Source organism: Ambystoma mexicanum, chromosome 3p (assembly GCF_040938575.1).
Source record: "Ambystoma mexicanum isolate Mex_15411 chromosome 3p, UKY_AmexF1_1, whole genome shotgun sequence".
Classification (NCBI taxonomy): domain Eukaryota; kingdom Metazoa; phylum Chordata; class Amphibia; order Caudata; family Ambystomatidae; genus Ambystoma; species Ambystoma mexicanum.
Genome location: NC_090925.1, coordinates 921,678,802 through 921,750,890, shown reverse-complemented (window position 1 = coordinate 921,750,890; position 72,089 = coordinate 921,678,802).

The window sequence follows — 72,089 nt, the reverse complement described above, 5'->3', positions numbered from 1 at the left end:
TCTACTCTCAGTCACATCCTCTCCTCTTCTTCAGCCACCTCCAAGCCACTCTCTATTTCACTTGTCTTCTCCCCTCTAGAACACTTCTCCTCTTTGTGTCCACGTTCTCCAACCCCCCATACCTTTCTGCCAAATTCCTCCCTCTTTATAGGGACTTGGTCTCTCCTCACTAATCGTCCTTCCTGAATGTCCTACAGGTGTGGGGATAATTAGTTGAGGGATGGGATTAACCTGCTTCAATTCCAAAAAGCAGCATGTTGATTGGATTGTGAGCTCCTCCGCCTCCTTGCCATCTCCATAGACCAAGCAGACATCTGGTGCTGGCCTCATCTTTGCTCTGACTCATGTGCATGCATCCTGCCAAGTACACGGCTTTGTAGGGGTTTTGAGTTTGCAAACCCCAGCCCACGCAGAGATTTCCCCGTAGGTGGGGCTCACCATCTTGGGTTAGGCTAGTGTTTGGGTGTAGTCTCTCCCTGTGGAAGTATGTTGTTCTGCAGTAATGTTACCATGATCTCCCCACTGCCTCAGACATTTGCTGAGTGGACCGGGTCTCTGAAGGGAGCCATGCATGTTACTGGGCTTAGTGGCAAGTCCCTGTCGTGTCCCTGAGGAAAGGTGGGGTGGAATAGGAGATCCTCCCCATACCACCCCCGGCTCCCACATTAATTAGCAGCTGGTGCTACCTGGCTCATTTGATCACCTCGCCCTCTACCCTTAGGGCAAGGTGGGGGCACTTCATCATAGGCCTCACCAATCAAACTCTCTGCCTTTGACTTGATAATCTGCAACAACGTCATACCTAAAATGCACTCTACATCTTCCGTGTTACCTGATGCTTCTTTCCGTCTCCTCTCCATCCCCTCAATGTCTTGCCACGACTTGTGGCTTCACCCTGAATTATGATTGATTATTCGAAATAGTTGCAAGGTCACGGGTAGTCGTAGGTGGTGCTTATCAAGGCTATCGTGGAGGTGGGGGCCCCGGATGGTTCCTGGGTGGTGGTTGCTGTATAGGCCGATGTGGCAAGGTCCACTCTGTTTCAGTCTAGGGTTGTTTGGAGGCCTGTATAGGCTCTGGGAATGTTGTCTGTACGTGTGTGGGTCCTCATTTGAGCTCTCTTCGTAAATACTCCTACTCTAGACTCCTCTGCTCATCCTCCTCCAACCCTCTGCAGGTGAGTCGCTTTCACAAACAGAGATTTGGGGCTAGATATTTATCCACTGCAGGTGCTTCCCTCTGGAACAGCCTCTGTGCCTCTCTCCATCTTGAGCCGGAGCACCTTAAGTTCCAGAAACTCCTCAAGATCTTCCTCTTCTCTTCCTCATTCTCTCTCCCTCTCCCCTGGGGCTTCTTATATTTCCCTCCCAACTCTGGTCTTCCCCGTTTCTCCCCACACCAGACCGTCTTATGGTTTTTCTCCCCACTCTGGGGCTTCTCTCCTTATGGTTTCTCATCCCACTCTGATGCTTCTCCTTCTCACACCCCACTGTGGGGTGTTCAGAGTCTTTCCCTACTCTGCGGCTCTACTCCTTCTTAAACCCCAGACTGGGGTGTTCTCAATCCCTCTGTGCTCTAGAATGGTCACACTTTGCACTCCCCTTCTCTGTGGCTTGCTCTCTCTTTCTCCACTCTGGGTTCCTTTCCCGCTTTCTCCCCACTTGGAGGCTCCTTCCACTGGCCTTGCTGCCTACATCCAGTATCTGATGAGCAGTGCTTCCTGGGAGGGATATGTAGGCCAACTGCCTCTCGTCCTGCCAAGGAGCCACTTATGCAACTACTCAGCTGCATACCACGGTGGTGGGCATCTCCTCCAGTTTCCCGCTTGCTCATTGCAGAACTTGTGGGTGATTCCACAGTAGAGCTCTGCCTCGGCTTACTGAGGTCCTTCATTCTCACCCGGGCTGCCACACACCGCAGCTCTTGTTTCTCAGCTGCCCGGCCACATTGCAATATCCTAATGCAGGCATCTGGATGCATGCCACGCCTGGTATTCTGCCTCTCTGGGCGTCCCTTCTCTCAGCATGTGTTGTTCCATAATTAAAACCTTTGGGCTGCGTGGATGCTCCTTCCTAATGGGTTCCCGCGCTTGATATGATTTCTGGTGGCTGTATTCCCTGTAGAGGATGAAATTAAGTTTGGGTCAGAAGCTGAGCCAGCCATTATAAAAATATTCTTACACATCTTATTTCCTGCATACCCCTTGAATGTGTTAGTCTCTGGAAGGGATGGATGGTGACTTTAGTCTCTACCTGTGTTTTCCCGGTCCTCTAGTTGGGATTCACCTCCGGAGGGATTCTGCTTATCCTGTCCACTAGGGCGTGTTAAGCATAACAGGCTCACCTCCCTAGCCGCAAAGGGGGTGGACCTCATTGGATTTGTCACAAGACATGTACATTTCAGTCTTGTGCCCCTGCTACACTTGTCAGAAACTTTAAAATCCTCCAGACGAATGAAAGGTGAGTAAAACCATGCTTTTAGGACAGCAATTACATCTCATCTCGACTATTTAATATCAGCCATTAGCCTCACTAAGAGCGTGTGATTTAAGGCTCTGCTCCATTGCTATCTGACATTTGCATGTAACTCCACGCCCATGTGACCCAGAGGCTTGGTCCACTTTGTAAATTATAGGAAGAAGAGACCCAGTGTTTCCTGGATCTACATAGGGAATCAAACAGTAGTTGCACAGTCACAGAGTGCCTGGGTGCCTTGCAGCGCTGGATATAAGACAATTATCTATGTCTGAGATATGTCCTGGTCTGAATTCTCTCTTTATTTCTCTCTCTCTCTCTCTCTCTCTCTCTCTCTCTCTCTCTCTCTCTCACACACGCTCTCACTCTTTCTCTCTCTCATTTGAGTTGCCCCAACATTTGGGTAATGCACAGTCATGGTGGAGGTTTGAGATATCAGCGAGTGATCATCGCAGTCAATCGTCCTTTGTGTTTCAGGTCAATACAGTAGTTGAGATTGTCTACTTTCACCTTAACCACTTTTTACGAAAATCTGCTCTCCCTTGCAGAAATCGCATAGGACACTCCTTGCGCAAGCCCAGGCCTCTCAAGAATTCTTCAATTCATGTCTGTCTCTTTAACCACTGGCAGGAAGCTGCTTAAAAGCCTCATGAAGTCCGAACCTGAGCCATGAATGTGATCTTCACTTTTGGAAAATAGGATCATAGGTTCTCATTTCTCTACACCAAGGCAACGAAAATGGCTCATTTCAGATGCAAGTGTTGGCACCAACGTGAAGGCTCTCCATTGTGAACCTTACTGCAGCAGCATTTTGAAATTGTATTAATTTTGAGATCAAATCCCTAAAAGATTTTGGTTACACATCTCTGGATGCTCTTCCTAAGAAATGTAAACCAAGGTGTGTGCCTGGTCTACAGAGATTTGTACAGGAGCAGATCAGGAGATTCCCATGTCCATCTCGGGCCCTCTTTGAGAGGCCTTTGAGATTTGCTCAGGGGCATCCCAGCAATCCTAAAACTGTCTCCAGATTTGCTCTAGTTGTCAAACATTGCGAATCAGGGAGGGAATCCCCTGTTGCTAGGAGCTGGGGATAAACCATACATAACAAATACATCCTAACGAAGAAAAAAGTTGCAGAAACGTAGTGAATGCATAACCATGGGCCATTCAATGTCCTAGTTTATCTCACTCTCAATCGCATTGTGTCTGCGTGAGTTAATGTTCAACCTCAACGAGAACACCTCACGATTTGGGTTTTAATATCCTTTTATTTTTCATCTGGTTTGTGTAATAAGTTTTGGGATGAAAACACACATTTAGTGTACATGCAAATGACCACTGCATCTGCTGTATAAACACAATGGGCCTCATTACGTTTCTGGAGGTAGCCATACCCTTAATGAGGGCATGGCTACCCCCAAACCTGGGTCCGGGTTCCTTGAATGGGGAAATACCGGGCCATTCCGACCTTGGAAGGCCCGGTATTTCGCCATTCAGGGAACCCGGACCCGGTCCATCCCCATTCACATTTGAGCCCCCATAGGGCTCAATGGGAATGGTGAGCATGCTAACAACAGGCCCGTTAATGACGGGCTCATTGTTAGCATGCGGGCTGCTCGCGGGACCCGCTCAGGACGTCTGGTAAAACGAGGCGCCCTGAGCGGGTCCCTCAAGCAGGGACGTAATTTCACCAAAATTCCATGGGTAGCAGAAGTGCCACCATACGACCCTTCACCTCTGATGACATCACAGGAAGTGATGTCATTTGACCCCATGCCAAAGCGATATCACGGGAAGCGATGGAACACAACCTTTCACCCCTTGACAAAACAGGAAGCAGTATCACATAGCATTGTCCCTAAGTACAGTATGAAAAATATGGTCACGATATCACTATAATGTGATATACATTTCCTACAAGAATGGATCACCATATCTATCGTTAATATCAGTGTGTTTAGGCCCATATTACCAAATTACTTTGAATGCAAGCAGGCGTCCATGGCCAAATGATAATGATGTGTTATTATATAGCACTTACGCTTAATAGCTTTATATAGAATACATACAATATAACCCAACCTGTGTTGGTACTCATTTATCGACCTCAGAAGGATGAAAGGCTGAGTTTAGGTGTTTAAGAACAGACTAAATCATGAGTCCAGTAATAATTGTATAGAATTCCAGAAAGACACATTGGCCCTCATTACAACTCAGGCGGTAAGGGGTTTACGGCGCCGTAAACAGCGCCGACCCTTACCGCCTGAGTACGAGGTCCCTTAGCGCCATGGCGGATTTAACACCTGCTTTTAGCAGGTGTTAAAATCCATGGCGCTAAGGGACCATGGAGTTAATTACGCCACCGTAATTTACGGTGGCGTAATTAACGCCTTCCCCACTCCCATTATGCCCTATGGGGCAAAAATGGGAATGGGGAAGGGTAAATGAGGATTGGGGATTTACCGCCCCGCCAAGGTCGGAATGGGGCGGTAAGTCCGCCAACCACCATGGCGTAAACGTAGTTTACGCCATGGTGGTAAAGTCACGGCCCAGGCGGTAACTTACCGCCTGGGTCGTAATGAGGCCCATTATTTGGTATTTCTATTCTTTCTTATTTAGGGTCACGTTTGAAACTGTTAGACTTGTGGAACCCATGTTCTTTTTTTGTTTTTTATTTTTTTAAGAGGCCTGAACAAGAAAGCCAGCCACTCCAGAAGCAAAGAGCCACATGGTGCTGGCCACAGCCCAGGAGCTTGCATTTAAAAAATAAAAATGAAAGTAAAAAAAAGATTTTTAGGGGTAGCAAGGGAGACCACAGGGGTAGCAAGGGAGACCTCAAAGGTCGCAGTTGCGACCCCTGGTGATCTCTAAATGGCGCCCCTGCCCGCAAGCGGACCTCGTAATGGGGCGGTAAGGGGTTAATGGCTCTGGTAGCTTAACCGGCGCTGTTAACCCCTTACCGCCCTCTTCGTAATGAGGCCCAATGGCCCTCATTGTAAGTATGGCGGTAAGGCATCAACGGCGCCGGTATCGCTACTGGCACCATTGCTACTGTACCGCCACACTACGAGTTGTACTCACAGGTCTCACTATGCCTGCCAGGTCCGACAGTGCGGCACCCGTGGCACAATTCGTGGATGCACCGGCACCGTTATGAACGGTGCCGGTGCATCCAAGCTCCCTATTCCCATTCAGCCCTATGGAGCCGAATGGGGATGGGGAGTCCCTTATTGCCGGCACCCGCAAATGGGCAATTACCAGGTGCGCCGACCTCGGCATGACCCGGTAAAGCCCATTCGCGGGAGCCGGTAAAATCCCAGGTCCGCGGCAACCATGCCTTTGTTACAGACACGGCTAGAGCCAAACCTGTAATGAGGCCCAATGAATGCTAAAAATGCTGGCAAACTAATGCAATATACATCTTCTGATCTAATCACATTCTAATTATTTGTGCAACCAATGGAATGTGCAAACATGCAATACGGTGCAGACATGGACAACAGTTATATACAAATGCAACGAAACAGTTCTACCATTATGCAAATATTGCAATATGCAAATTAACAACGAAGTAGCACCAGTGATATCATTTCTTGTGCAAATGACTCATTAGCATGAATTCCAAGCAAATTACTAATGATGTTGTAGGCACAGAGGCCAGTTAAATGCGCTAAAGCTTTTCTGACATTGTGCAAATAATGCAATGTGCAAATTGACAACCACATAACAGCAATAATATAATTTCTTGTGCAAATGACGCAATTATCTGAAATGCCAATAAGCTTATTTTCTGATAGAAATATGTGATTTTTTAATACAAATTGCCAATGATGTTGAAGGTAAGAAGTCCACTATCTCACGTTGCACAATGACGTGGTCTAAACTGCAGGTACATTTAGTAGGTTTCCAGCTATTGGGATAGTTTCAAATTACCCTATCTCTCAAAAATCATTTTGCTGTATGCAATTTTGCTCTTATTCCTGAAGACTGTGGGTATGTAATGTAGACTGTGCCCAGGGTCCTGTCTGCTAATTAATACGCCTTCCTCAGTACCAGGTCTAAGTAGCCCTACATCAGAAAACATCGCAAATGGATAATTCGTTTTTCAAAAATGTATGTCATCTGAAAAACTGCTAGGGGTGTGTGGTGCGTGTCTTGGCCACTAATATTTATGTGGGGACCCCTAGGGAAGTGGGGACCGGAACGCATGCACTGGAGACAGTTTTTGTAATGTGATTGTCGGCGGGCAATAAATCCTTCAATCGCTGTGAAAATAGGAAAAAGGACATGTATCCTTGTCACAATATAGAAGAAGGTTGACCATGTAACCAGTCAGATAGTAATCGTGTGTGTAGAGATTCTAAAAAATACATCATACCTTGCGGTCTGGCTGCCCGTGTATGTGCGGGGCATTGGAATGACCCAGTAAGTTGTTTCCTTGCGGTTCAGTTCCTCTGGTGTTTGCCCCATATATAAATGACTGTGCGTCCATTTCCCTGTACGTGAAGTTGTACCCAAAGGGGTATCTGTATCTACCATCCGAAGACTAAGCAAAAGAAGCACCCTGCCAGTCTTCTATAGTCACTTGTAGCGCCTCTTCACAAGGGGGCTCTTTGCCTGCTCCTTTGTTGTCAGGGGTCGCTGGAAGCCGTGCTGTGGGGGTTCCAGGCTGTGAGTCCTCGTGGTGGTGACAGAGCTTGGTGGGTCAGATCCCTGGCCCGCATGTGCTGCAGGGTCAATTGTATGCTCTGGTTCATGGCATCAGCTGTGGCGGAGACCACCTCATTGCCCTCATGCGCCTTTGAGCAAGGGAGACGAGGGCGGCAGCCAAGCGGCCTGCCAGTCCGGCGGCTCGACACCTGCATGCACTCATGCATCTCGATTGAGGTGCTGGTGTGCTGTGGTGGTGAGTTCCGGTAGACTGTTCTCAATGGCACGCAGGCATGCATCCCGCGATCTGATGCTGGGCAGTGGCAGTGGTGGAGGGCTCTGTGGTGGGCAAGGGCTGTAACAGGCGGTGGGGTTGGACATGTCAAAGTGTTCCTCTTTGTCATTGGTGATGTCCCAGTCACCATGGACTGATGGTTGCAGTGCCGTGGTGGTGTTGAGGGCACAGGAGGGACAGCAGCAGGGGCAGACAGGACTGTGGCCTGGTCAGGTCTGCCAGAGGTGGCTCTGTTGAGGACGGACATACCGGCATGCTAGAATTACCAGCCATTTAAAGGCATACTCGTAACAAGGGCCGGTGTGTTGGTCCATATCAGTGACCGTTCTTGTGTATATCGGGGTCCCTTACTGGAGACAGCCAGTGGTGTTGGCAAACCTCGAGCTAACTAAAACCAGAATGTGGACGGTGCGGGGGTGCGGGAACAAAAACGTTTGCATGTGTATCAGATACCCGGCTACTAGATATCCTGCTAAGTGTCAGATAGCATCCATGAGATGAAGGCATTTGTGGTACTAAAGGACGATAGGGAGCTGCTTGTTAAGGCCAGTGATATAAGTAATTATTTTATGTATTCACCATGTCTCTTTATGTAGGCGTGCATTTGTCACGTTAGTTGATGATATGACCACGTCAAGGACCCAACGGATGTTGTCGGGGCCATTTTGGTTCTCCATAAAATGAGACACCAGTGGTGCTGTAGCAAATTTACACTGAACTTTAGAGCAGCTTTCTTTTATCATTTTGTGAACAGGTCTACTGGTCTGACTTACATAGCTCAAGCCACACAGTCATTCAGTGTAATAAATGGCCTTGGAGGTTTTGCAATTTGAGATATGTTTTATGAACCGTTCTTTATTGCTTATTAAAAAGGTTTTCATTTTAGGTGTGAATCTGCATACAGTGTATGTGCCACATGGGTAGTGTCCAACTATTTCTCTCAGGTTCCACACTGTAGTGCTTGACAATTTCTTTCTTGAATTGAGACTATTCGCCCACGTTTTTCAATAGTTTTAGCGCCATCCTAGCCACTCTGTCTCCTGGTATGCTGAGTTGGACAAGGGGCCAGAATTTTGTAATCAAAGACCTGAGGTGTGAAGTATTCTGGCAAAAGGTGGTGACACAAGAGCACCTAGTCTCTGAGTTCGCCCTTTCATAGGGATTTACACAGTGTAAAATGAGCTCTCTTTTGGGAATCCTTGACTAGTTTTTTAGGATATCCACAGGCTCTAAGTCTTTTATCCAACTTGTTAGCATATGTGTTGAAATCATCTATTATTGTACATTTTCGGGGGATCCATAGGTATTGCCCATAGAGTAAATTTTCCTTTAGAGCTTTTGGGTGATAGCTTTTTAAATGCATCAACGTAATCCGATCTGTGTTTTATTTTGTATAAACTGCATATTAATCTGCCTTCCACGTTTTGGATGCTTAGATCTAGGAAATGTATCTTCCTGGTAACACTAGTCATGGTGAATTGTGTGTGTAAATGTCTTTCATTTAACCAAGTGTGAAATTCCGTTAATTTTTATAGACCCCCTTTGATTATAAAAATAACATCATGGAATGGGTTATTTTGACCGAACACATAGGCCCCCGAGAATTGGGTCACATACAAGATCGTCATGCTTGGTGTAAAGACTACCCCCATCGCCGTACTGCAGGTTTGGAGATAAAACACATCATTAAAAATGAAGACATTCTTAGCACAATGGACATAAGCTTTATGATGAAATTGGTGGGAACGGTATCAAAATTGCGTCAAAAATGTTGCTGGTAAAATAAATTTCGGCAAAAATGCTGTGGTTTGACCCGGTACAGGTGTACCCCCATTATACCATTTAAGGGTGTGGGGGTTGTGGGGTGCCCCCCACTACCCTTAAATGGTATAATGGGTCTGGGATTTGCAGGGGGGTCCCCTGCATCCTTTACATGATTGTGGCAGCAAAACCGCAGCATTTTTGCTACGATATTTTGTATACACTGCCATTTTTTGCCGCGATTTTAAGACATGGAACCGTGGGAACTCTATTTGTGTTTGATGATGTGTGAGAAAGATCCTTGCGAATTCGATAGCTAACTCTTGGGGGATGCTAGTATATATAGCACCTTAATGCCCATTGTGTGACGAGCAGTTCTTCTGTGGGATTGAAGGATTTTTTTTGAAGCATTCCATGGTGGTCATCGTGTTTTCTGACTGAGTGGTCTCAAAAACATTCACACCCAGGAAAGACGGTATATCTAATTAGAATCTGTCTTTCCTGGATGCGATTCTGTAATCACCACCTGTACCCTCGGCATGAAATAGAAAAGGGACTAAATCCCTTTTCAATTTTATTTGGGTCTGCTGTCATCCAAAAAGAGACCGAGTCTCTTTTCCATTTTAATGGCAGTGTCCATTTTGAACTTTTATTATTATTTTCATCAGGAGATGGGCTTGTGCACTCCGCGTTGACCTTATCTCCTGACAAAAAACAACATTTGCATCCTGGTTAAATCCTGCGGTGTGAATGGCTTCCACCCACACAGTGAGGGTGTGGACATGGCCGGTAACGGCCCACATCCCGATCTGAGGTTCCTGGTTAGCTCGGGCCTACCATGGCATGGGCTGGTGGCCCATTACCGGCTATGTCTGCCCCCCCCCGCCTAGGGGGTGAAAGCCATTATCTATGAATTTACATAGAGGTTCCAAAATAGAACCACTGACTGGTGACATAGACCTTGGATAGAACCCTGGGCACAGGCTACATTTCAGAACCACAATCTTCAGGAATAAGAGCAAAATAGCATACAGCAAAATTATTTTTGAGAAATAGGATAACTTGGAACTATCCCAATAGCAGGAAAACTACTAAATGTACCCACACTTTAGACAACATCATTGTACAATGTGAGATATTGTCCTTCTTACCTACAACATCATTGCCAATTTGTATTAACAAATCACATATGTGTATCAGAAAATAAGTATATTGGCATTGTTTGTAATTCATGTCATTGCATCATTTTCACAAGAAATGGTGTTATTGCTGGTATGTGGTTGCCAATTTGCATATTGCATTCTTTGTATAATGGTAGAAAGGTTTAGGGGCATGTGTGTATAATTGTTGTCCATGTCTGTACTGTACTGCATGTTTGCACATTGCATTGGTTTTTCACTGAAGCACTGGCACTCTTACTAACGGTACCAGTGCTTCAGTGTTCAGACTCCATCGGAATGTGAACTTACCATTCCTCCGCCGCCCATAATATCCCAGTATTACTGGGATATCGGGCAGTGGAAACGGTATGGTGAGTCTGCCATTAACCCGCTGGTGCTATTGACCGGGTTACCGGCATACTCATAATGAGGGCCATTGTGTCTGTACAGCAGGAACAGTGGAAATTTGTAGGCACACTAAATGTGTGTTTTCAAAACATTGTACTAAATGAACAAAAGGATACAAAATAAAAGGATATGAACACCCAAATCATGAGGTGCTCTCATTGAGGTTAAAGGGAGCAATAACTCACGCACGCAGTGCGAATGAGACACTGTAAGATAGACTAGGGCATTGAATGTCCCGTGGTTGTACATTCATTAAGTTTCTACAACATTATTTCTTCCGTGTAAACATTGAGAATCAGACATTAAGTAGCACGTGCAAACCTGATCTGCTCCAATGCACATCTCTGTATTGATGTATCCTTTGTAGAATTGTGGAGTTCGTTTTTTTTGTTGCATGGACGCCTAAAACATAGAATCCTTTCAGCAGTCCCCTGTGCTATATTATATAAAAAACTGAAAACAGAACAACCAACGAATGAACAAATGTCCCATAAGCAAAATGGAAGATCAAGATTTTCTTTGCAGAAAAAAGAATATTTTTTAGAAAATGTAGTAATGAATATATTATTGATAAATGTAATGGCCAACCCGATGCCCCTATAGGATGTCGAACAAGAAATCTCTGTATTGACGCTAAGCTACAATTAACCAACCATGTCCAACATTATTGTTATGGATTTGTATGCTTGTTTTAAATATTATTAATCACGCAACTACCAACAAGGTCTCTCAGTGCCGGGACTATGTGAATATGGCTTTCATGCCCCAGCGGGCGGTCAGACATGGCCGGCCATGGCCAATCAGCCCAAGCCATTGTAGGCCTGAGCGAAGCGAAATTTGCTCCTGAACTGCACGCTCCCAATTAAAGTGTGTGCCTCAAGAGGGCGGCCATCCTCGTTTTGGGGAAATAGTACAGTGGTTATTAGCTGCAATATGCAGCCTTCCCTCAATCTAGTTTCAGCTTTTCAGAGCAGATGTTTTAGCCGCTCCGTATAACTAATTACTTATTTTACCCACTCAAATTGAATTACTGTTACTAGCAGGGATAATGGTAAATTGCTGCCAGATTAAGGGTGTTTGTTACTCCCCCATTCCAAAGCTCCACAGTACATCCTTAGATGGTGGTGGTGCTACCACATGTGGTACTGTAATACCACCAGCACAAATACCATCACTTTTATGTGGCAGTAATGCCACCACTCGTACGGAAGTTTGTTTGCATAAGGGGTGGGGAATTCAGTACATAAAGCCACGGGGGGGGCATAAAATAAAATAAAGTTTAGCTCAAACAAACTCAAAGTTACACTTTTTAATTTACAACAATGAAGCCAATAACAGCGACAATCCCTGAGTTGTCTCGGGAGGATAGCTCAGTAGTCAACGTGCTCGCCTTGGGAGCAAGACGATACGGAGCACCACAGGTTCGATCCCTGGGTTCGCGCTTAGAAACCTCTGGGTATTAGGCGCGTTATAAATAACCTATCATATCATATCATATCACTGCAGAGCCATCACTGAACCCCAACCCATGTGGCCAGGGTAAGGCAGCCACTACCTGATCCTAACCATGTGGGTGGTAACATGAGGGAGGATGACATGGCAGGGGATGGCTGTCAGGGGTAAGTGGTGACTCCTTTGGGAGGAATGCAGTATTATCTTCTTGTGAGGATGAGGGTCCCATAATTCCCAAATACCTAATGGCATGTTGTCAGTGCACACGTCCCCGCCATGAAACTACCCAAAGAACATGCTATGAAATGTCATCTAAACAGAAGAAGGTTTGGGAGTTCAGGAATTAAATATAACATCATCTCATTGTCGTGATTCTCTTTAAGGTTGATGTCCTAACCCCAATGTTAAAACACAAACCTTTTATACAACATTCCCTAACTCTGACAACTCTCAGTTCACAAAGCAATTCAAACTAACTAAATATCAAAGGACCAAAACCCCTATAGACTTCAGGATCCATAATGCCTGTGGTTCTGGGATGAGGAAGAAGGGACAAGAGTTAGTAAGCATCAAAGCTGCTATTGAGCAGAATATGCGGTCAAGTTGTTGTAGCGCAAACAACTGAGTGGGACATTTAAACTCAGGAATGAGTTGCAGCTGGAGAGATTTGTGGAAGGAGTATCAGTGGCAGAAGCAGTCCAGAGTGCTGGGATTGCTGCAGAAGCAGAACGAAGAGCGCCAGCTGATGCCGACCTGAGAAGTGAAGGTGTGCAATATTGCAGAGTGCGCTAAGCAGGAAGGGGCCTCAGAAAGAGAAGCACAGCTGAAGCAGAGATGTGTCCCCAATCCGACGTGTGGCGCTTCGTTGTGCTAAGAGGTCGCTGAGGACCAATAGAGCTTGCAGAGCTCCGGAGAAGAGCCGTGCAGTCCGCTTATGGAAAGCAGGAGCCGGCAACAGAGTGGGCAGGATGGAGGAGGTCCACCGCAGCATCAGACAGTGAAGCGGAGACACCAAGGAAGACTGATGAGTTGGCCTGAAGCTAAAGGTGACCTTGGAGTGCTCCGAACAGGACATTTGACATTAAATGATAATTTTGAATATCAAACAAATAAAGAACAGAGGCAACAAGGGCACAATTCCCCTTTTATGGGATACCAACTGGGGAAACCTGTAACCCGCATTTCCAACAGCCAAGAGGCTGTAAAAAGCAGCACAGAAGCGACAAGGGCTCACCTCCCCATTTATGGGACAGCTATAGGTAAAATCTGTAACCTGTATTGCCAACAGCCAAGAGGCTGTAAAGAAGCAGTCAAGAGGCAACTTGGGTGCAATTTTCCTTTCCTGATTTTCTAGTTAGGGAAACCTGTAACCCACATCGCCAAAAGAGGCAGCCCTTGTTCAGCCCCACTCACATGGGATACTGGTGTGGAGAATCTTGGAACAAATCTTGCCACTAAGATTTGTAGTTGTAGGAGTTTTTATCCTGCCAGGCAAGTAGACCAGGAAAGGGATCAATAGTAGTTAGTCCTGGTAGGCGAGTGGACCAGGAAAGAAAAAGTTGTTTTGAAGCAGTGTGATTGTGGCAAAAAGGTGTGGTGGAAAGAACTTGTTATCTCTATTATCATTTTGACAAACGGTTGCATCACCAGAGGTAGTTGGTATTTGTGAAAGAGACATTTACTTCACCAAGTAGAAGGATGCAATGGGGGAAAAAGACATTTTGTGTAAAACTGAATAAAACTTGAATCAGAAATTTTCCAGGAGCCCAACCCTGCTCACAAGGAGTACTTTCTGAGTTTAAACGTTTACACTGTTTGGTTGAACTGAAGACAGACAAATATTCCTTATATACCTTTGTTGCTTGTATTAGTGTGAGGGTCAAAGACCTTTGGACACTAGGGCATCTTTCTTTAGTTTTAGTTTGCTAGGTAGGGACATCCTTGTTAGGACAGGGGAAAGGTAGATGTTTATCTCACCCTTTTTCTTTTAATAAATGGCAAACATTGAGAAAACTATACCTTTGTGTCCATTTTGCATGTCTGACCCCTCACACCGCTCAATAACTTGTGAGAAGGACACACACATTTCAGCTGCAATTATGCGCATGAATTTCCAGTGTGTAACATGTGATCTTGGCAATATTATGTCCGAAATGGAGCAAAACCATCTCAAAACCCAAGAAAGGATTTTGGTTAAAAACATCAAAATTAGCAAAGAATCACAGGGGTGTACAGAAGTGTAAATCCAAGGGGGGGCATAAATGAAAATGAAGGTGAATATTAAACATCAAATTGGGTTTAAAGTTCACAGCAAAAATGCATTTGATAAAACAAGCAAGATGTGGGGGTCATTAAGAGATTGCTGATAAGACAGCGGTAAAACGTGCTGCTTACCAGCAATCTCTGCTTATCGGTTCCGCCACCCGATATCCCGGTATTACCAGGATATTACAGGCAGCAGAGTAACAGTAAATTCCAATTCTCATGGAGTCTCATCGGACTCCATGGGATGGGAACCACTGAAGCACCGGCACCGTTGTTAACAGTGCTGGTGCTTCAGTGAATTATCTGCCGGTAGAGGCCTGAACTACCGGCAGTCTTGGAGTGTGCCGGCTGGAAAACATTCCCATACACGTTGTTACTGGCACCTTTTTCTGGACTAGCATACTTGTAAAGAAGCCCATGGTCTGGCTGTCATATTTCAAAACCATTCTGGGGCACATTCTCAAAACTTGTTTTGGTGCAAGTGAGGAAATGCACTAGCACACCGCCTCACTTGCCCCAAAAACAGGGAAACACCCAATCCACAAAAGGAATCTGAATGAGCGCATCTTAGACTAATCACATAACTTCACCAAACCCCAAAGGCAGCTGAACCCACTACTCACTTAAGCAACACAGACCCAGCCTTGAAAGAATATAAAAAGGGGATCAGGCGGCTGGAGATGAAACTAAACACATCTGTATCCATAACACTCTCCCTCCCTAATACCAGTCCCTGAAAGGAAACAATTATCAGAATCAGAGACGGCATTTTGGGGAAAGACCCAGCCCTGGTGGTGGGGATGAGGAAATATGAAGGAGGGAAAAAGAAGAGCAGCAGTGTTGGAGTTTGACATAGCAAAGCAACATGGAGCAGACGGTGGACTGATGAGAGGAGCAGGAGGAAGAGGTGAGGAGCAGGAGAGGGAGGAGGTGTAAGTGTAGGAAGTGGGGGAGGCAGAGATGGAGAATAGGGCGAAGAGTTAGTGAAGCAGGACAGGATGACAGAGCTGAAGATGCTGGAGGAGGTGGTGAATGGGAGAAGTTGGAGCAGGTGAAGCTGCAGATGGATAGGTTGGAGACATACGAAAAGGTTGTAGGTGGTGAAGGTATACAAGTAGGGGGTGAAGTGGGAGAGGTATGTTGGAGAAGATAAAGATACAGAAGGAGAAGAACTAAACTGGGTGAAGTCAGAAGAACTAAGAACGGGTGGAGATGGTGTTTAAGAGGGTGGAAGGTAGAAGGAAAAGTTGACAGAGATGTGGGGAAGATAATGAGATAATAGAGGCCATTATAGAGCACCCTTGGAGGCATTGGGAGAGTATCAGAGAATCTGAAAGACTACATAACCCTACCAGTTGTTTGGTAGTAGGTGGTTTAGGAACAACCATGTGTTAGGGCGATGAAGAGGATAGCAGAAAGATAGTTTAGGACCAGATCCTATACTTAGTGACACACTCAAAGGTTTGAGTCAGCAACAAACAGGGGAAGCGGAGAGTTGCAGTGGGTCAGCCGGCTGTAGGGTCTGCTCCCTGGTACATAGGAAATAACATCGGTCAATGCAAGCCCCTATAAAACTTCTTGGCACTCCTCACCTATGGAGGAAGATGTTGAGTCTGGGCCTACAACAGGAGTGTTTGAGATCCATCGGACATGTGATCCATGATCCGCCTGGCAGAGAGATCACCTGCCTACCCGGGCTTCATTAAGTGAGAAAACCTATCGCCAAAATCTGTGTGATGTCAGGATGAGAACCAGAATTACAGATAATCCAACAGATCATACTTTTATGAGTGCCAAGAACCATTAAACTTGACAAGCAAATTGACTGACGCACTCTGAAGTTAGTTCCTGTGAAGGGTCCTGGAAGAGGCCCAATCATGACAAAACACTTCGGGTGTAGGGAAAACCCATCATGAACGCTGGGGATTAAATTTAACAGATAGCTCCAGACCAGTTAGTAAATTCTCGTTGGGGCTAGGTAAACATTTACCTACGAAATACTTTTTGGATTGGCAAACCATTCTGACCAGACACTTACCCAAGACATAAACATACATTCCAAGGTGTTGTGAGTTGTTCTGGGAGAGCCAGATAGGAAACAGGGGTGCAGACGGGGGCTATAGCCCATGTAGCATTCTATTTTTGATTTTAATTCTGCCCTCAAAATAAAGTCTCTTTTATTTCCTGCACAAGTCACGAGAATAAAGATAATTTCCTTCAACCTTACTCACGTGAATGTTGGTGTTACCCAATACATTCATGACAGACCTAATAGGAGCAGAGAGGTGATTGGAGAGTGGTGGTGTGTCGAGGAGGAAAGGCAGGGAGAGAGGCGATGGAACAAAGGAATACAAGTTGGAGAAAGAGGAGCAGAGGATGAGAGGAGGGCAGAGGCGGTTGAAAGAGGATTGAATGAGAGTGAGGGGTGGAGGTGGAAGAGAGATGAGTCGAGGCCGAGAGGAAAATGGAGAAGGGAGGAACATGATTGAAGGTGCGATAAAGTGCAGCAGAGGTGGTGAAAAGGCCGGCAAAGGGATTACAACTAACAGATAGTGAGGAGAAGAAAAGACCAGTGGGACGAAAAAAAGAAGTGATCGAGGAGAGAGTAGCATAGATGCATAACAGTTAAGAAACTAATGAGAGAAAATAAAGGGCATAGACAAGGGAGGGAGAAATCAGAACAGAGAAAAGAGAATGAATAAGAGGTGGAGAGAGCGAGAAGATGGAAGGAGGTTGCAACGAGAAGAGAGAGAGACATGGAGGATGAGGTTGCAAAAGAGAATGGTGGAGAGCAGGAGGAAACCAGGAGTGAGAAAAGAATGAAACAATGTAAGCCATTAAAGAAGGAGGTCAGATGTGACAGAGAAAGGAAGGAGAGGTGGGTAGTTGGGGTGAAAGAACAGGCTGCATGACTGTACAGTGGGGAGGCCAGAGAAATGGAAGAAGAGAATAAGCAGAGAAAGAGAGGAGACATTAAGACAGACAGGAAAAAGGAGGAGAAGGGAAATTATTCCTTTTGATTTGATTTTGAGTATTTGTGACGTACAAAATACTGCAGATTGTACTGGGTAGAATTAACTAAATCTGGGCACAGATGGAACAACAGGTAGACTGCTGTGTAGTAGTATCAAAGGCCTACCTAGCATTAAGATAGTTCTAATAGTTGAGAATTAAGCAAAAAAGACGCGATTTTAGGTTTTTGCAACCGATGAACCAGGAATTTCAGAAGGCCAACTTGGAGAGCATTGCCACCGGGGCATGGTCTTGTGTGGGATGTAGGGGAGAATGTGTTGCAAGAGACGGTGGCCTAGGAAAGCATGCCTAACACTGACATTTACTTGTATAAGTAGGGACATCTCTAGATCTAAAAGAACCCCAAGATTTTTTACTTTGGCGGTTAGAGTGGTTAGAGTGGTCAGAAGCACAACAGGAAAGGTGGTAACAGATGACGATCAGGGATTTGGAGGAGATGTTTGGGGCCAAGGAATATTGCTTCTGTTTTAGAGGCATTAAGCTGGAGATTGTTCCTGGCGAGCCAGTATTTGATTCGATCGCGACAGGCCCGAAGCTGATGGAAATAATCATTTGGTCCAAAGACTCTCAGATATAATTGAAGGACGTCTGCAGAGGAGTGAAAATGAATGTTGAAATTAGCAATGACAGACATGAGTGAGAGGATGTAGATTTTTAAAAGAAGGGGAGACAGAGAGAAACCCTGGACAGCCCCACAGTGACTGTTGCTGGAGCTCAGAGAAAGATCAGAGTTTGACATTTTGCGTACGTCCAGCTAAAAAGCTACATAATCATTCCAAGGCTGTTCCCTGAATCCTGTGGGTGAGTGAGTGGTGATAAAAGGATGGAATGATCCACTGTATCGAAGGTGGCAAAGAGATGAAACATAACAAGGAGAGATAGATGGACTTGATCAGAATGATATAGATCATCATCTCAGACAGCGACCAGCGGAGTTTCTGTGCCATGCCGTGGACAAAAGCTTGATTGAAGATGAAATAAATGAAAAGAAACATACGTTTTTGGGTAACTATCTTTTCCATGATTTTTGCCATCCAAGGCAAGCCTGCTATAGGACAATAGTTGTTGAGGACAGAAGGGTCAAAATGAGAGTTTTTTTAGGAGGGGTTGATAAGGGTGTCTTTGAGGCCATGGAGAAAGACCCCGTTCTCAAATGAAAGACTAATAAGGTTTGTAACACTGTTAACAAGAACCGGGACATTGGTATGAGCTACTAGCGCTGGGAATGGCTAATTTCGAGAACATTTATGATTAAGTGAGCAGAGCAATGGAAGAATATCATCCTTGGTGACTTCATTGAAAGTGAAAGCGCAAGAGGGGGGATAAATAAATGTCCGGACAAAAGAAAAATGTTTAGCCAGTCTATTAAAATGGCAAATTAATATGGGCACTGTAAGAAAGGCATGATATCAATAGTAGTCACAGACATAATAGATACAAGTTTCAAAAACCTGTATTTGGTATTTTGGTTGGGTTGGTAGAATTCCTAACTGGCCCTAACTCTAGAATGGGAGTAGTCTCGACCATTAAACAAAAAGCAAACAAGTGCAAGTCGGTCTAGTCAAAATAAAAAGGACTATACTAAGAAAAACCTAACCTTGCCCGCTATCTCAAAATGAAAAATGTGTTAAGGGAATAGAAAAAGCAAATAGTGTTGCATAAGAAATGTCAGAATGGCTTAGTAACAACTCCCTTCCCCACGTTCAGCACAGTAGGGTCTTGAGAGTTTCTTAAAAAGGACAGGTGGATGACACATTTTTATCAGACTTGCATACTTACTGGTACCATTCAACAGTTCAGGAGTGGGCTTCAAGCTTCTGGCAGTTCAATCACTTCCTTAGGCTTCGTCCGCCTTGTCATAATTACAAAGTTCTACTTTTGATCTTCACTTTCCCACAGTTCAACACAGGCTTCCTCCCACCGGTCTCGGGCCTGCCTCGCTTTTCACATTTATCTTTTCACTTTATCACAGTTCTGCAGAGCCTGTCTATTCTCTTCGTGGGGGATCCCTTCCCCACGTTTTGTCTTAGGTGTGTTTTTCACTGTCAAAGACTTTCAAAGCTGCAAAGATTTTATGTAGACCTCTGCATGACAACGTCGACCTCTCTTTAAAAAATTCAACAATTAACAATCTTCCTCATTTTGCAACACCAATGCCTCTTGGTACTTGTAGTTTCTTATTCTCTTTGTCCTCTTGGCCTCTTTCAAAGTTCACCTACTTTGCTTTTCACTTATTCAACTTTCTTTCGTGATCGCTGTAACTTCTGGACTTTCGTTCCCGTTGTAATACACTTCAACTCAGAACCTTTCACAGAGACTTTCGAATGTGTAATTCTGCCTCACAAGAACACTCTCTTACTTTATCATTTCCTTTTGCAATTCGGCAATTTTCCTTTCAATTACGCATTTTACCGGCACATGTGCAGCCTTCAACATTTGGGTTACCGTTACTTTTGCTTTTAACACAAAACAGGCTTTTGTTGCCTTTGATAACTGACCAGTCATGTTAATTAGTCTTCTTTCATCAACGCCTTTCATGCAGCAGTCAAGGCCGCTACCAACGCCTCCTCTGCTCCTCCCCAACTCTGTTGTTCACACGAGAGGGTCATAGGCCGCTTTCAGGCACCTTGAAGGTTTCTCTCTTAAGCGCACTTGGTTTCAGTCTTGGAACGCTTACAGCTTCCTGGAAATGTGGAATTCTCAACTGGCTCTCTCTCATTCTTCACGACTGCCGATCAGCCCCTTGGCCTTCCCACTTCCATAGCCTGGTTTGCATCAGCCCCGAAACAGCTCTTTCTTCTCATACCCAGTCTCGCTCTGAGTGTGCCTGTGCACTCCACCTTTTAACCTGAAAGGGAGCGCTAAAACGTGGCAGGAGTGTATAGTTAGGATTAATTGCCTGACTCTGACTGGCCTCAATACAGGGACAGAGCCATTGCTAGTCAGTAGATGTAATCTTTCTGGCCTCATTCTTCATCTTCGTCAGCTCAGTAGTGTTGTCATTGTAAAGTGGGGAGGAATTAGGAATTATGGGAGCTGTAGTGTCCCATAAAATAAGCAGGGATAGGGGTTACATGGGTTGTGGAAAAAGGAGGATACCATGTCTCACCATTGGGTGCTTCTCCCCCAAACCCTGAGGGTCCCCTACCCAGGTGATCCTCCCTCGCTTTTCCACCCCCAGGTGCAGTGTAGGAGTTCATGGAAGACAGAAGGAAGAGGGGGAATTATAAAAGGGAGGAGGAGGCTACCAAGAGGAGGCCAGAGAGGAAAACATGAAACTGGAGATATGTGAAGGGAACTGGAGAGAGGAGGCCAAAGAAGAGGTCCGAGAGAGGCCGCTAAGTGGGGAGCAGAGAAGAAGTGTTGACTAAGGTGGAAGTGGTAAATAAGAATTTCAGGACCATCATGGGTAAAGGGAAGAGCCAAAAGGAGGAGGAATTTAACAAGAAGAAGGGAAAAAGGCCAGTCAAAAGGTGAAAAAAAGACATTGAATAGTGGAAGAGGTTAGAAGAGACATCGGAGGAGGAGAGGTAGAAAGGTATTGTCAAGGGGCGTGAAACACATAGTGGAAAGGAGGAGGAATGCTGCAAGCCTAAGAGAAGGGAATTGAAAACCGGCAAAGGACCAAGCATGTGGCGGAGCATCGAAGTTATTTTATAGAGGGTGATAGTAGAGAACAGTGGAGTTTCAAGTAGAATAGAGGAGGAGATGCTTCCTTGTGGGGGAGAGGAAGTCAGGGTCCTGGGGAACAGCGTGCAGAGCCTCCCAAAATGGTCTGGCCCTTGTGGAAGCCCTGTTGCTTGGCATGGGAGCACTCAGTCCTCCCTCATGCTGCTGCATAGGCCTAGCATACAGGCATGCTCAGGCCCCGAGACCCACGTGGAAGGGTCTCACAGGAATCAGAGAAGCCTGGACGAGAAGTAGAAGACCCAATCTGAAGAAGTCCACAACAAAGAAAGAAGTGCATGGATGTGAGTGACTGTGATTTGACAATTACTTCTGGTATGTGACCCCCGGATAGAGAGGCTTTGTGTTGCAAAAACGCAACTGTGTTTGGAATCCAGAGACAGTGCCTAGATGGAAGTTAAGGAGAAATCATCATGTGATTACATTGTCCTGTCTATAGCTGACGTCTTGTAAGCAATAAGGTGTACCTTTGATACATGTGTTATCTTCTGTGACCATCTATCATTGAATCCGCTGGACTTGATGACAGATGGCATGTTCTGGAAACTTTGAAAGTATATATTCTGGACTGGAGGTACCTATAGGGCCTCATTACGACTTTGGAGGTAGCCATAGCGCCATTAGCGCCATGGCTGCCTCCAAAATCGTGTCCGGGTTCCCTGAATGGGGAATTACCGGGTCATTCCGATTTCGCAGGGCCTGGTAATTCCTCCTCCAGGGAATCCGGGCCCGGTCCTTCCCCATTCCCATTCGAGCCCGCATAGGGCTCAAATGGGAATGGGGAGGGAGCTAACAACGGGCCCGTCAATTACGAAAAACCAGACGCCCACAGCCGGTCCCGCGAGGGGACCTCGTAATAGTGCGGAGTGGGTTTAACGGCTCCGGCAACATTACTGGCGCCGTTAAACCCATTCCGCACTACTCGTAATGGGGCCCATAATATTGAGAAGTGATACTGTGCCATTTGGGTCAATATGGACAATTGTGAAGGGTTGTAAATAGGCGTTTACATTATCAAGTGTGATCATTGAAGCATTATGGGTTTTGCCAATACAACTGGTAACTAATAAAATGTACGTGTTCTCCTGTGACGCTCCTAAAAAAAAATCAATTGTGCAGTTTCATAACGGACCATTGCTATAACCTGGACAAAGTGAGAACTAATGCTGCCAGCTGAATCAATATAGTATTAATGAGTGTAGGCACTGAATTGTGGAAAATTGAAGCATCTGCTGACTCGGGTATTAGAGGCTTTACAAATGTAAAGTGTGCACAGTTGTAACATGTATGAATGTAATATGTGCCTCCTCAGAATCATGGAAACTTCCCAGAAGTGTACTGATTATAGAAAACTGCACAGGCTGCCCCTCAATTATTCATCGCTTTCAAGTCAAGTGGCTCCAATTAGTCTAGTCGCAATTCTCGTCCAATCCTCAATTTTAATGGAAAAAATACCTTGTGGATCCTCCAAAAATACATGGCCAAAAAGCGCTGGCTTAAGGGTTCTCACGAATAGGCAGCGGCTATTTGAAATGCATTTCGATATGCTTTAATTGTTTGTGTAGTGGGTTTTCGACACCCCAAGTATTCATACTAAAAGTCTACCTGAAAACCCACTGTTTTACAAACCTTATTGCAGAATGATTGGAGACGGTTCTGCCTTTTTGGTTCTGCAGAATTTCTGTGGAGCTTGCGCCCCAAAGTTGCCAAAACGATTGTTACAGAAGAGAGAGACGGGGATTTGAGTATCTGATGGCATAGCAACGGGCAATGCCATCGCATGAAGCTGCCAAATCACTAAAATCTCTTATTTGCAAACTCCTCCTCTGTACTACCCAATGAGAGGTTCCCTAGCAATATTTGCTCCAATCAGCAGCTTTGTAAGTCAGGCGCTGGGCTTTCCATTTCCCAACTGTGCAATTATTTCATTTTGGGCTATTTTTAGCTACTTTTGACAGCAGATCTGTTTTCTTGTCGTCCCGAGGCTGCTTTTCTACAGCCACCCATGGCAAGCCCAATTGCTCTGCCTCCCATCCCCACTTATTCTACCCTCATCCAACTCATCCCCACTCTCCGTAACCCCACCCCCATTATATGTGCTGGCTGGGTTTTGTTTAGCACTATGTTGTGCTACTTTTGACAAGTCCTCCTGAGGCTACTCTGTTCTTCATGTTTTTTTACCCCAACCAACTACCATCGTACGTACACCCACCCCACCCACTCACTCACCCCTACACACCCTACCCCCACCCTCTCTACTCTCAACCATGCAATCCACACCCTCTTCCACCACCTACCCACCCTTCCCCCACCCCCTCTACTAACACCCATCAATCCTATACCCACCCTCCCTACCCCCACCTATCCACTAAACCCCCTTTCTCTAGCCCAACCCACCCACCTTAACCTCGCTCTCTCTACCCCCGACACCCATACTCTCTCTACCCTACCCACCCATCCTAAACCCACTTTCGCTACCCACCAACACCTACCCTAGCCCCTCTCTCTCCCGCCACCAACCCTACCCCCACCCTCTCTACTCCTACCCACCTATCCCCCACTCTCTCTACCCCCGCCCACAATACCCATGACTTCTCTACCCCCACCCACCCAAACCCTGCTCTCTTTACTGCCACCAAATCTCTTTACCCCTACTTACACTACACCCACTGTCTACATCTGCCAACCCTACCACACATCTCTCTACCCCCACTGACCCACCCTACCCCCACTCTCTCAACCACCCTGACCCCACTTGCTCTAACCCCACCCACCCAACCCACATTCTCTCTACCCCCACCACCCACCCTCTCTACCCCCACCCACCCACCTTCCCCACAGCCTCTCTACCCCCACTCTATCTACCCCCACCCAGCCCCTGCTCTTGTTATCCCCACTCACCCACACCACTCCTACTCTCTCACTCACCCACCCTATCCCCACTCACTCTACCCCCACTCACCACCCCTATCCCCACTCACTGTATCCCCCACCCACCCTAGCCCACACTCACTCTGCATCCAACCTTCTCCCACTCAACCTACCTACTCAAACCCACTCACTCTAGCCAGACCCTCCCACCCTACTGTCATTCTCTTTACCAACACTCAGCCTACCCCTATTCTCTCTACCTCCACCTACCCCCACTCTTTCTACCCCCACCCACCCATCCCCATGCTATCTAAACCCACCAACCCCCACTATGTCTACCCCCACCACCTTACCCCCACCTACCCTCCTCAACTCTCTCTTTCCTCAACCATCCACCCTAACACCACTCTCTCTACTTGAGCCACCATACCCCTAGTCTCTCTACCCTCACCCACCCTACCCCACTCTATCTACCCCCAAAGACCTACCAGCACTCTATCTACCCCTACCCACCCATGCTAGCCTGAATCTTTCTATACCCTACCACCACCCTCTCCACTCACACCCACCCACCATACCCCCATCCTCTACCTCCACCCACCCTACCTCCACTCTCTTCTTCTCCTCTGACCATAATTCCACCCTCTCTACTCCTGCCCACCCTACCCCCACTCTCTACCCCCACCTACTCACCCAACCCCCACTCTCTCTACCACTACCCACCCAAACACCACTCTCTCTACCCCCACTCACCCTAACTAAACTCTCTCTACCCCCACCCACCCTAACTCCACTCTCTAGCCACACCCATCTACTCTACCTCCACTGTCTCTACTCCCACCCACCCTACCTGCACTCGCTCACCCCCACCCACCCTACCTCCACTCTCTCTACCTAAAAGAACAATTATAAACCAGATATGCCATGTCAGCTTCAATATTTTGCACTACTGCCACAGATTCAATGATTTTTTAGACAGACTTTGACAAGATAGATTTTTAAAGTACGTCAACCTCCTCAGGTAGGCAAGGCACTCTCCCTCTGATAAATTAATTGGAGAGTCCTTAAAATGAAAATGTTCAGACTTAATTCAAAGGAAAGTACTCAAAATGTACAATTGTTCTCTACACGTGTTTCACCACTTTAGTTGAGTGGCTCATGAATAGGGTTAAACAAAGTTTAAATGTGGTGATAGCTCATTAAATTGCAGAGTGCTTCAAACCAGACAAATCATTGATGTATCTAAAATAAAGTCAAAGAAAAATTCCAATGAGCAGTGATGAAAATAATAAATCATAATATTTACAGTTGGTTACAATGGAATAAGGATTCTACGTATTGTTGTATTCAAACAGGTGCCAACTCATCCTGTAGTGGACCTTGATGAAAAAATACTTGAAAGAGGGGTATCTTCTGTTTAAAGTAGATGACCCTGTGTAGATAAAATATATGTATCAGCCCATGTGTGGAATTTAATGTTCAACTTTGTGATACAAGACCCCGCTCAAGACAACAGAGTAACTACACTGCCATTGTCACATTAAGAAATACAAGAAACAAGCCTTTTTTTTTGTATCTTCCATCGACATCTCAATATGGCTGCCACGCTGAACACTGTAGTGATGTCTTCGTGTTCGCGTTGCGTATGCGATGATGTCACACGTGTCTATTTAGATAGCCGGCCATTTTAGAGCACCAAATCTAACAGGATCGGTGCTCTAAGATCCCGCTCCTTGGACTGCTTTATCATATGCATTCCGCACTTTATAAAGTGAGCATTATTTAGATGTATTTTCATCTTTTACTTCAGGGCAACTCTTTCCCATTCACCCCTTTAGCACAGCTTCTGCAATTCCCACAAAGTGGAAAATTCAATTCTACAAATGGCCTGATAATTAGATTTCATCCGTTTGAATACAACAATACATGGAATCCTTATTCCATTGTAACCAATCATAAGTGTGTGGTGTCTAGGGCGTTGTAAACTGCTGTTTTTCGCTGTTTGCCGCTGGTTGCAGGAGCGTAAGAGTCAGCCCTAATCATCATTAACCCAGCACGGCCGTGTGAATAACAAGGAGGAGCTGCAGAGATCGAGCCGGCATCTACAGCATTCAACCCCCAGTTAGGCGCGGGGTGAAGTGTTGTTTAAGTGGCTTTTCATGCTCACTCGTGGGGAGACAAGGGAAGGATTGTACCTTTGTATCCACTCTCCTCTGTATTGAACTTGCTGGAAAGATACTATCGCTGCATTGGCACGGTAAGCAGTGTGAATAATTGCTTCGTGGTACCTGGGAGACTGCAGGAGATTACTCTCCTTTGATCCCTCGTATTAACTTTCTTCACTATATCCTGTGTTACTGTTTGTCTCAGCAATGCCCCCCAAAACAAGGACTTGTAAAATTAACTATAATCTGAGAAAGAATAAGGGCAAACCCAAAGAGGATGTGTCTGCCCCTGGCTCTGATAATACTACCAATATGCCTACAGTTTTGCAAAGTGCACGTGGAACTATACCTGCGCTCTTCTAACGTTCTTTGCCAATTACTAAAGAGACAGTTCCGGAAGAGGTCACTGCCTCGTTACATAATGGCACAGACCCAGTGGACATTACTAACTTTGAGGACATAGACAATAACTCGCTATTAGACCTCTGCCTCTGTATCCAAAGATCAATGGCACCCCCGCCAACAAAAGGTGCTATCCTAAATGAGAGCCTGGCGACCACTCAACAAAATTCAGTCATTACAGTACAGGGACAGGTCCTAAATCGTGAAACCAGGCTGTCACCTGATGGGGCCACAGTGCGACTTTCTGAATCACCTGATCTCTGAATACACATTGAAGACTCAAACACCCATAATGAAAAGTTGTATACGAATTGTTCGTTTTACAACTGTTCGAATTACAATTGACCTTTTCACAATTGACCGAATTGTGAAGGTCAATTGTAACATATATGTGGGGGGAAACCCCCCACAACCCCCCACCCAACGCCAAACCCCCCAAAACCCATATATATATATATATATATATATATATATATATATATATATATATATATATATATATATATTATTGTGAAAAGGTCAATTGTGACCCTTTAAATTCGGTCAATTGTTCATTCGAACAATTGTAAACAAACAATTTGGGTAATACCTAATGAAAGCCGTCATTTGGAAGAATCTTCATCTAATGACGCTGCAATAGCAGACCTCCAAGCATCTATGTCCTCTATGCAATTTGCTCTTGAATTTCTCCTTAAACTCTGCGGAAGAATTCATGTGAACACTGTATTGCAAATGAATCTTCTGGAGCCGCCAGTGACAAGTGAGAATGTGACATCTGAAGATAAATCTGTAGAAGTTGCGCTGACAAATGCAGAGGAAATCTTAACTGGAGAGGGGCCGGTGGCCTCAAATGATAACTCTGTTGCTTTCTTCTCCAGGAACAACCGGAGAAACGCAAAAAAGGTTACCACAAAAAAAACCTTCCTTCAGTACCTCCATTGGGACCGGCTAACCCCTTATCTAAAAAAGCGCAGAAATGAGCCCTTAGGACCAAAAAGCGTCAGGCAAAAGGCCCAGGAACCCTTACCAGCTGGGTATTATCTGAAAAAATCTAATGAGATTTCAGCGGTTATCTGTGGCAATCAGGACTCTGAAACCTCTGTTTGCACTGATGACAGTGCTAACAAATTTTCAACCCCCGGTGGGAACCCTAAAATTGTGAAGCGGAAGTATTCCGTACTGGAAGTGGAATCTCCCGGCACGCCTAGGGTTCCACTGTTGGATGGCAACAAAATGTGTGTAATAAAAAATCTAAATTGGAAAACTAAAGGCAAATGGTTACCAAGGAAGGCGGTACTCACATGTTTACACAAAATACTGCAACTTAGAGTTATTATGACCGAAGACTTTTAATTTGTGGAACCTTTGAAAGGGATTAATCCCAATGTGACAGCGCTACATTGTAAAGTCCTAGCCTCAGCGCAACTCATTCGCACGCATAAGACTAGCCTTGCACAAATTGGTATAGGTGTAGATGTTGACCCGGAGGCGGAAGATCCTTTTTTCGCAGGGAAAGTGAACACTCACAAAAATAACAATAAAAATATAAATCCCATTTTGACTGAAGGCAAAATCGTGCAAATGAGTGACATACAAAATACTTTGAAAAGGCTTGCCGACGCTTTACCAAAAGTGATGTACAAACCCTGAGCCAGTTCATTATTGGTGTGGAATACGCGTGGATTTAAACATCTCCTTACCCCATCTGGTTCACTATCTCTCATTATAGACCATTCTTTTTTTATGTTACAGGAAACATGGTTACTTTCGCCGATCACTATTGATGGATATATGTTATACCATACACTGGCATCTAAGGGGAAATTTGGCAGACCTCTTGGGGGTCTACTCATTGGGATTGAAAAATCAATAACCGCTAGACAAATTTGTACATTTAACAACAAATATGCCATGGCTGTGGAAGTCACGCTTTTGATTAACGGGACCTGGGAAAAAGTTCTACTGGTAAATATTTGTAATCCCCCGGTGCCTGCCATAGAGAACATATCCAAGATTTGTTGCATGAGGTAATTATTAGTTGGAAGAGTGAATCTGAGTGTAACTGCATAATAGTAGGTGGTTACCTTAATTGTCACATCATAGGGGGTGGCGTTACTACATCAAATGAGTGTTTGCAACCAAGTAGCCGCATGTTACATAACATTCCCGATCCCGAAGGTTATTGTTGGGCGAGTTTCTTGAGCAGCTGGAATCTAGAAATAATCAACGGTCGTACACGCCATGACTGCCCGGGTAATTATACATGGAGGGCAGAAAAAGCGCGTAGTACCCTGAATTATATATTTACCAGCGGTGAGGTGGCAACGATTGTCAAAGACATGATTGTCTCGTTAAATGATTGGAGTGATCCCGAAGCGTTAATTCTGACTCTTGGAGGTATTGATCACGCCCCTATTAGGGGTGACATGGGCAATCTTGTGACTAATCATTCTGCTACTCAAATAATATGGTCTGAAAAGAACATCTTAAACACAGACCTTGCAATCAAAGTCTGGGACATGAACTATTCAAGTTTGTTCAATGCGTTGCCCATGGACGAAATAGAAAAATTGATTTCTACCTTCACAGGTAAACATGCCACCTCCAGGTCACTTCTTACAGTTAGTAACGCCTGTACTCCTCTAGCATTTAATAAAGACATTCGAGACTCTAAACGTAAATTAAGGAGAGACAATCGGAAAATTAGAGCAAGTGGGAGCCCAACAATAGATATACATGCAGATATCAGGAAAGTAAAAAATAAATATCGCCAGTGGCTGAAATCACTGAAGAGAGCAAAAAAACTGGAAAGTTGGCAACATACCGTTAAGGTATTGTGCTCAAGGAATTCCAGAAATATATGGTCCCTATTGGGGTCAGTACGGGGGAGCAGAGTCACCTCACGGATTAACCCTATAAGTGCGCAGGAATGGGTAAAATATATTAAGAACCGTAATGGGGAAATAAAAGATACCCCTCTACGACAGCCAGGAATATGCAAGTTCCGCCTCCTTTCACGGTATCTGTGGAGGATCTTATATTTAAGGTCAGCACTCTTAAATCCTCCAGAGCCTCGGGACCTAACGGTCTCTCTAATATAGTTATGAAGTAGAACCCGCTTTTCTGGGCCAATCTATTAAAAATCTTGATCGATAAAATATTTAGGGAGGGCAGAATTCCAGCCACTTGGCAAATGGAGATATTGATCCCAGTGTTCAAAAAAGGGAACATAACTGAACCCGGAAATTATCGCCTTCTGTCAATGCTTGATTGCTCAGGTAAAATATTTGCCTCTTTACTTTTACAGAAATTACAATCTTGGGTGGACAAGATCATGGTCCTGGACAGTTTTCAGAGTGGTTTCAGAACAGGATATTCGACCTCACATAACCTATTCATTATGAACAGTTTGAGAGATAAGACGTTGCAATCCAAGACTCTGTCCCTCTATGCCCTCTATATAGACTTCAAGGCAGCATTTGACGTAGTCAGCCGTAATATGCTATGGCAAAAGTTGGAAAAGATGCCTTGCCCTGATGAGTTGTTATACTATTTGAAACTCTTACATAGTAACAACTAAGATTAGACACAGCAGGCACATTGACAAGCCCGATCACTCAGACCAGAGGAGTAAAGCAGGGCTGTGTCACTGCGCCCCTGCTTTACAACCTCTTTGTCTCTGATATTCCTAACTATATTTTGGTAGCCCACAATTGGCCACCTAAGATAGGATCCAGACACTGTGTGATAATGGTGTATGCCGATGATTTGGTAATCTTTGACCATACATCCAGCTGACTGCTCCGTTCGGCAGAACGACTTTGGGAATATGCCAAAATAAATGAATTAGTCATCAATCAAAATAAGACCGAAATCCTGTTATACTCGCATGGAAAAGTTGCTCGGCCTCACCTGAATATTAATTCCTTTGACATTCAATATACCTTCTCATATAAATACTTAGCGGTGGAATTTGACAATAAGGGTAGCTATGAGACTTGCAAGCAGGTCCGGAAAATCAAGGCTGCTCAGTTCATGGCTATGATATATCAATTTACGCATAACCAGAGTGGATTTTCCATCTGGGGGGCGCGTCAGTTATGTATACAGTACCTGGTCCCAATGATAATCTATGGACTCGAATCATTGACAGATATGAATCTTGATTAGCTACAGATTATCGAGGGAAAGTTCTGGAGGAAACCCTTGGGCCTCCCCCGAGTATTCGTGTGGCGATTATAAGATTAAAATTAGGAACATTTTCCTTGAGATCTGTGGTGTTAAAAAAGAGGGCCGAACTATTCATTAAAATACGTAATTCACCATCAGATCACCTGCTGAGGTGTATTGAGGAAGATATCTGCAGTAATAAGCAAAATAAATTTGCTGCTAATATGGCCACTTTGTTCAAAGCAATCAATTGGGCTCCAAAATGGGGAGAAGATTACGAGATCCCGAAATATCAATTAGGCCACTGTGTGAATATCTGGGATTGTCATATTTTTGCCCACTTAGAAAACCTGAAAAACTATGGTTTTGTGACACATATATTATACATTCTACTATATATATAGGAAGGCACAGAAATATCTGAATTTATGCCTGTCTGTTAACTTAAGGCGATTTATATTGCTCAGCCTTATTAACCATCTACCACTACTTGCAACTACGGGATCTGAACGTTCTATACCTAAAAATGAACGTTTTTGCAGAATATGTATAAAGCAGGAGGAACAGGAAACTGCTAAACATATATTAAAAAAATGTACTGCTATGGCTCCTGTTTTTGTAAAACATTATGAGAGATTTGTTCACAATTTGGACCATATTGAGGAGGACAGGTTCTGGCATATGTGTCTGAATACTCTCAATGCCAGACTCCATCTGTCCCTTTATAGAGTGTGGCTAAATGCTAATCATCTTCTTAATAATAATATACCCACAAACTGATATATCTTCATCTATATATGACAGATACATTGATCCGAATGTAACATAAATCATGTCTTCTATTTTAACTGTGATTTTTAGCATATATTATTTGTTTGCTATATAAGTCATGTGTTATTTAGATTGATTTGATTGAAATATATTAATATGAGTTTGATTCATGTGTAAAGATTTTGTTTAAAAAAACTGTATCACATTAATAATAAATAAATACATATAATTATTTATTATTTTCATCACCGCTCATTGAGTCTTTTCTTTTACTTTATTTTAGATACATCAATGATTTATATGGTTTGAAACACTATGCAATTTATTGAGCTATCAACACATTTAAACTGTGTTTAACCCTCCTGGTGAGCCACTCAACTAAAGTGGTGAAACACGTGTAGAGGACTTTTTTTTTCATTTTGAGGACTTTCCTTTGTATTAAGTTTGAACATTTTCATTTTGATGACTGTCCAATTAATTTGTTTGAACATCATCTACTAACCTGTTGAGGACAGATATTATATTTGAATACTAGGTACCAACACTGGATAATAGGAACCTATTAATATGTTTATGACTTATGGCAAAACAGCCAACTAAAAATGTTTGAACAATTTAACCTCAAAGGAGTACCGATCAATAAACAGCTAATCTATTCAATCAAACTATCAACTTCCGAATTCTTTATTCAGGGAACATGCCACAAACCCGATATAATGAATCCTTAGCTGGCGCAGTAGCTTTGCTCATATTTTGAAGAATATATGCTTGTTATTGGGCAAACACAATGTTTGAGGCTGCATGTATGCGACAGTGACACCTTAAAGTTAGCAGATTTCTTCTCCCAAGGCACTCTTCCTCTGATTAGCTTTCTGCAAAGGGGCAGCCTCTTTGCCTCTCTTTGTATATCTGTCACCATAACAACCTGGGTTTGCCTTTAAGACTCTGTTCACTCTGGGTTCCACAGTCTTGGGCATTACAGGTTGAGTCTGCCTCAAAATGGTCTTTAAAAGCAGTTTCTCTTCCCTATTTTTACCTACACCTTTCTGCCAGCTATCAGCCCAAACAATTACCCAGAAGCTTTGGTGCCTCTCTCTTGCTTAAGGTAATGCTTGCACACTGTTGTTTTAGGTCAATGAACTATTAGTAACTGCACAGTACTGCTGGATTGTTCTTTAACTCATGGAAAGGTTGGTTGCACTGTTAGAATGGGGTACCTCTTGGCTTGGGCAATGCGTGTTCTACTCTTCAACAGTTTATACTCTTTGACTTTTTAAGAGTGAAATTTATATCACTTTTAAATACAGTGTATGATTCAGTCTTTCTGTAGAAACTACAATTAGGCACAAACAACAACTCTTTGAAGTAGATTTCAAGGTAATAAATTGTATTCCTGAGTGATGATAAAAGTTAGAGTTCTGACCTTCTTTTGTAATCACAATTAGGCAAACATGACCACTCTTTGATGTAGTTTTCCCATGTTAAAGATTGTAACTCTTGTATTGTCAAAGTTTGGTGTTCGACAATGGTCTAAACAACGTTCCTGCTTCTCAATTAGGGACACGCGACCACTCATTTGAACAGAAGCATTCTTTTAATAAGGGAACAACAAATTGTAGTAACGGTTAGCTTCTCATGTAAATAAGAGATATTTTGCTAGACACGCGAGTGCTAAATTTCCATTGCTGAAATTAGTTTGAATGCAACAAACAACTTCCACTCGCATATAGCCTTACGTGAGTTAATAAGGAGCTGGTTACTTTTCCCGGTAAGGCTTGTGCAATGTATTAAAACACCATGCTTCACTAACCAGCTTCTTATACACTTGCTCTGTAAGTTGCACTGCTTCCCCGACTTCAACTACAACTTCTGCTGCTTCTGCGACCCACACCCTTCTCCTGAACAGGTGTTTCTGGTCTGGCCACACGTTTTGGGAGCGCCTTTGACTCCCGTGACCTTCATCTTGACAATTTATTCTTGTCTCAGTCTCCTGCATGTCCACAGCTCGGCAACCATAGCAATTAGGCTCACATGTGGAAAACAATCTCTCCTGCATGTCTTCCGCTGTGCAGACTCTGCACTTTAGAGTTTGGAGGAACAGGACTCTCTCAAAACATGCACCTGAAATCTGCTGTCTCCATGTTCTGGTGTCCCTCTTGATCTCCCACTCCTGCTTGGTTTCCCAGCCTTCTGCCTTTTTTCTGCTTGCACTGCTACAGCCTGCACTCCAGCTAACGTTTCAGCACCTTCCACCCCACCCTTCTGCCTGCACCTGAGGGGGCCTTTTATGCCTCCCAGGTTCCTTCAGGTGTGGGCTGTTAGGCTTAATTGCCTGACTACTGTAATGGCTGTTAGGCTTCATTGCTTGACTGATATAACTGCATGCCTCCTCAGCCCTGTTCCTCATCTCAGTTCTTCTGGAACTCTTGGACTTGTAGTTTCCTTCAACAAAAGAGATGGTTCCATGAGAATTAGCTGTTACAGAGGAAGGTAGTTTACTGAAGACAACATTTCCATATTCCTTTAAGTTATATCCTTGGGAGTGAGGACGGTGTTTAGTTTGGGATAACCCAAAAGATCCTTCTTTTTCTAAAGTTTGTTTAGTTTTTAGAATATTTGGGTCCACAACCCTAGATCTAAGATGAAAGTTAGGGACATTAAAATGACAATATGCCATTACCCCTTTAGGTACCTTGAGAAGATCCTTCTAGCCAGGCAAAAAATACGTTGTCTCATCCCATAGAATCTCCTCACTACCCTGGGCCCTGTCTCCTCCCAGGTGATCCACCCATGGAACACCTTCCCCAGGGTTGGGATCAGGAAGCATCTGCCTTTCCCATGCCACTGGGGAGGAGACTTTAGGCAGTGTTTCAGTGACGGATTTGTAGGTTTCTTCACAACCCCACCCACCCAACCCTTACTCTCTCTTTCCCCAACCCCCACCCTACCCCTACTTACACTCTTTTGACCCCCATCCATCCGACCACCACCCACCCACCATACCTCTACTCTCTCTACCCCCACTCTCTCTACCCCCACCCACACCCCACTCTCTACCTACACGCACACACCATACCATATTCTCTCTACCCCCAACTCTCTACCTGCACCCACCCCCACTCTCTCTACCCTCACCAATTCCCCAATCTCTCTACCATAACACACCCACCCACTCTACCCCCACTCTCTCTATCTCCACCGAGAGAAACCTGAGTATTCTCAATCCTTTTCCCAATGGATCCTTGGCGCAGGTGGCCAGGGAAAGGCCATTGTTTTTGGATCCTGACACTGGGGGTGGACAAGCGAGGGATAATCACCTGGGTGGAGGGTCTGTGGGGACTGGGAATGGGATGCCCTTGGGAGAGACATGGTATTCCCCTTTTTCTACTAATGCTCAACTCAACCCTTTCCCCGCCATCATGGGGTATTATGAGTCAACTCCCCTAACTTCCTTATATTTAACTGCTAACAGTACTGGGTCGAGGAAGAGGCAAAGGGGAGTAATGAAAACTAAGTGCTTTTACCATTCTGGTACTGGGAGGAGGAAGAGGCCTGCTGAGAGTAGTAGATGTCAACATGTCCCCTTAATGATGGTCAGGCAGGGCTAATAGTACATTCACACCTGTAGTCTGTTAAAGTGCTGCAGGTGTATAAAAGGCCCAACCAGAGAGAAGCAGAGAGAGAAGCTGTCGCGTTGATGGGGGAGCAGCAGCAGAGAGGTCAAGAGAAGCAGTGAGTAGCTGTGGGTGTGCGCACGCTGGTGGTTCAAAGGAGTGCAGCCCAGGAGCTCAGGCTCTGTGGAACCGAGCCAACTCTGAAAGGGGAGTCGTGCCTGGAGGATGTCCATTTTCATTGAACCACAGTGTTCTCCTGAGGTCAGAAGCTGACCCTGGATTGCCTGAGGGGCAGAATGTGGAGCCCGGAGGTGGAGAATCAAAGGCTGAGAGATCTGCGCTGCAGGAACGGCGAAAGACGCAGCCAGCGAGTTTCTATGTGACAGGAAATGCGAGTGTTTGAACATTAGGCTTAGGATTACTTTGGATCGGAGTGGTCACGTGCATACTAAACCGCATTTTAGAAGGTCTCTGATTGGAATCCTTATTGACTTTTGAATAAGTGAGAATACTTTGTAGCGGAGTGGTTGCGTGTAAGTGAAGACACGTTTTGGAAAATCTCTGAGTTCTGGTCACGTTACAAATGCAATTTACAAAGCCTTATAACAACTAAATGAAATTAATAAAACCTTTTTTCAATTGTTATGAAGGTCTCTAGTGCTGGGCACATTACAAAGGCAATTTACAAAGACTTATAACAACAGAATGAAATGAAAGAAACCTTTTACAATTGTTATGAAAGTCTGAATGCTGGGAACGTTATTAAAGGCCTTCTACAAAGATGTATACAATTGAGGTGAATTGAGTGAAAATCTATAACATTTATCGAATTCCGAACCAAATGAAGAGCGTATTAAACATATCTTCATACCGAACTGAAAGACAATGGTTGCCTATGAAGATCATAAATGAAAGAAGCGTATACATTTAGCATATGTCAAGCTCAAAAATGAATGTAACTTTAATTACAAGTCAAATTTATATATGTTGGATCTACGAGTAAACAAAGCTTTGAACCAAAGAAAGCAATACATATTGAACCCTAAAGTGAAAAGAACTTCAGCAATGCAAGTGAGCCAAATATATATGGGACTCCAGAGTGAATGGAACTTTGCAGATGAACTTTAACAAGTGAATTCTTTGAAAAGACATTCTTGTACAAAGAATTTCCATATGCATCGGGTGCAAGTGTGGCATACATCTGTGAGAAAGCTGGTAGAAAGCTGGTAAACATCTGTATACATTGAAAGTGAATCGTGGGGAAGGGAACCCTGAGGTTTTACCCAGCTCATTGACTTGAGGACGAAATCTCAAGATATTTTGTGTTTGGATCTATGTTTTGATACTTGGGGTTGGGAGCTGAAAGAAAGCTGCAAGCTGGACAGAGCTCCTACCTTTGTGTTGAACACTGTTTTGTTGGTCGCTGACATCCCTACACATTGTATAAGATTAGTTGTGAGGGCAAGTATAGGTTTTGGAGTTGAACATTTGTGCTGTGACTTTCCTCAGTTTTGGTTTGGTAGGGAAATCCCACCATACTATAGGGCAAGGAAGGTGTTTTTCCATCCTGACTTAAGTTAATAACGTGTTATTGTTAATTCAGAATCTGTTGTCTGTGTCTTACTCCAAGATGCCTTCCCACAACCCACCCACTCTACCCCCACTCTCTCTTTCCACAACCACTCACCCTACCCGCACTCTCTCTACTCCACCCACCCTACTCTCTCTACCCCACCTATTCTACCCCCACTCTCTCTACCCACAGACACCCGCCCTAACCCCACCCTTTATATCACCACCCACCTTACCATCACTCTCTCTACCATCACCCACCCTAACCCCACTCTCTCTACCACAACTGCCCACCACACCCCCACTCTATACCCCCCTCACCCTTCCTCTCACACTCTCACTTTATTTCTTACCCTCTCTCTCTCCCAACCTTCCTCGCTAATATTCCACCCTTGCTCATTATCGTTGGCACCCTCTCTAGTTTTCTCCCTTGGCTCTATTCTCCTTCCTATTCATTCTTTTGCACACCTGCGTCCTTTATCGCATCCTCCTTTGAATCTTTGCACTCTCCTCCTTACACTCTGCTGCACATAAATCCAAAATGCAAAGAACAGCAGCAAACTTCCAAACTATTGGTTTTGCCAGTGCTTGCTTTCTCTGCCACCTCAGATCCTCCACCATTTTGGTCAAAACTACACTTGCGCCGGTTGCATAGATGTGAAACCTGACACCCTGCACTCTGCATTGTTATCAAACAGGCCCTACACAAGCATCAAGTAAGGGGCACTGCATTTGTCGATTGCAAAACACTGGGACGCAGTTCACATCAATGTAACATGAGTAAAAGCAGGACACAATGGTTGCACCAGAAAAAGGACAAAGGCAGCTCCTCACACAATGCAGCACAGTAATAAAATCATAACCACGCTAGAGGAAGCAGCGACATAGAGAGAGGGCATGTGACACAAGCAACCAGCAGTGGCCCTGAAGGGTGGATCTCAGATTACATGAATAATTCCACACATAGAGAGTTCTTTGGGACAGTTAAAACTGGTTTGCACAAGAGCAGAACAAAATTGGCAAAAAAGGAATGAACAGCAGTTGAAATGGCAGAGCATGAAGACATAAGCACCAGGCCGCACACTCTACATAACATGGACCATACTTGCTATCATTCTTAGCAAGACAACCCAAAAAACACAAAACCAATAGCTCTGGATGATGCACGGGCATTTTATAGGCATGTGTAAGGTATTGGCAGCTTATGGTGAGGAAGTCGCACAATTTGCCAGCTATTAACATAGGCAGTCGGGTACTGTTCGCACCCCCAAAATATCCAACAAGTACACTTTAGTTTACTTCGTACGAATAACTAGGTGTAAACCAAACTCTTCCTATTGTGGCAAAACAAGTCTGCAGTTTATTATTGCATATTTACAACTATAAACTTCAAAAACACACATTCATTTTTAATAACACAGATAACTGGCGGCACCTTTCATTTAGTCGTTCTCTTCATCAGCAGCCCCCCTTTAACTTTTAATCTCTTCTTATTCATCTCCAGTTCCAGTCAGCTCTCGTTTACTTAGCATACTTAGGTCTCACTCCCCCAATCGCCCTGAGCCTCCCCCTCAGTGCGAATAACACTGACAGCCGCTGCTGGGTTGTGGGGAGCGCCGTTATGCTTTCTTTCAACCACCCAAGGCTGGAAGCTGACAAACAGGCGGTGCACCTCTTTATCCAAACTTGTTGCCCGCCTCCGTTATAGGCTAGCATGGGGCAATTTACTCTTGGTCTTGTCCTCCGCTAGGAGGTTAATTTTGGCACTGCTCGATCGCCTGTGTAACCACCTGCGACAATACATAAAAACACATTTGAAAACCTGAAATAGAAATTATGTTAGAGTGTGGTGGGTGGGACAAAGTTCTCCTTGCAGCAGGGGTTTTGCGCAGTGAAGAGCCCGGTCCCCCCTGTACATCCCCTATTTAGCAGTCTCAATGGGACCTCTGATGTCACCTGTGAAGGTGTGAAGATACATTCTCCCTCCTATCAAGGTATTTCACAGGGGAGGGGGCTTCCTCCCCTTCCTGTCCACAAGCCCCATTTTGGCTTCTGTTTCCCCTTCCTCTGGATCACCATACCTGTGGCCCCCTGCTTCCTGCTCCTTCTCCTAAGGAGACAGAGGCAGGGTGGGGCCTTGGCCCCTCCGCCACGTTACGGTCTGGTGCCCTCAGCCCCTTCTTTCAGGGGCTGCACCGTATGCTTCCATCACATGTCCATGGGGTACCACCCTTCATGTGCCAGCTATTTGTGCAGGCTTTGACAGGAGCTTGCGGAATCAAGGGAGCAGGATTAGAGTGGAGCCCTTTACTAGTCCAAATTCCAGTCACCCACAGGCTAATGTCTTCAACGCTATAGCCAAATATGTGGAGGGAAATTGACCCCCACAATCTAAACAGTGCCTGCCACCAAAAATAAAAAGGTCAATTAAAAGGAGGGATCCAAGACCTTAAGGCCATTCAATCCTCTGCCCAAAATGTATTTGATCCCAGTACAAAGGTCTGTAGGGTGGGGGTCCCAAAAATCAAGAGGGGGCATTTCAAAATACAGAATCCCATATAAATAAGAGCATCCACTGGCTATGTTACAAGATAGGCTGCCTTTCTATGAATTGGAAAGATATTCTAGAGGCTAGTCACATCCTGGAACCAATGACCACCATGATATTATTCAAATCACAATAGAATCGCTGAAGAGCTTTTGAGTATTGCTTGTAGAATATGCTGCCCCCCACTGAATGAGGAATCCATCTATGATCGATACCTGTTCACTAAGTCAAGCGCAGCCGTGCCGGAAATCCCCTTGCCCACCCCTGTTGTCTCAGATCTCAATTCTGGACTGACTGGTGTGCTTTCTATAAGCATTGCGTCCCATCATGGGCAAAACCACCACCATTTTGGACAGTACTTATGAACCCATTATCAAAATGTCATCATAGAACATTGTGGGAATATGCAGCAAATTTGAAGATCTAGAGTGGCAAGAGTTCACTGACAACTATGATAATATAGGCTGTCAGGAGTCATGGGCAATTGGTTCAGCCTTTATGATAGGATATGATAGGTTATTTATAATGCGCCCAATACCCAGAGGTTTCTAAGCGCGGACTGGGGGATCGAACCTGTGTGGCTCTGTGTTGTCTTGCTTCCAAGGCGAGCATGTTGCCGCTGAGCTATCCTCCCAAGAAAGGGATACCAGTCTTTTCACATCCCAGCACATAAAGGCCTTAGGGTTCATCCTAGTAGAGGGCTCATTATTTGGGCTTCATTGTAAATCCAGGGAAGAGTCAGCCTAATGGATTGTGTGTTGAATGATCTATTAGGAAGCAAAATTACAATGGAAAACAAAATGATGCAATTCATTCTAAATCTATCACAGACCAGTTCAGCTATTTTAGAGTTGGAAAGCATCCTTGCTCAGATGAGTGATTACCCCGTTAGTGCTCACGAGATTCTGATTTTTTTAGTAGGAGACCTGCATCATCAGATAGAGCTATGTAGCTCATTGTCCAAACTGGAGGAAATATGGAGAATATCTTCTTTAAATGCCTCAAGGTCATCTTGGAACTACAAGCAAATTCTGCACCTGCCTGCATGCTGAATGGTTATGGGTCATGGCCTATGTGTATGAAATGGGCGGGTTCTAGGAGATGTACCCCCCAAAGTCCACCTGTTGGAGGGCAGGAAAGCTACTCAGATAGATGAGTTAATGGCCACTTCCCAGTCGGAAAGCTGTTAAAGAGTTTTCTGTGATTCCAAGGATCGCTGGTATTAAGTTTGGTTTTGGCACTAATAAGTCACTGAACAATAGTTTGAATACTAGTGAATATTCAATTACTTTGACCAGCAATAGAAGAAAAGTTTGCTGGGTTGAAGTTCAGAAAAAGTTGACCAATCTGTAATGTGTTGGTTTTGCCTGTTTTAGATGTCTTCCTATCTACCCAGGTTGCATGTATAACATGTTATCTTGAGATAGACAACAAAACTGATGGAAGATTAGTTAGACCAGGAAAATCAGTGTTTGATAAATAACAGAGAAATCAAATTTTCCTTGCTTACAGCCCTTACGTTATGTGACAAGGTAAGTAATCAGACCTTGTCAAGAGGGGATAGAGAACCCTCTTGGCCTGGGGAAGCCAGAACCAATCCTACCAGACAGGGGGAATTTGACAGTTTGGAAGGCCCCAACCCCTATCCCTTCCCCAAGTGCCTGTAGTTTTCTTGGCAGTACCACTTTGGATCACTCCATAACTCTTGACAAAACTGTTGGCCAGTTACTTACTCTTTCTTGTTGACACAGTAAAGAAGCGGCAGAAGGCAGGGCAGACTTCTGACAAAACAGCAACCCCCAGGCACTCCGGTTCAAGGACTTCAGTCAACTGGAGGAAAGTACAGGGGCAACGCGCTGGTTTTGGAAGCAAGACTGTCATGATCTCTGCTTCCAAAAGGTCAGGGTTTTCCCAACTCCCTTGGAAGCAGATCTATAACCCAGGTTCCGAGTGCCAACCAGTCCCAATTGGGACCTTTTGGACCCAGTCCTGGCGCCAGTGGCACCAGGCTCATAAATATGTCCAGTCCCAGCGCTGGAAGCGCCGGGCTCATAATGCTTGGGTGGATTTACCTGCAGCAGACCATGCTGCTTACTTGCCTGCCAGTTGAGCCTCTGATCCTCTTCTGTTTGGAACTACTTTTCCTGTTGGGTGGGGCAGGAGCCACTCCCTAGGTTTAGAACACTGGAACTCTTCTGGAAAGCAGGAACTCTTTTCTCACCTAGGCGTGGCTGTGGAAGGAGACACCTAAGTACTACAGGAGGCTATTTAAACCACACCCGATAGATGAATCTTGCTTTGCGTTATTCTGCATCCTCTGCAGCAGAACGCTCACCGTGTCTTCTGCATCTGATCCTGGGCCTAAGGAAAAAGGCTTACCATCCTGAATCCAGTCTTCAGCAACACCTATAAAGACAAGAAAGAACAGGTTAGCATTACGGTCTTCAGTGACAGCGCTTCACTTACCTGGTCCATCGGCTGTCACCAACACCTCGCGCTGCATTCCGGCATCTGAAAGACAAAGGCTTACCTGCTCTTCGTGCACTCCGGAGGTCTTCGCACTGCATTCCGGCATCTGAAAGACAAAAGCTTACCAACTCTTCGCACGCTCCGGAGGCCTTCGGCGCTGCATCCCGCATCTGAAAGACAAAACAAGGTGCGTTTAAAGACATTGGGGAACTTTAATACTCACGTGCCATTACTCCATTCCACATCTAACCCAGTGGGTATTCCGGCACCCTGCAGCCGCTCCGAACTTGTACCTGCAAAATAAAAAGACAGTTAGAGCGCATCGTGAAGCAGACAACAAGCGCTTACTTACGTGCTTCCAGGCGCTTCTATTCATCACACGGGCTCCATCTTCAACTCACTTCAGCCCGTCATCCGCCATCGCCAGAACCCTGCAAAACAAGAGACATCATTACTAAAGACTTTTAAAGACATTAGAATTACTTGAAACTTACCGTTCGTGCAGTAAACGACGGACAGCAGTCCTCTGAAGTCAAGAGGCCTGCTCCCCTTATCCAGTGAAGAAACTGGTTACAGCACCCTGCCCCGAGGCAGATGGAGAGCACGGCGTTCACTTACCTAAGGTGAGAGCGTTAACCTTTGGGGTTCTACAGGAGAAGAGAAAGGGAAGAAGAGAGAGACATTCAATAACCCAGTTCATTAATCCCATATTTTCTATCTGCAGACATCTTACCCTTCGAGTCAGACATACAGTGCACAGAGGTCCAGCCCAAAGAGCCAGCCGTGTGTTACACATCACCTTTGAAGATACGGTATACGCCCAGTCAAGACCGGCGCCTCTACGGGAATCAGGTGAGCGTTACAGAACGCAAAGCCTACCGCAAAACTCCCGTCCAGGCGCTATGAAAACCTCGGATACCGACCAGCTAGCCCAGTTACTTGGGGAACTAAGGGCAGAAGTGCATGCAGCCCGTCAGGAAACGAACGCTCTAAGAAGGGAACTGATTATTTCCAAGGAGCAAACAGATGATCTCGCTAGACAATTGCTACAGTCACAAGCCGGACAGACCCCGTTACCCGCATCTGGGGGAAATCTTCCTTCTACATCCTCTATGAATCCAGTGCAGATCAACCTACCTGGGAATGTACCTCTGGCTCCGCCCGAACGATTTTCTGGTGACCCAAAGAAATTTGCAGTATTTATCAATCAGTGCCGGTTGCATTTCTTATGCCGGCCAGCAGCCTTTCCAACTGATCAAGCTAAAGTAGCTTTCGTGCTTTCGTACCTTAGTGGCAATGCGGCAGACTGGTCGATCCCTCTAGTAAATCAAGATGATCCGGTCCTCCATGATTTTCAAGCTTTTCAGCTCAGTATGGAAAAACTGTTCGCAAGACATTCACAGGGGCAGGCCTTGGACAATGAGCTTCTTTCGTTGCGACAAGGTAATCAAGACCTTTTGGCTTATATTGCGTCTTTCAACAGACTGATAGTGGAAACTCAATGGCCTGAGGACAAAAGGATTACGCTGTTTTATAGAGGTCTACGTGGAGAGCTCAAAGATGTCTTAGCCCAAGTAGTGAATCCCCCACAAGATTGTTCGGACTATATAGACTTAGTCGTTCAAATAGATCACAGACTGCAGAACAGGAAGGCCGATCGTTCCAAGTTTGATGCTCGAGTATTTTCCAAACCGCCAACTCCTTCCAAAGGAGTAGACTCCGGGGAACCCATGCAAATAGGGGGCCTGAAAGGTCCTCTAACACAAAAGGAGCGGGAAAGGAGAAAACAGTTGCAATTATGCCTCTATTGCGGAAACTCAGGGCACTTTCTTCGAGACTGTCCGGTGAAACCTGCCAAGAAGGCAGTAGGAGCTGCAGTTACCAAAGTTACAAACTCTGAGCAGGGAAACGACCTCGCCCGACAAGAATACAGGTCCTCTTGCCGAGCGTGAAAACCAGTTCCGTGACCTCGCATTTCGTGATACCTATGGTCCTCATTAGCCCTGATAATCCGGATCGATTACATGCAATTGAAGCTTACGTCGACAGCGGTGCCATCAGCAATTATGTGGATCATGAAATGGTTTTGAGGATGAATCTAACTCTTTGTCCCAAGGCTGTAAAGGACGTCATTACTACGGTGGATGGGACGGAGATAGCCTCCGGACCAGTAACGCATACCACTCAAGAAGTGACGCTAGTAAGTCAAGATGGACACCATGAGAAGATCGTGTTCGATGTGATCAAGGCCCCTCAGTTTCAGATTATTCTAGGAATACCTTGGTTAGAGAAACACAATCCTCTGATCGATTGGCGAGCAAGAACGGTCCAGTTTCCAGAATGTGTCTCCACTTGTCACCCTCCACCTGGTGTTGCACTGGCAGCAATTTCTTCAGAGACTCCCCAGTTACCTCCCGAATACCTAGAATACCAAGATGTTTTCCGGAAGGATCAGGCTAACTCTCTACCTCCTCATAGGTCTTATGACTGCCAGATAGACCTGATACCTGGATCTACTCCTCCTTGTAGTAGAATTTATGCCCTCACCGAGCCTGAGAACCTTCACCTTCGACAATACCTGGATCAATACCTGGCAAATGGGTTTATTCGTCCTTCCAAGTCCCCTGCTTCTTCAGCTTTGTTCTTCGTTCCAAAAAAGGAAGGAGACCTTAGAACTTGTATAGATTATCGCTCCCTGAACCAGATCACCGTCAAGAATAGATATCCGTTACCTTTGATCCCTGAACTCCTGGACCAAGTCAGAAAAGCATGCATATATACAAAGCTGGATCTTAGAGGAGCCTACCACTTGGTACGAGTAAAAGAGGGCGATGAATGGAAGACGGCCTTCCGCACCAAATATGGGCTATTTGAATATCAGGTCATGCCCTTCGGACTTTGCAATGCCCCGGCCGCCTTTCAATATTTTATGAACGATGTCCTCAGAGAGCTCATAGATGTGTGTGTTGTTGTTTACATTGACGACATCCTCGTTTATGCTTCATCGGAATCTGAACATCGGAAACACGTGAAAATGGTCATCGAAAGATTGCGTCAACACAAACTTTTCGCTAAGTTGGAAAAATGTGTTTTCAACGTGACTGAAGTTGAATTCTTGGGATTCATATTATCACCTAGCGGAGTGCGTATGTTATGAGTCGGCGTTCATCCCCGGCTATCAGCAAAACCCGGTCACTTACGCCGCTGGCGCTTCGGGTTTCCAAATCTACTATCAGAGGCAGTAGGAAATTTATAGCGCTCCCCAAAAGGATTCGGCATCAAACCGCGTCGTTTTATGCACGATGGAAGTTGCCGTGGAAGTTAGCGGCTCGGAGACTACACCCCCCAGGAAACCTGCTTCCGTACGGTAGTTCACCGGAAGAGCCTCACATTGGCTAGCCCCGCCTTTCTCCATTATTTAGTTCCCGGAGACGGCCAAGACGCTGCTTCTGTTTACAGCTACTACCGGTAATTAGAAGTTCCTTCTTCGATTGCTATGTGCTTGTGGTTCTTACGGTTTTCGACTCGGATTGTTTACTGGACCTTCTATTTGGAATTCCCTCACCTTCTGATCTGCCTTCCCGTGTACCGAAAATCCTGCTTTCCTCCTGGACTCCTCTTCTCCACGTTCTGTTATAGTTCCTGTCAGCCAGTGTACCAGACCTTGCCTGTTTTTGACCTACCTGTCTCAAGAGTCATCATTCCGATTGGTTGCTCTGTATCCTGCCAGAATTTACCTCCTTAAAACCCATTCACCTGGAAATACCATCCCGACTGTCATCGTCCTTAATCTTTTTCCATCAGTGGGAAGACTTTTGGTGTTAAACGGAACATTGGGTTTGTGCATTTTCAGGACGCTCTGCAGCAGTGCACCATCCCGAATCTAGCGCGACCCTCGTGCCGCCCGGGTAGTAGAACCCTACTAACCTTACCTTTTTCTTATTTTCTCCCTGTCGTTGTGTTCTAACATTTCAAGTACTAAGTCAATTCCCACTGGTAAGATCCTACCCACCTTTTTGTTTGTGTAATTATTTAAACCAGTTAGATACTAAATCTTGTCCTGCTCTTAGGTGATTCCCGGGTTAATTCCTTCATCTATCCTACGGGGGGAGGAAAACAAGAACCCAGGTACTCCTCAGTTAGTAAGGCTTATAAGGGACAACCGTTACCTTTTGTATTACTTACTTGTTGTTCTTTTCTTTTCAGCCTGGTTCGTGGCGGTACGAATTCTCTCCGCCCTTCTGGGTGATCAGTCCCCTTGTCTGGTTAACTACAGCAAGTGGTCATATCATTTTGAAGGTCTATTTTCCCTCGCAGAGAGGAGGCTTAGGTAGAGGCCCTACTTAAGCTCCTTCAAGCAAAATTCTGGGTTTGGATGCTTCCTGGTTCCTCGCACTCATCCCACCGGTGAGTAACAAAAACAGAAGCCATGGAAGAAGCGGATCCTTTGGCTGCTTTGTTTCGTTTAGTGTCTGAGTTACGATCAGACATGACATTGGCCCATGACGCCATGCATCAAAGGATCGACAGCTTACGGAATATTCAAAATCCCCAGACACTCGGAGTAGACATGGAAGGTGCAACCGCCTCAGGTTCTGGTCTACCTTCAGCTTCAGCCTCAGGGTTTTCTGCGACACCGGTTTTGATGGCCACGCAATTCCCGTTGGCCCCTCCGGAAAGGTTTACTGGAGATCCGAAACAATATCGAACCTTTATAAACCAAAGCAAATTGCACTTTCTGTGTCGGCCCGCCGCCTTTCCAAACTCCACAACCAAGGCAGCCTTTATTCTTTCACATCTAGGAGGTACAGCGGCTGCATGGGCCAACCCTTTGCTTGAGTCCAACAGTTATGTTCTTTATGACTGTGACGAACTCATATTGGCCATGAATAGGGTCTTTGACAATCGTTATAAATCCCAAGCCTCGGATCTGGAGCTGCTGGGTCTACGACAAGGCAATTCTTCTCTTTTTTCTTTTCTTACCAGATTCAATCAGCTGGCTGCAGAGACAGACTGGCCCGAAGAAAAGAAATCAGCTGTATTCTATCAGGGGTTATCTGAAGAATTAAAAGATATCCTAGCCACAGTACCGGTTGTCCCAACCTCTTTTGGTGAATTGTTAGACTTAGTCTTACAAATAGATGCTAGAAGGTCTGAAAGAAGAGGAGAACGTAAAACAGCCATCCCTACACCCACTCCGGCAGATTTAGCTCCTCCTTCTGTTTCGAATCCCGAACCCATGCAGATAGGGGCCGTGAGGGGTCCCTTGACTCAGGCACAACGGGAATACAGACGTTCGCATAACTTATGCATGTATTGTGGGTCTTCGGAACACCATCTGAAAGATTGTCCTAAAAGACCCGTTAAAAAGGCGGGAAACGCCAAATCCCGGCGGTAGATAGAGTCCCTACGCCGGGAGTGTCTTCTTTGGGCTCACAGAGTACCTTATCCGCCCCTGTTAGTCTACCTGTGTCCTTTACCACTGCCGATGACGCCACATTTTCCTCTTTGGCTATTATAGACTCAGGAGCTACAGGGAATTATATGGATTTCGACTATGCTACAAAGAACCATGTCTCATTTCTACCAAAGGCTCAACCTGAGAGGGTCCATACTGTGGACGGCACAACCTTGGTATCCGGTTTGGTCACACAAAACACCACTCTTGTTAGCATGAAAACCGAAGATGGTCATGTAGAATCAATCTCGTTTGATCTAATCAAAGCTCCGCAATATCAAGTCATATTGGGAATTCCGTGGTTACAACACCACAATCCTGCTATTGATTGGGTAAAGAAGAGTGTTCGTTTTCCTTCTCCGGAGTGCAATGAGAACTGCTTTCTGGACACATATGTCTGCCCTGATTCCTCTTGCCAGGCTCTTGTGGCTTCCGTGTCTCTCATAGGCGCCATTATTCGGGATCCTAGTACAGGTATTCCCCTTGAATACGAATCCTTTCGGGACGTGTTCGACAAGGGTAGGGCAGATCGATTGCCGCCTCATAGGCCCTACGACTGCCCGATAGACCTAATACCAGGGACCAAAATACCAACCGGAAGGGTCTATTCACTTACTATACCAGAAGACAAGGTATTGAAAGAATATATCGATAAAGCCCTGGCCACAGGCTTTATTCGAACCTCAAAGTCCCCGGCTGCATCACCGTTGTTTTTTGTCCCTAAAAAGGAGGGGGACCTGCGCCCTTGTATAGATTACAGGGCATTGAATGCTATTACAGTTAAAAATCAATATCCTCTTCCGTTGATATCAGTGCTTCTGGATCAACTTGGTTCATCAGTGGTATTTACTAAACTTGACCTCAGGGGGGCCTATAATCTCGTCCGGATTAGAGCCGGGGACGAGTGGAAAACTGCCTTCAAGACACGTTACGGTCTGTTCGAATACTTAGTAATGCCATTTGGACTCTGCAATGCCCCGGCCACCTTTCAGGCTTTCATGAATGACATTTTCCATGATTATCTGGATCAATTTGTTGTAGTTTATCTAGATGATATTCTCATTTACTCATCCTCCATGAAGGAACACCTTATACACGTGCGTCTTGTGTTACAGAGGTTAAGGGAGAACCACCTGTACGTCAAGGCAGAGAAATGTGTATTTAATTCTCCGGAGGTTGAGTTCCTTGGCTATGACTTGACCAATCGTGGCATTCGTATGAGTCAATCTAAAGTCAAAGCGATTCTGGAATGGCCCGTTCCTACATCAGTCAAGGCACTTCAGTCTTTCTTGGGGTTTTCCAACTTCTATCGACGTTTCATCCATTCATTTTCGTCGATCTCTTCTCCTTTAACGGCACTCACCAGCTCCAAAAAACCATTTGCTTGGAATCCTGAGGCACAACAAGCCTTTGAAATCCTGAAGACCGCCTTTTCGACGGCCCCGGTACTGCAACACCCGGACCCTCTCCTCCCTTTCTTTGTAGAGGCGGACGCCTCCGGTTCAGCTATTGGGGCGGTTCTGTCGCAGGAGTGTCCTGATTCGGGAGAAATCCATCCTGTGGCATATTTTTCCAGGAAATTGACCCCGTATGAACGCAATTATCCCATCACAGAGCGTGAATTGTTAGCTATCAGGGATGCCTTTGCGGAATGGCGTCATCATCTGTTGGGGGCCCGTCACCAGGTTGTTGTTTATTCAGATCACCGCAGTCTCCTTGCATTCAAATCCATGAAATGCCTTACAGCCCGACAAGCTCGTTGGCATCTTTTCTTCTCCCAGTTCAACTTTGTCATCACATATCGACCGGCTCGCCTCAATGCATGTGCCGACGCTCTGTCAAGATTACCTCACAGTTCTTGTATTTCTAAATCTGATCGTCCCTTGTTGTTGCCTGAAAGGGTGGTTTGTGCTTGCACTCCTCAACCTTCGCTCCGTGCCCTTATATCATCTTGGGTGACCTCAAACAAGGAGGAATGCGAATCGTTGAATCTCGACATTGTTCAGGATCTGCCTTATATCCAGGGTCGTCTCTTCATTCCTCCTGGTGAAGCACGACTTCGAGCTTTAACTTGGTCACACGATTCATTGATGGCAGCCCATCCAGGACAGCAAAAGACGTTGGAGTCATTACGCCGTTGGGCCTGGTGGCCTTCGATGTCTAGGGATGTCATCGACTATGCGAAGTCTTGCTCAGTGTGTGCCCAATGCAAGGTTTCTAGATCCAAACCTGTAGGTCTTTTGCATCCCCTTCCAGTACCGCATAAACCTTGGTACATGGTTTCCATGGACTTCATCGTGGACCTACCTCCTCTCGACGGTTATGATACCGTTTGGGTTATTATTGATTACTTCTCCAAGATGGCTTTGTTCATCCCTTGTGCTGGCTTGCCTTCGGCCCCTGTCCTGGCTTCATTGTTTCTCAAACATGTCTTTCGTTTCTTTGGACTTCCCTCTATCATTGTATCGGACCGTGGTCCTCAGTTTACGTCCCGCTTTTGGAGGGCTTTGACTTCTTCACTAAACATCGATGATCGTTTCAGTTCTGCCTACCATCCACAAACCGATGGACAGACTGAGAGGACAAACGCCACACTGGAACAATTCCTCCGATGTTTATGTCTCCAATTCCAGTCTACCTGGCTAAAAACGCTTGCTCCTGCCGAGTTCGCCTACAATAACTCGGTACATTGTGCCTCAGGGGTATCGCCGTTTTTTGCCTTATATGGTTTCCATCCACGTTCATTGCCTTTAGACCCGGCGCTCCCCATTGACAACCCGGCTGCTCAGGCTTGTGTACGGGACCTGGATTCAGTCCGTAGGGAAGTTCGATCCCACCTTCTACTTGCACAGGAGAGGGCTAAAAAGTACGCTGATCGACATCGGCTTACCGCTCCAGAATACAAAGTAGGCTCAAAAGTCTGGCTGTCTACACGTAATCTACGTATTCCGGGCAAACGTATGCTTCTACCAAAGTTTGTGGGTCCTTTCTCCATTACGGAGGTGTTAAATCCAGTGGCAATGCGTCTTTCTTTGCCGCCTTCATGGAAGATACATCCCGTATTTCACGTCAGCCTCATCAAACCATGCCTTCTTACCACGCGTCTTCCAACTCGGCCTTGTGCTGTTCGCGTGGATGGCGAGGATGAATATGAAGTGGCTGATATTTTGGACTTTCAACTCCGTAGGGGTCGACCCTTTTATTTGGTCGACTGGAAGGGATACGGGCCTGAGGACAGGTCTTGGGAGCCCTTGGGCAATATCCACTCGCCTGTTCTTCTGCGCCGCTTCCATGCCCGCAGGGGGTTGCCGCCGCCTTTGGGGGAGGATACTGTTATGAGTCGGCGTTCATCCCCGGCTATCAGCAAAACCCGGTCACTTACGCCGCTGGCGCTTCGGGTTTCCAAATCTACTATCAGAGGCAGTAGGAAATTTATAGCGCTCCCCAAAAGGATTCGGCATCAAACCGCGTCGTTTTATGCACGATGGAAGTTGCCGTGGAAGTTAGCGGCTCGGAGACTACACCCCCCAGGAAACCTGCTTCCGTACAGTAGTTCACCGGAAGAGCCTCACATTGGCTAGCCCCGCCTTTCTCCATTATTTAGTTCCCGGAGACGGCCAAGACGCTGCTTCTGTTTACAGCTACTACCGGTAATTAGAAGTTCCTTCTTCGATTGCTATGTGCTTGTGGTTCTTACGGTTTTCGACTCGGATTGTTTACTGGACCTTCTATTTGGAATTCCCTCACCTTCTGATCTGCCTTCCCGTGTACCGAAAATCCTGCTTTCCTCCTGGACTCCTCTTCTCCACGTTCTGTTATAGTTCCTGTCAGCCAGTGTACCAGACCTTGCCTGTTTTTGACCTACCTGTCTCAAGAGTCATCATTCCGATTGGTTGCTCTGTATCCTGCCAGAATTTACCTCCTTAAAACCCATTCACCTGGAAATACCATCCCGACTGTCATCGTCCTTAATCTTTTTCCATCAGTGGGAAGACTTTTGGTGTTAAACGGAACATTGGGTTTGTGCATTTTCAGGACGCTCTGCAGCAGTGCACCATCCCGAATCTAGCGCGACCCTCGTGCCGCCCGGGTAGTAGAACCCTACTAACCTTACCTTTTTCTTATTTTCTCCCTGTCGTTGTGTTCTAACATTTCAAGTACTAAGTCAATTCCCACTGGTAAGATCCTACCCACCTTTTTGTTTGTGTAATTATTTAAACCAGTTAGATACTAAATCTTGTCCTGCTCTTAGGTGATTCCCGGGTTAATTCCTTCATCTATCCTACGGGGGGAGGAAAACAAGAACCCAGGTACTCCTCAGTTAGTAAGGCTTATAAGGGACAACCGTTACCTTTTGTATTACTTACTTGTTGTTCTTTTCTTTTCAGCCTGGTTCGTGGCGGTACGAATTCTCTCCGCCCTTCTGGGTGATCAGTCCCCTTGTCTGGTTAACTACAGCAAGTGGTCATATCATTTTGAAGGTCTATTTTCCCTCGCAGAGAGGAGGCTTAGGTAGAGGCCCTACTTAAGCTCCTTCAAGCAAAATTCTGGGTTTGGATGCTTCCTGGTTCCTCGCACTCATCCCACCGGTGAGTAACAGCGTATGGATTCAAAGAAGGTCGATGCAATTCTCAAATGGCCATCACCATCCTCCGTAAAAGGTGTGCAAAGCATGTTAGGCTTTGCTAACTTTTACCGCAGGTTTATCCCCGAATTTTCTCGAATAGTCCAGCCCATCACTGCCTTGTTAAAGAAAAACAAACGTTTTGAGTGGTCTACCGAGGCGGAACAAGCTTTCCAGGATTTGAAGACTAAATTTATCTCTGCACCAATTTTAAAACACCCTCGCCCCGAACTCCCCTACATCGTGGAAACTGATGCTTCAAGCCTTGCCATGGGGGCAGTTCTATCACAAAAGGACCCGGTAACCAATCAGTTGCATCCCGTGGCATTTTGGTCCCGCAAATTCTCGTCTCCTGAAATCAATTACACGATTACTGACAAGGAACTTCTGGCTATCAAGTCTGCCTTTAAGGCTTGGCGGCATTATCTGCTGGGGGCCCGACACACCGTTACTGTGATTACGGATCACCGAAACCTGCAATATTTGAAAACTGCAAAAGCCCAATCCTCTAGACAACTCCGTTGGGCATTATTCTTTGCCGAGTTTTACTTCATAATTACCTATCGACCTGGTACAAAAAACGGTAAAGCTGATGCCCTTTCTCGGATGGGAGTGGAAGAACACTTGATCAACCCTAAACCTGTACCAATCATTGCCGAACAAAGAATTCTGGGTGTAATCGCCACACAATCCATAGAGGAAGTTAAGGATAAAGCCAGGCAACTTGTAACTCCAGCAGACATACAGAATTGGCATCTGCAGGGAAAGGACTTTGCAGTAAAGGACAACTTATTGTATTTCCAAGAACGATTATACCTGCCCAGCACAGATTTACAGAAAGAAGTAATCTCTTGTTATCACGATTCTTTAATGGAAGGACATCCCGGTATGGCCAAGACCTCAGAAAAGATCAAGCGCTACTTCTGGTGGCCGTCTTGGAAAAAAGATATCAGAGACTTTATAATGTCCTGTGGAGTATGCGCCCAAAACAAGAGTCAAAAGGAAAGGCCAGCAGGCCTCTTACGCCCTATTGACATTCCACCTCGCCCTTGGCATACGCTTTCTATGGACTTCATCACCGATCTACCTCCATGCTCCGGATACAATACGATTCTAGTAATCGTGGACTTATTCTCCAAGATGGCGCATTTCATTCCGCTCAAAGGCTTGCCAACAGCAGCAACTCTGGCCCGAGAATTTCTTGAAAACATCGTCCGACTGCACGGTTTTCCTTCGGTTCTAAGTTCGGATCGAGGTAGTCAATTTATCTCCCATTTTTGGCGAAGTTGCTGTCGGTCGGCTCAAATTGATGTGAGACTATCGACCAGTCACCACCCTCAGACCGACGGACAAACCGAGAGGACCAATCAAACTCTGGAACAGTATTTACGCTGCATGCTGCAACAAACTGAAAAAACTTGGAAAGACATCCTTTGGATAGCCGAATATGCCTACAATAACTCTGTCCATTCGGGAACTGGGAAAACGGCAGTCACCCTCGAACCTCGGAGTTGGATCCCCTCCAAGATCTTGAAACACCAGCAGTAGACTACCTGCATTCTACAATCACCCAAGCCTTTAAGGAAGCTGTTTCTCACCTTCAAAGGGCTAAAGAACAATACAAGAAAGGAGCAGATCAACATCGGAAGGAAGCCCCTCAATATCAAGTAGGGGATCAAGTATGGTTATCCACCAAATATCTACCTCTAAAAGGGCCACGCACATTCAACCCAAGATACCTTGGTCCCTATTCCATCACTACCATAGTAAACCCAGTAGCGGTCAAGTTGGACTTGCCCCCGCACATGAAGATACATCCGGTCTTCCACGTCTCTCTATTAAAACCCGTGCAACCTCAAACCCGACTAACTAAATCTCCAAAACCTATCCTAGTTGATGGAGAACTCGAGTTTGAAGTCAAAAGCATTCTGGACTCCAAGATCTCCAAATCTAAACTATTTTACCTAATTGACTGGAAAGGCTACGGCCCCCAAGAGAGATCCTGGGAACCTGCTGAATATGTCCACGCGCCTCGCCTAATCAAAAGATTTCACCGAACATTTCCTGACAAGCCAAAACCCCCGGAGAAGCCCGGTTTGGGAGGGGCCTTGAGGGGGGGTACTGTCATGATCTCTGCTTCCAAAAGGTCAGGGTTTTCCCAACTCCCTTGGAAGCAGATCCATAACCCAGGTTCCGAGTGCCAACCAGTCCCAATTGGGACCTTTTGGACCCACTCCTGGCGCCAGTGGCACCAGGCTCATAAATATGTCCAGTCCCAGCGCTGGAAGCGCCGGGCTCATAATGCTTGGGGGGACTTACCTGCAGCAGACCATGCTGCTTACTTGCCTGCCAGTTGAGCCTCTGATCCTCTTCTGTTTGGAACTACTTTTCCTGTTGGGTGGGGCAGGAGCCACTCCCTAGTTTCAGAACACTGGAACTCTTCTGGAAAGCAGGAACTCTTTTCTCACCTAGGCGTGGCTGTGGAAGGAGACACCTAAGTACTACAGCAGGCTATTTAAACCACACACGATGGATGAATCTTGCTTTGCGTTATTCTGCATCCTCTGCAGCAGAACGCTCACCGTGTCATCTGCATCTGATCCTGGGCCTAAGGAAAAAGGCTTACCATCCTGAATCCAGTCTTCAGCAACACCTATAAAGACAAGAAAGAACAGGTTAGCATTACGGTCTTCAGTGACAGCGCTTCACTTACCTGGTCCATCGGCTGTCACCAACGCCTCGCGCTGCATTCCGGCATCTGAAAGACGAAGGCTTTCCTGCTCTTCGTGCACTCCGGAGGTCTTCGCACTGCATTCCGGCATCTGAAAGACAAAAGCTTACCAACTCTTCGCACGCTCCGGAGGCCTTCGGCGCTGCATCCCGCATCTGAAAGACAAAACAAGGTGCGTTTAAAGACATTGGGGAACTTTAATACTCACGTGCCATTACTCCATTCCACATCTAGCCCAGTGGGTATTCCGGCACCCTGCAGCCGCTCCGAACTTGTACCTGCAAAATAAAAAGACAGTTAGAGCGCATCGTGAAGCAGACAACAAGCGCTTACTTACGTGCTTCCAGGCGCTTCTATTCATCACACGGGCTCCATCTTCAACTCACTTCAGCCCGTCATCCGCCATCGCCGGAACCCTGCAAAACAAGAGACATCATTACTAAAGACTTTTAAAGACATTAGAATTACTTGAAACTTACCGTTCGTGCAGTAAACGACGGACAGCAGTCCTCTGAAGTCAAGAGGCCTGCTCCCCTTATCCAGTGAAGAAACTGGTTACAGCACCCTGCCCCGAGGCAGATGGAGAGCACGGCGTTCACTTACCTAAGGTGAGAGCGTTAACCTTTGGGGTTCTACAGGAGAAGAGAAAGGGAAGAAGAGAGAGACATTCAATAACCCAGTTCATTAATCCCATATTTTCTATCTGCAGACATCTTACCCTTCGAGTCAGACATACAGTGCACAGAGGTCCAGCCCAAAGAGCCAGCCGTGTGTTACACATCACCTTTGAAGATACGGTATACGCCCAGTCAAGACCGGCGCCTCTACGGGAATCAGGTGAGCGTTACAAGACCACGCAGAGCAACAGAGGTTTGAACCCCAGATCCGCGCATAGAAACCGAACTCAAGCACGGTATTAGGTGTGTTATAAAAAAATCAATTAATTAAACCAGCGGCCGGGACAAACAAGGAGAGAGAGATGTCAAATGAAGTAACAGAGAGGCAGTGCAGCTGAAAAGGATGCTGTATACTGCTCCCCAACACCAGCACTGCACCGGCACTGACACAGACAATACAACATAGATTTGACACAGAAAAGCATTGACAACAAATCAAGGACTATTACTCACCTTCTTTGATTTCATCGCCATGCTGCCCCATAACACAAACTGTGACACTCTGCAATGCGGGTGATCATTTATTTATTTATTTTGTCATTTGTATCACGCACAAAACCCGGAGGCATCTAGGCACTTTTTACTTAAGATGGTTGGTTACAGTAGATGCTTGCAAAGGTAATAGGTTTCAAACATTGCATTATTTGCTTGCATGGGTAATAGGTTACATGCGTCGCTTACAACGGTTACAGCTATTGCTTACATAAGTTGCAGATGTTAGTTACATTAGATAATTAGAAGCATTGCTTACATAAGTTACAGACGTTAGTTAAATTAGATACATTATGCATTAGGCTGATGTCTATCTGAAAGTGCCATGAGTTACCATGTTTAGGGTGCCAGGCATTTGGTTGTCTTATGAAGATTATGAGGAGCAGTATGTGTGGGATGCAGATGGGATGGAGAACGGTATGGTTTAAAGATGTTAGAGGAAGGTAGTGGCAGGATGGCAGAGCAAGGTGCACGTAGGTATGTAGTCGTAAAGCTTCTAAGTGTCTTGGGGAAAAAGCAAGGTTTTGAGGCCTCTGCGGTAGGACCAAAGGGATGGGTCCAATCTCAAGGCCAGGGGCATGGAGTTCCATTGTTTGGCCGCAATCACAGGGAAGCTGGAGCCTCCAGCATGTTGTAATCTAAACCTGGGGATAGCAATGTGGCAAGAGTAGGCTGAGCGGGTGGGTCTCTTGGACTGGACTTTAGAAATGTGTCTGGCTAGGTAGGTTGGAGCGCTATTAGAAAGGCATTTGTGAGTTAATGAAAGGGTTTTGAATTTGATGCAATGTCAAACCAGCAGCCAGTGGATATTGCATCTAGCTAATGAAATGTGTTCTTTTTAGGGATGTTCAGGGCGGCTCTGATTGCATTGTTCTGGACAATTTGTAGTTTGTTGATGTTTCGGGCCTTGGAGGCTACAAAGAGGGAGTTACAGTAGCCAATCTTTGATAAGATATCCTTGATCATTGTTTCATGGCAGCACCATGTGGAAGAAAAGGGTGGGGCTTACCCCCAACCCCTATTGCAAACATTTTTTATTCCAACACCTCCCAGGTGGGGAACACAGCTCAAGAGTAGTCAGGTCCAGGACTTCCAATAGGAGGGGGAGGGGGAGGATCAGAAGAGGGACAGGAAGCAAGAAGTTGTGGGTTGTTTGGATGAGGTCAGAGGACGTGACATAGGCAGACCAAGAGACCAGCAGGAGGAAGGAATGTGAACAGAATGTGGAGGCTTTTGAAAGAAAAGGTGAGGTATTGGTTGGTGAGAGAAAGTGGCAATGTGTGGTGAGTGTGTGTGTAAGCTAGGCGAGTGAGAGTGTTAGGAAGAGTGTGGAGAGAGAGGGGTAAGTGGTCATAGGTTCAATGGATGATGTGTGTGGTCAAATTTCCCTGGATTGTAATATTCAAGAAAGCCATCGCATTGATCACTTCTCTGAGTTGTACTGGGAACATTATATTGAGGATTAAGCAATTATTGAGAGACATGATTCAAGCTCTTAGCTTGCAGAAATTGGGAAAATCCCAGGGACCAGATGAACTCTGCAGCTTTTTTAAACTATAACCATTGCTTTGGGCAGCTCTTATAATGAAATTGTTTAATGTGTTTAATTTATGCAAATAAATTCCCTCAAGTTGGTGTGATGCCAAAATGGTGCATATATTTAGAAGGGTAAGCAAGTATTTTCCTCAAATTCTAAACCAATTTTGTTAATTGACTCCTGTGCTAAAGGTTAAGGAAATGTGTGGAACCACAGCCAGCAAAGGGGAAACAGATTCGAGCCATCTGAAGAAGGAACTGCGATGACTGACGTGGTTCCCTTGGAGGCAGGAAAGCAGGTCAAGGTCTGAGGGTGGGGCCATGGACACCGCAAGAGAATGAGGAAAAGCTGGCTGGAATCGGGATCAGAGGCCGTAACAACTCCCGGTGACGTGCCCCACCGCAACAACTTGACAACTCACAGCGACCCCTCGGGTTTCGTAAGAGGAATCAGTGCAGCTGGCAGCGTACATATGAGATGGCCCAAGAGGGGCAACAACCATTGGGGGAGGGACCGACGGACCAGCTCTCCGCAAACAAGCAAGGCCTGCACAGCAACTTGTCTAAAACAATAGGTGTACACGTCAATTGGAGAGGAAGGGTGCAGAATCAGAGGGATCCCAGGGCCAACCATGAGGGAGGCAGGGCCCACAAAGGGAAGAGCTGTTTGCACTGAGCGTGTTCCTTTTTCCTTGCAGAGGGCAGCAGAAGGGGAAAGTGGAGAAGGAGAGTATACCTGGGCCTCCTAAGGTGGTCGCAATCTCACCTCCATGAAGGAAGAATAAACCAAGGTAGAGACAAACTTCAACAGGACTTTAAAAGAATATAGTAGTAATGAAGTAGACAAAATGTAAATAAAAATTAACAACTTCATTACTCAAACCATCTTGTGCTGTCCAGTCTCTTATCCGAAAAGGTATCGCAAGTGATGGCAGCAGTCGAATAGCCAATGAACGCCAGGGAGAACCTGCTCAAGGTCCTTACAGAAGAATAGCAATAGCTACAGCAGGCTTTCCAATTGCAGAGTCAGCAGGCGCAAGTGGACCAATTGGCGTTTCAGCAGGCCATACAGATAAAAAAAATGCACAGATGGAGGAGGTCAATAAAACCTACACCAACCACAAGTACCCACAAATTATACCTTCAGGAGAAGGCCCCTACCATTTTTTTTAAACTTTGAAAGGTTAGCACGTACCTCCCTGTGGCTACTAGAAAGATGAGGACAGTGCACATACAAACAAAATGTCGGGCGCAATACGGCGCCACAACGAGGCCAGGCATCCTGTCGGTTGCTGAGCAACCATCAATTTGAAATTCTCCCCATCCGCCAGCATGCGGAAGAGCCGGCTCACCGAAGGCCATCTAAGGCCCTGTTTGCCCCTGTTTACCCGTGGGTGCCGTGTGGCAGTGAGTTTATCCAGGTCCTGCCACTACATACCATTGCAAGGCGTCTCCAGTGCCGAGCAACCGTAAGTACTGCTATCCATCCGCTTCCGGTAAATTCTGTGTCCAGGACTTATAAGCATGGAACAGCAAACATGCCCATATATCTTGCAGTGCTGTTTGAGCCTGCAAGCTATATATCCCTTTACACATTAGGGGCAACCTAGATTGGTGTGCCACCATTAAGACAATTCTACCCATGACTATATGCTCTGCCTACGAATCACACCAAACCAGATCAAGGCATCACTGTACTCTTGAGCTAACTCACAGTTCTTGTACGCGAGACTGGAATCAGCTCATCCTTCTGTGCCACCGATCCTTCAGACAAAGGAATTAGCTCACTTCACTGTTCTGTGTGTCTTATTTCGCGTGCGTGTACTTATGGAATGAACCCACCCACCACACGGAGCTACCTGAACTCGTGCCAAATGTATTAGACCATCATAAGTTACAGTATTGCGTGCCAAATGTATTACTCGCATTAGCCCTGTGCCACTTTGAACCAGCCCCTACGTTATCTAAACTAGACTAGCATTATCTGAACCAGCCACTGTGTGATTTAAACTGGCCCTATGCAGTTTGAAATAATACGCATTTGCACTTGCCGCCATAAAAACTTGGATCAGTCTATTCTGTGTAAATCTGATTTAGCCTATTCTATGCAATTTTGAATTAGCCTATTCTGTATACAGTCGATTCAGCCTATTTTGTGTAGACTGGAATCAGCCTACTCTGTGTAAATCTGACTTAGCCTATTCTGTGCAATTTTGAATTAACCTATTCTGTATACATTTGAATCAGCCTATTTGAGTCATCCTACTCTGTGTTAATTTGATCCAGCCCTCATGGTTGAAAAGTAATTCCACTCCTATCCGTACCTATATTTTACCACCTACTACTGGTGTACGTTTAACACATGTATATATTGCTGGTGTACGTTTAACACATGTATATATTGCTCTATATCGGATCATGAAAGGCCTTTATTAATAGTACCTGACGTTCCCGCATTTTACCTCCAAAGTTTATCTGGAGACCAACCTAGACAATTTGCTCCCTTGGAGTACAGACCTGACCACTTTGATTGTCTGACTACTGCTTGGTAACTTTACTGCATAACCATAAACTAAGCTATGGTATTGCCAATTTAATGCGTCCTTTGGATTACAACCTTACAGTTCCTATACTTAAAATGTGCACATTAAGGAGCCTTTTGTTCTCTCTCACTATATCAATAGCCATAGTTTTGTATATATACAAGTGCTCCAGTTCCCTGCTACCTTACCATTCCTATCTGTATAACTGCCCAGTCCACTACCCATACAAATAGCCTTACTTGTAGTCAACGGTCAGCTAAACTTACCATGGTCCCTCAACAGCTGCCTATGTATGACTCCCAACCTTGTAACACTATTGCTAGAAACAAAAGCCTGCGCTCGAGACTAGACAAATTATTTGAACCTCTAGCAAGGACTCTCGCAATCCCAAATAGGAGAACTAACTTACATTCTGAAACCTCCAATATCAAAAGAAAATGCCACCATAGCCCTCTGCCAGTATATGCGTCATTCAATCATACCACCTCTAAGAACCAAAGTACAGAAGTCTCACCCTCACTAGCACCCGCCAACCCTAACCTCAAGGGTGCTTTAATAAATGCCAGATCTCTGGTCACACATGCAACTGAGATATCTGACATTATCCCATCAGAACTCCTCGACTTCCTAGCGATCACTGAATCTTGGCAACATGCCACTGGTGGCCCAGCCCTCTCACTGGCTATCCCTAATGGCTACACTATTTTAAGATCTGACAGAAACGAAACACGAGGAGGAGGTATTGCCCTTATCGCTAAAGCTAATCTACCAATTAGACAAGCGCCACACCTCGACATTAAATCATGTGAGATTCTCACAGCGAGGCGTACTATTAACAACTCCCAGACTCTCACGATCCATCTGATATATAGACCTACTGGCCATATCGGAACCTTTGAAGAAGATATCTCCAACATATTGTCTAACAACCTAAAAAACTCTTCTCAAGTCCTATTATTAGGGGACATGAATTTAGGCTTCAATGACCCCTAAAGACTCACATGTATCTAGCGTGACTAATACCTTAATTGAACTAGGCTTTACCCAGAGAGTGCTTCACCCTACTCATAATAAAGGAAGAACACTCGACTGGGTGGCAGACTACAACTGCAACGTCTCAATCTCATCCATATCCCCCCAGATCTGGACAGACCACCACCTTGTAACCTTCTCCTTAGCAACTGAAAAACCTATTTCCATGCCGATATCGCTAGCTCCACCCATTCCCACAAGGAATAAAAAGAACATTACCTACAACAACTTACTCCCTCTCATTCTCCCTACACTTAATGCGCTCCCTGATAATCTGGGGCCTGATGCATTGGTTAAGGAATATAATCAAGGTATGTCCACTTCGCTAGATTCAATAGCGCCACTCAAAATGAGACAAAGCAAGCCTAAAGTACACCATTCATGGTACACACCACACCTGAAAATATTACGAATAAAAAAAAGCCAATGTGAGGCATCCTGGAGATCACTCCCATCCGAGGAAAATAAGACTAACCTCAGCTCTATAAATGCTCTCTATAAAAGTGAAATACTTTTAGCTAAACGTGAAATTTATAATTCCAGAATATCACAGGCCAAATCAAGTACAAAGGAACTCTTTCTTATCCTGAAAGAGTTAGAAGCCCCTATCCCAGTGCCGGACAACTGCAGAACAGATAAACCATGGTGCTCTTACATACAGCAAGCAGTAGCCAATAACGTTACGACTTTACAAACAAACATTGGCAAGAAAAAAGCTTCACTAACTAGTACCACTCCCTCATAATCGCCCCTGCACTACCTAATAACATTGATAATCCCCTCCGCTTTAAGTTCTCTAAAGTCGCCATAATTGAAACTGAAAAAATTATATTATTGCTTAAACCCTCTAACTGTCAGGGTAATCAATGCCCTGTACAAGACATAAAGGATGCCGCCAGAGACCTGGCCCCTTTCATCACGAAACTCATTAATGCCTCATTCTCATCAGGCATTATCCCATCTAACCTCAATGAATCGTGGGTGCTCCCATTACTGAAAAAACAGACCTTAGACCCATCGATACCTACCAATTACCGACCGATTACTACAGTGTCTTTTCTTCTGAAAATCATAGACAAAATGGCCTATTCACAAATACAAAAACATCTGGAATCCAACCTTTTACTAGGATCACGTCAGTCTGGTTTTCGGCCTCAGCATGGGACTGAAACAGCTCTAATAGATCTGAAGGCCCAGATTGACGAACTTAGGGATAAAGGGAATTCAGCCCTTCTTCTTCTCCTGGACCTTTCGGCTGCATTCGACCTTGTGGACCACAGGGTCTTATATAGCCATCTGGACTCTACCGCACACTTCTCAGCAGCAGACATAGCCTGGATACAATCCTTTCTAAGTAACTGGACTATGAGAGTCTTCTCTCCCATTGCAGCTGCAGACCCCATCCCCATCACTTGCGGCGTGCCTGAGGGATCCTGTGTCTCACCCACCCTAGATAATATCTTCACAAAGCCCCTTTTCGATGATCTGCATCATCTTGTATCACCTACAATAACTATGCAGATGATATTCAGATCCTCCAACCACTTACTGGGGATTATGACAAGGATTTGGCCTCGGTGAATAGGGTATATCTCATCATCCAGGCATGGATGGCCACTCATGGACTAGTCCCCCAGATTCAAGCTATCTAGAGTTGTAGGCAGTAGCTTCCCGGTCAAGGCAGCCCAATTGTGGAACTCCTTACCCCACCCACTGAGGGCAGATCAATCTTACCAAAACTTCTGCCAGAACATAATAAGATGGTTCAAAGACTCTGGGCCTCATTACACGGATGGCGTTAAGGGTATTTTACCGGTAACGGTAAATCCTTACCGCCTTACTACAAGGTCCCTTTGCAGGTTGGGGAATTTAACGCCTGCTTTTTGCAGGCGTTAAAAACCAACCCGCAAAGGGACCAGGGAGCTAATTACGGTACCGCAATTTGCGGTACCATAATTAGCGCCTTCCCCATTCCCATAGAGGATACATACATACAGGCTAAATTCTGAGAGACTCGAATGAACCCAGGGGAGACACCCCAACAATTGCTTTACTAAAAGAAAGATCTGGTAGGTAAGTGGCTCCAGAGATCGACCACCAGTGCTGAAATGGCTGACTGGTTCAACCTAGAGCAATATGTGTAAGCACTTCATGGGCCGATTCAAAGGTGGTTGAGACAACATCACAGACCCAGTCTTAGCGAGGCCATCACCATTGTGTCGAGTTACCATAAAGCTGGAGTGAGACGCTTAATGATCATGTCACCAGGGAATCAGCCATTGCACTTCTTAAATGGACCATTTTATGGACCTCTAAGGGATGAAACCCCCTACCGAGTCCACATAGAATTGAGCTTGAGACAACCAGACCCCTGGAAAGTGAAACCTAAGGGGGCCTGCTCAGATCCATGAATCATCTGACTAAACAACCACAGTATTATAAGTGTGGAGAATCGGGCCATATAGTAATAAATTGCCCATGAAGTGTCAAGACGGAACCCATGGACATAGGACTATATGTATCGATGGAGCAATGTATGTTATCTTCCATGTAACTAAGACACATTTTTTGTAACAGTGGCTCGATGTCTCTGGGCTGCTAGTGCGCTTTATCAATTTAAAAAATAAAAAATGAAGAGATACCCGAAGAAGGACTCGTGACTACCCCTACACATACAAAGCTGCAGTTGATGGTCTATACACCAGATCCATGGATGATTCATGCAGCTTACAAACCGCCAAAAGTGCACAATTTGTGGGCGATACGCAAAAAGGGGGACCAATGACAAGAATCAGGTATGTACATTGGGACATCAAGCCCTACCCACCTAAGGAAGTTGACATACAGATCATGGGAGTGGGTTCCACCCTCCCAGCAGCAGTTCTACCATCATTACCTGAATCCCAGGTACTAGGATCAGATGCTCCATGCTTTACGGGAGTGATCCGGAAGATGGAAGAGGGGTGGTTGAGTCAAGCACCTTTTTCCCCAAGAAAAGCTACCAGGCACCCATGAGTCACGAAGTAAAAAAAACAAAAAAAAAGATAGAAACAGAGGTGGAACCAGTAAATTATACTATCATTTGCCGTGGACTGGAAGATCAACGAGCAGGCAGACATTTTCCATATCGTGCAGGAGCTAGACCCCACCCATTGCCTTGCCCTGGAGGCTACAGAAACAAGCATACCCTGTAGAATAGGCATACACTTCCTTAAAAAGAATTAAATATACTAAAGCGTATAGATTGAAGCTACGGAAAAACGCCTTCAACAACTACTAGTGCCCCTGAAATGTCATGAGGCACTACTAGAAGCAGCGCACAATCAGGTGGGAGAGGGTCAACAAGGCACAGAGAAGACCATACAAAAAATATTACAGCGCTTCTTTGGGACAGGAATTTATGGGGAGACCATATGGTTCTGTCAACACTGACCCAGTGTTAGGCTCAGGAACAAAGGTAACATACCCCCGTCTCCCCTATAACCTATGCCATTAATCCAAGAGCCTTTTAATTGCATTGGGGTGGGCATAGTCAGACCAATGGATTATTCAAGTAGGGGGGAAAATAATCTACTAGTTATTGTAGATTATGCCACTAGATACCTGGAGGCGTTCCTGTTACAAGGGACATTCGTCCCACAGTGTGCAATGTGCTGGTACCCTTCATGGTGAGAGGACCTGCACCAAGAAATTGCCAAGGGCCCAGGGACTAACTTCACTTTAGTGATCTTACAACAAGTTGTCAAACACAACATATTAAACACCTCAAAACAGAATTAGACAGCCTCATGGAGAGGTAAACCCAGACCATCAAAACTGGAAAACTGGATCGGGATTGCATCCTTCCTCCTAATATTGAGGACTTTGAAAAATAACCCCATTCATCCATGAGGTTTTTTCATTTAAGCTGTTGTTTGGAAGAAAGTCTGGGTCCCTGCATGGTATGCTGAAGGAAGAGTGGGAAAGGCAACCATCCCAGCAGATAACAAGGACAGAATATGCTCAGCAACTGGCTCTTCATTTGGAGAAACTGCAAGAATTTGCAAGGAAAAACCTACAAAAAGCAGAAAGAATCCAGGAAAAGTACTATTACAAGGGAACACGACTGCGCACTTTAAACCAGGAGACAGGTTACTGGTTTTATTCCCCACAACACAGTACAAGATACTAGGCACATGGCACGGTCCGAATACCATTGTACAGGCAGTGGGACCAGTATAATTTAAGGTACTTCAAGGGAGTCAGAGACGTCATGTACAGACATACCATGTCAACTTGTTAAAGAAAATGTGAAGAACACTCGGCAGAAGTGGCCATGAGCTCAGTGGAGCTACAAGATACAGCATTAATGCACCCGGGAACAATCAGGGAGAGCAAATAAGCCCTGCAAATCTATCATAAACTTGGCCTCAACCAAGGAGAAGATGTAAACAAATGGATAATACAATTTGAATCCACCTCTTTTCTTCCATTCCTGTCCATACCCACGAGATGTATAAATCCATCAATACCATACCTGGTTGTATAGTGTAGCTAAGGCCCTATAGGAAACCCAATGCGAAGGTTAAGGCTTTTTGAAAAGAAATAGAAAGCATGCTAGCCCTAGGGGTTAAAAACTATCCACCAGTTCTCCTATAGTCCTAGTTCCTAAACCAGATGGCAGCATTCGATGCAGCCTCATCCGGATTTGCAACTTCTATTCCTACCCCATGACACGTATTGAAGATTTGTTAGACTACTGGGAAAGGCCAGATATATAACCATCACTGGTCTGAAAAAAGCGAATTGGCAAATACCATTACAGCGCAAACACAGAGAAAAAACAGCCTTTGGTACCCCTCGAGGCTGGTCTCACTTTACAAAAATTCCTTTGGCCTATACGGTGTGCCGTACACCTTCCAACATCTCCTGAACAAAAAACTACAAGGACACCATCAGTACGCAGCTGTCTATTTGGATGATATAATTATACACAGTACCAAATGGGAATCCCACCTACACCACCTAAAACAGATCCTCTCTGCCCTGACATAAGTAAGGCTCCAGATCAACCCAAAGAAAAGGGCAATTGCTGTGTTCCACACCAAATACCTGTGCTACCTAGAGGGCCATAGGATACTCCAACCACAAAAGGACACAGTCCTTCATCTAATCCATCCCATTCTCTTCTGATCCAAACCAGGCCCGGGCCTACCTAGCATTTGTAGGCTACTATAGACATTTCATTCCCCACTATGCCTCCTTGGCTGCACCCCTGAGAGAACTCAGAGAAGAAATCAACAGCACCTCAAGAGTTAAGACGTACTCGTGCTAAGGGGGCCTTCAAGGCCTTGAAGGGAGCCCTGAACACCCATGCGATAATCTATTGTCCCAACTTTGCATCACTGTTTTACCTACAGTTGAATGCCTCCATCAGCAAGCCTGTTTCAAAAACATAGTAACACAGAACGACCGTACTATCATCAGCCAAAGGTTGTTGCCATAAGAAATATGATATGCTACCAGCAAGAAGGAATGCTTGGCAGTCAAGTGGGCGATCCAATCATTACGCTGCTATCTTTCGGACCAGCATTCATTTTAGGTATGGACCATGAACCCTGTATCTATTTGGCTCCTCATAAGGACACCAAACCATATATTATATGCTGGTTCCTACGTTTGATGACTCAGGTTGACTGTATGCTAAGAGTTCTTCCCCTGACTGATCATCAGGGCTTAGATGGGGAATATGTGAGGAACCACAGCCAGCCAAAGGGGATGCAGAGATGGCTTAACTGGAGGGGAGCTGGCCACCCCTGCAGGAGGAGCTGCGATGCGAGGAAAGCAAGTTGAGGTCAGGCAGTGGGGCCGCTGATGTCAGGAGAACATGAGGAAGGGATGGGTGGAATCGGGTATCAGCATAGGCAACATGTCCTGGTGCCACACCCCCCCACGGCAACTCGATGACTCACAGATGGCCCCTCAGACTTCCATGAGATGGATCGGCTCGGCATAGCGACAGATAGATGGGACAGCCCAAGAGCAGGAAGAACAATTGGGGGAAGGATCAACGGACCAGCTCTCCACCAACACACAGGACCCCCCCCCCCCCCGCTCGTGCAAAACAACAGGTGGACATAGCAATGGGACAGGAAGGGTGCAGAATCGGAGAGAACCCAGGGCCAATCGGAAGTGATGGAGGGCCTATAAAGGAAAGTACCATTTGAACTGAGTTTGTTCCTGGTGGCAGCAGAAGGAGAAAGTGAAGAAGGAGAGTATACCTCACACTAATAAGGTGGTAGTAGAAAGCACACCTCTGAGAAGGATTTTAAAAAACACAGGGAGGATAATAAAGAAGACAAACTGCAAAAGAACATTATAAGAATATAGTACCAATGAAGTGAATTGCTACTGTGCAAAGAAAGATTGTAAATAAAAATTAACAGCCTCATTACTCAAACCCATCTTGTGCTGTATAGTCTCTTATACCACGAGGTATCGCAGACAGTGGGCATCATTTCGAGTTTACAGTTAATTCAGTGGCAGTTCTTTTGAATTATCACCAAAATCAGTTACCATTACCGCCACTTGGTCCTGTAGGTTTAGCATGGGATTTCAAGTGATGGTAGGGTAGTGTTACTCCCCAATTTCGGTGTGCATAGGACTTCATGAGGTTGTATTGCTGAATGATGTCATTCTGCGGCTTTATGGCATTTAAAGTGGGGGTCTTACCCCCAGCATGTTGCTGGAGGTAAATCCTCCACTTCAACGCTAAACGCAGGGTTTTCTCCAGCAGTAAACATTGCAGTAATTCAATTATCACCCAAAAAGTGGCAGTAACCGAATTACTGCCCCTTCTTCACTGCTCTGCCACACTTGCAACGAAGCCCAGTTTTATTAAAACACCTGGAACATTCAGTAAATAAAAGAGAATTTTAAACCACTTTCAAGTTTGATTTAGACAAGGGATTAGTAAAATGGCTCATTATTTTAGCTTATGTTTAATTTTACCTACATTTGTTGCTTAATAACATCAAGCACTTTTACTTAGATCTGAAAACTGTATATGATGCTGTGACCTACAGAACACTATGGAAATTACTATTGGATCTAGGAATTCCCAGAAATATGTTACTCCTTATATACAACCTGTAATGTGACAAGTATGTCTTGGTTCACTGTGGAGTAGGTGGTCAATTAACAAGCACATTACCCATCCGGAAAGGTGTAGGGCAAGGCTCTGTGCTCACCCCCTGGCTCTATTCACTTGAGTTAATGATCTGGCAATCAAATTAGCAGATATGGATGTGCCCGTTGTTCGTGACAACAGATTTAGCATCTTACTGTTCCCCGATGCTGCAGTGCTTACTTCAAAAATTCCTATAGGCCTCCAAAAATCACTTAATCATTTTAATATGAGTTATAGGTCCCAAAGCTTAAATGTTAATGTAAGGAAACCCAAATATATGTCAGGTCACTCTATGAAGAACATCAAATGAATTGTCATATTGGTAGGCCCGCATTTAGAACTTAATTTTTTTATTATCTGGGTATTGGATTTTCATCTAAAGCTTTGCAGATGTCCCATGTGGCTCTGGGTGTACATTTCGCTAGGCGTGGTAATGCTGTTCCAGACTTTGCCTTCCATTGTGGTGGTCGTGCAATTGATCCGTCAAGGAAAGAATGCAGTGCACCAGCTCCTTCGGCGGCCCTGTACAGCGGAGAAACTTGGGGGGGTGCTAAATTACATGTCTGGAGGACAAAGAAAATATCCTTATCAAAATATTGTTGGAATTACCACGAAGCACTGTCCCCGAAGAGAGTGGGGCAGAGTTATTGTGGGATCCTTTATTTTTTCTAATCTTAAACCATTATTGTACTGGGATAAGATTTTGGGTATTGCTGACCCAATATGTATATAAAAGAGATTTGATTGGTTTTTCATCAGCACCTGGTGCCAAGACCTCTGTTTGAGCAAAAGACATCCCACTCTGGGATTTTATACCCCCTCTTTATAGCATTTGAGACAAGCATGCGTCAGTCGGTTCTCACTAAAGAATTGAAATAAAAAACACTGATGAGTGGCAGCTTCAGCATTGTTATCAAGCTGTAAACAGATTATCATTTCATTATTTCGAAACTGAAGGGGCCTCATTACGACCCAGGAGGTAGCCGTGCCCTTATTGAGCCAGGAGCTGCAGGAATGTGAAGACGAGAATAGGGATCATCCCATTAGAGAGTTTCATCTACAAGTGGAAAGTCCAATCAGGGAGTCATTTTTGCTAACAATGATCTGGCAAAAGCAAAGACCTACTGCACTTTTGGTTGCTTTTTCCAATGTATACAATACTTGTTTACACCCAACTATTTAATGAAATGATAACCTCTGTTAAAGAGGCATTGGATTTATGCTGATCGTGTCGAAAGGGCATTGCTATGAAAGAGGTTTCTAAAGTTCTATGTGCTTGAGAATTGTTATGAGCTTTTAATTTCAATGATTTATTGTTATATTTGTATTGATGTCATTGGGCCTCATCCGGAGTTAGGCGGAGCAGTAAAACGCGGCGGTAACACTATTACGGCTGCATTTACCGCTCTGCCGAATCTCGAGTTGGCCGGAAAGTGGACGTTTTACCTCCGCCTTTTTGCTGGAGGTAAAAATCGCCCCTTTCTGCCCATTTTCAGTGCTATTAGCGCAGCGCTAACTGCGCCGACGCTAATAGCGCCAAGAAACACCCATTGGGTCCAATTGGACCTAGCGAAAAGGGGAGAAGGGGAGGAAAGTAAGGGCTTGGGGCACAAACAAGATAAGCTTCTGGGACCTGAAGCAAAACCAAGTGAATACTGGAGGGAGAGCACTGTGGCAGAGATCAGTCCACTGGCCACCAGAAAAGGGTCTGGGACCCTGTCCACAATCGCAGTGGTGAAGAGTGGAGAGAACATTGTATAAACCTACAAATCAGGGAAATTGAGTCATTCCCCCTGATGTTTATCTTTGAAGGAACGGTTTGGTTCAGCAGCCATCCAGAAGCAGGAGAAAGGAGCAACTCTCCTTAAAGAAGGAACTTTATGCTAGTTTACTCTCTAGTTTTAAAGTGTGAGAGGTACAAGTAGGTTTTTGATACAGGGCAGTGGTTTATACTTTGACAGACATCTTGACAGACCCTTTTAGTAGTAGTTTTGAGGCAGGGAAACCCCTCTTAGAAGTTGGGTATAGCAAAGACCTCTTTTCCATTTTCCTAAATAAAGGTCTATAACCAAAATCATGCCAACTTTGTGTCAGTCTCCTTCTTTGACACCCTTACAGGGTACAGAATATAAACTGGTCCAAACCATGCCTCTTTGATTGGGGCGCAACATCAGCCCACTCAGAGATTGTGCCTAAATGTTGGGGGGCAATGGTACCTAAACCCCGATTTACCAGGAAGTCCTGTGTTCTAGCCACTCTAGCTGGAATTAATAGAATTCCACCAATCTAACCTGCTGCGAAAGAATGGAGCAGAATTCCTAGAATTCTGTTCCATGGGTGATAAGAATCTGGATGCCAAATTCACTGATTACATTTATGGTTCTGAAAATGTCTGTGGGGGTCATGTTCCATGTGAAACAGATCGAACAAAAATGGCGGTAAATGTGATTACTAACATTCTTTCCGATCCACCTCATTTTGGTGCATTGTATGGCAGTGGTGGGGAACGTGACAGACATAACATGTCTGCCTCCATTTTGCATCCAGCCATACAAATGCCGGTGCATGGATTTTCCTGCTGGCGTTAATGCAATGAATTCCTATGGAATTTGCCTAATAGTACCACCTAGTAAAAGTAGGATTCCATAGGAATCCATTGTAAATGCTGCCTGCCAAGCATACTTTAAAGTATTTACATTTTTCCACTACCGTGCTGGAAAAATTAAGACAAATAGCCTGATTGATCGAATTATTTGCGTGAAAAACGCAGATTTGCGCGCCTTTCTGCCCGAAAATCCCTGTTTGAAGTATGGTGATTTTCAGGCAGAAAGGTGCGCAAATCTGCGTTTTTCACGCAAATAATTCCATGAATCAGGCTGAAAATGTGATTTGGCATTCTTTTTACTCATCACATTTCCACCATATTGGGGCTCATTTCCAATGGAGTGTAACGTAACTAAAATGCAGAAAAGCCTTGCGTAAAGGTTTTTACGCATTTTGCTTATGGTATGCTCCCTTTTTCCTGCATTTCTTTGGTTGAGGGGCAGAATGCAACTTGCGTTTCCACTGCTCTCTTGTTTTCCGCCATACAAACACTACAGAATTTGCTTCCGCATGCATTTCCCTGCGGGGGCAAAGGCTGGGTATCCATATGGCGCGCGCTGGCTTTTTGCACCTGCAAAATGCAGGCCGACTCCATAGGGTACCTCTGTAAATGCTGCCTGCCATGCGTACCTGGCAGGCTGCACTTACTTCACTTGCACGGCTGATTGCAAATGCTTGTACACAGCCCTTTGCCCTGCACATTTGCCCTCTGCTCTGCAAATGACCAACATTCGGTTGTGGGCACCTCTACACACCAAAGTTCAAGCGTACAGGTCCCCTCTGCCGAATTACGCAGGGATTTAAAAATGAGCCCCATAGCGGTAATGAGTAAAATTGCAGTAAAATTTGAAAACATTGAATCAGTTAAAACTATTGTATCACCGATTAGCCATTGTACAGCTTTGATAAAGACCCTCACTGGTCGAAACATGTGTTGGCTTGGCTAGGGCACAATGTTATTAATCCTATTTCTGTTAAATTAGTAATGTGAGACTGATATTAACTCACAGGTTATATCATACATAAACAGCATCTTCCTAATTTGGATCAGCACAGTGTTTTGGTGGGTATCCAGTTAATATGTCGAAAACATTTTTTCTAATGACAAATATGTCGAAATCTTTTTACCGAAATGTTTTTTCTTCGAATTTATTATTTTTTAATTTACATGTTTTTTGTTTGTTTCACGAGTAAAAAAAAGGTTTAAAAAAAGGGGCCTTGGGGGCAACTCCCCCCATTGCAAACAAAAAATAACAAAAAAAAAGACATTCAAATTTTTTTTAGTAATGTGAGTAATGTGAGACTGATATTAACTCACAGGTTATATCATACATAAACAGCATCTTCCTAATTTGGATCAGTGCAGTGTTTTGGTGGGTATCCAGTTAATATGTCGAAAACATTTTTTCGAATGACAAATGTGTTGAAATCTTTTTACCGAAATGTTTTTTCTTCGA